The sequence below is a fragment of the Sinohyriopsis cumingii genome, chromosome 3 (assembly GCF_028554795.1).
Source record: "Sinohyriopsis cumingii isolate HCF-2022 chromosome 3, ASM2855479v2, whole genome shotgun sequence".
NCBI lineage: Eukaryota > Metazoa > Mollusca > Bivalvia > Unionida > Unionidae > Sinohyriopsis > Sinohyriopsis cumingii.
Window position 1 is genome coordinate 88007699 of NC_142963.1, and position 72089 is coordinate 88079787.

Below are 72089 nucleotides of genomic sequence, written 5' to 3' on the forward strand. Positions count from 1 at the left end.
TGTCAATGTCTTATTTGGTGGTCTTGTTATCTATATATGGAGTTTTACCCACCTGTTTTAAAGACACTATCATCTGTTTCATTTCTTATTAGTATAATAAAACAAAACATCTCCGGGGATTTCTGGAGGGCCAGATAAAATGCCACAGTCGCTAAAAGTCAATTTTGCATACGTCATATATTCAGTTAATCTTCTTGTTATTAGTAACTTATAAATGAGACTATCGTATGATTAGCCGAAAGTCGTTTTGAGTCATAAAAAAGGCGATGCTTAACATTTCTTTTTCTAAACAAAACTAAGAAATAAGCCGAAAAACATGGTATTCGCCTAATATCACAGTATATGCCGATTATCAACATGATAACACAAAATTACTTCGTTTCACTTATAGATGTCTCAATATGAAAAACTTTAGGTGTCTTACGGATGGTATCGGGAAATTCCATAACTGTTACGTTCGTGTTATCAATTCAACAAGCAGGACACATCAAGGTCATCTAGATTTAATATATGCAGCAGATATACACCTCATATGATACTGTCAGTTAAACATGCAGACCGAAAAAGAACAAACTTCGACGTCTGAGGAGGCAATTACTCAACCCCAGGACAAGTCTCACTTCCAGAAAGTGCTCAAGACGATCTTTTTAGTTCTGGTTTGGGTATGTCTGGTAAGTATGGACTTACATGTACATGTAGAACTTGGCAAGGTAGAGAAAATAAACAAATATTATTTGATTGTAGAAGAAAATCTATCATATACACAGTTAATATTATAATATTAATACAAAATAAACGTCTTTCCTGTTTAAATTTAATTGTCATTTCTCAAAATTAAAACAAATCCTCAGTGAAAACACAAGAATATATAGCACAAAGAATTTATATGTGATAAAATTATATGTACGTTAAAACATAAAAAAAACACATCATTCATTTAATTGTTTGTTTTATTCATTTAAATAAGCAGAACACATGTTGCGAATTATCTGCTATAAATTTTCTTATAATTGGAACACTTAAACCGAACTGTTAAAACTAAATTTGGCGTAACCAATCTTCCTACTTCGTCCGATTCCGTATCTCACAAACCTCGCTCTGCGTGACGCGGGCATCTTTTCACCTGAAATAGTTCTGTAGGATAGCCGTCTGTATCAGCAGGCTTCGATTCTCTCTCATAATCTCTTTCTTCTTCACTGCAGCAATAACATAACAGGTTATCATCACTAAACATGTTGATACATTTTTAAAATGTGATGTATTCAATAAATTTTATTCCGTAACCAGGCATGGTCGTTTTGGTATTAGGTCCTTTCTTGAATAATAACGACAATAACAGATAACAGATAAACAAGGTAATTCGCAGCTGGGTCTAATGAAAGCAATACTCTTCATCTTGTAAAGCCATGTACCGAACCTTTTGCAAACCGGAAGTGAAAGTTCTGGGGCGGTTGACCATTTAGCTGTTCTATATTTTACCTTAATAACTGAGTTTTATGGGTAGGTGTGTATATTAGTCAGGTGAACGCTAGTGACTTATGAATCTACCTGGACAAAATTCCATCGAGTCTGCAGGTTGTCCGAAAGCTTTTTGGTTCTTATATAACCTTCATGGCCTGTGTCTTCTCTTACACAAATAATTTTGATATCATACGCCATAAACACCCCGTAATGATACTGGGGCAAATATATCATACGCCATAAACACCCCTTATTGATACTGGGGCAACTATATCATACGCCATAAACACCATGTAATGATACCGGGGCAAATATATCATCGCCAAAAAAAGACATAAACATTGACAAGTTGTAAAAAAAAAATCACTTTATCCGATGTGTGGTTGTGTTTTGTGATGTTTGTTGTTGTTTTTCTTTTGTTGGTTGTTTTTATGTATATCGGATATACGATCGCTATCTAAAAATCCATCATAGTCCAGCTTGGTTGTTTGTGGCTGCTGAAGAATGGAAGCATGAAGAGATTTCATCTGCCCGTTTCCTATGGCGCATATTTCTATTCGTAAACTCCTCTCATGTTGATTGATTGGTTTCCAACGGAACCTTTAACGCATAATTGGCTATATTATGCCGAGGAAATGGGAGCAAAGTGCCTTTCCGAAGGTTACACAGGGGGAACCGACCCGGGTTAGTCTGGAAAGGTATCGAATCCACGACATATACGATTCCAACTCTCTACCAACGGAGCTACACTTCGACTGTAACAATCATATCGTTGTCAGTATACTTGCTTTTTTATCTAGGAAAATTTTACTCATTCATCAGAAATAAGACGAGACTTCGCTTTTTATCTAGGCCACGTTTTATAAATTAATAAAGTGTTTGTCTTTCAAATGCACTGTTTATTTATCAGAGTGGTCCAACTACGTGGCCCAAGGTGTTGAAGAAAATGGACCACCATTTGTTTTTGCATCTTCAGCCATTATCATGACAGAGTATAGTCAGTTAACACGCCAGATTTATCACGGTTTCTATTTAGTATCTCTAACAAGGCAATGTAATCTGTAGAGAACATTTATCTGTGCTAAAGTAGAAATTCTGCGGGTAAGACATTGCCAATCGTTATGTTTTAATAGCCTTGCTCTTTGTACGCTTTGAGAATGCTGTTAGTGCCAAAAATTGGCCTGGGGGATTAGATATTAGTTTTATTTATTCTGGCATTGCATATTCTTTATGCATTCTTGAAATTTATATTTTAATGAGATCTTATGAGTAAACAAGATTCTTTTTAAAGGCTACTTCTGTTTTATAATTAACTTCCTGCTCAAATTTAAAAGCTATTTCATTTACTCTGAAGTCCACTATCAAATGAGTACTCCTTGCAACCTGATAATCTTGTCCCATTAAAGAGGAGTCCTTTTTACAGCCTGACAATATTGCCCTATCAAAAATAGTTGTATGAATTTCTCTAGGTAATGGTAATTGTGTAATCGGTTATGCAAGCAAAATATTGAAGGGAATTTCCGGTTGTGAGTTTGGGTGTGGCATTTGAATTAAAAACAGGTGAGTGATGTTATATTTTACTGTTTATTTCACTCACAATATTATCTCTCGAATACTAAAAGAAGGTGATGCAACTAATAAAGGAAATTTCATTACAACTGTGCCAAACTTTGAGCCTCTGCACTAATGAATATTCAAAGTCAAAGCGAAACGTTTGAGGCCTTTGCTCGGAATTCATGGGGGGTGGGTGATCGAAGTGTGACAATACATAGACATTTACATAGGCTTTGGGGTGGGGGTGGTCAAGATATAAAGGTCTATCTATGTTTATATTAAGCTTTTGCTGACTATTGTTAGAATTTATTATACAATAGTTAAAAGCGATGATTTCGGGTTTTGGTCTCGAACGACTGTGTTAGAGCAGCCTCTTTTCTAATTACATCAGTATACAAAATGTATACAAATATTTCGAGAAGCTGTTATTTATCAGCATTTGTTTTCCTTCACTCTTAACTCTATCAGCTTTTCTTGTTCGTCATGAATGAACGAAGGCTGTCTCCATTGTCATTCTACAGCTTGCTATAATCAGTAATGAACGTGGGTTGTCTCCTTCGCCGGTCTACAGATTGCTGTAATCGGAAATGGACGTAGGATATCTCCTTCGTCGTTCTACAGCTTGCTGTAATCAGGAATGGACGTAGGATATCTCCTTAGTCGGTCTACAGCTTTCTATTACCAGGATTTTTATTGACCACTTAACCCTTGCATTCCAGCAGCTTACATCCAAGAACTACTTTGGGAATATCATCTTATTTAAGTAAGGCTTCACAAAGAATATATCCTTCAGATAATTGAAACTTTTCTCAGATGAATCATATTCTTGAGTTTGAAAGGCATTATCAGCAGCACTTGGTGACATGATGTCATATGCATTATATTGGAACGTTAATAATCATACTGTTCTTCAACTACCTTCAGCATTTAGCGAAATAATTATCATTCTCTTTCCTTGCTTTTCCGAAGCGGTCGTTCTTAAAAATAAACCTGATTGCGAATGAACACATTGTATTAGTAGTTCCGTTGCCATTGTTTCAACAGACATTTTTTCCGATGTGAGCAAACTACAACAATTTCAAACTGCATGAAATTTCTGATAGGGTCTTTCAGCATCAAGTATTACTTTGCAGCTTCATATTTCAGACCCCTCTGATATGTATCTTTACTCAGTAATGTAATTAAAATTGAGGGGTTATTTTTTATTAAAAACAGTTTAGCACTGGTTCAGCGGTCCAAGTCAATCATTTTACTACTACAATTGTTCTTACTAAAACACCATTAGCATGGTCTTTCTACAGATCCTAACCAAAAGAAATTAAACATCAAAATGGAAGGTTTGCAAACCTGAGGGCATCTAAATCATAATATACTTAGATTAGCAACAAAAATATATTAAGAAGAATCCTGCACAAAATCTTTCATCTCGCAACATACTTGTCCATGATATCAGAGGTCAAATAGTCATGTGATATCAGCAATAAACCCCTTACCAAAAGTTGTTGCACAAAACTTCGAAAATATTAAATGAAAGTCACTTAGTTTGTAAAAGCACGAAATGAAACATAATTCTCAACATATTTTGAAAAGTGAAAGTAGACAGATGGGGGAGGATGAGATTTTCATTGTTGATCAGGGTACGAACCGTCTATCTCCGTGATTTTAATGTTTTCGTCACTGGTGTGCAACTCGTACGATTACCCCGAGCATCGAGTTTTAGAGACGTTACACGTGCACGATTTAGAAACCAAACTCGTCTCAACCACACCGCTGCGCCTTAATAGCGTATAATTACTGTACGAAATCGCATGGAGCGCAATCTTCGGGTCACGAAGTGGGTTGCCCTCGTATGGTCTCGAACTTGGGGCGCTTTGTAAAGCGTGCGTTGTCCGCCCACAGTAATCCCCGAGCGATTACTCGATTTTTAACGAATGCACGGTTCCGTATATGTGCGCAGAGGTGTCAAAAAATTTATGTTGCTGCCAACACAGTTTGAATCAAAGGGGTGGTAATGATTTTGTTTACGATTACCACTGAGCATAGTTTATTAGTTATATTGAGACTACTTTGCGCTGCACTGAGAATTTCAGAATAAACACGTACTCGTTGATGTAAATGTAATATTAATTTTCCAGCCCCGCCAACCCTAAATGTGCTTTCAATTAAGAGTTTGCTAATGTTTTACGAGGTTTCGATAAAACAGGTACGATCTCGTAGTTACCCTTTTCGCATCCCGTATTTGTAGATCGATCAGCGTTTGAGAAAATGGTAAAATCTTTTCTGGTATAAGCCTCGAACCCTGATTGGTAACAAATAAAAATCTCACCCACCCCCATCTATCTTTTGTGAATGTTATTAGTTAACTATGTGTGATATGTGTTGTAGTTTAATAATTTGATGATGTTTGGAAAGAACAAAATATATAATAGAAATAATGCTTTATATGGAGTACAAAATAAAGAAAAATGTGATAAAAGTATAATGTCAGCTCGTGCATACTTAATATTCAATACTTCAGATTAAGTATTAATTGGAGTAGAATTGTTTGGTCATTTATTATTCATAGTTGCTATATAAATAAAGGAAGCTGGGTATTGCGAAATATTTTGTATATTTCTGAGTATACCACAACACTACCACGGTATACCAAAATTATATTAGGGACCAACAATTTAATGTTCTTGGGCAACGGGCTGACATTTTTTGTTTCATTTTGTCTGTCAATAGTTGGAAAAATATTTACCTCTGATTAATAGCCAAATAACACCATATTATATCCATTATATTGTTTGGAATAACACCATATTATATCCATGATATTGATGGGAATAACACCATATTATATCCATGATATTGTTTGGAATAACACCATATTATATTCATGATATTGTTTGGAATAACACCATATTATATCCATGATATTGCTTGGAATAACACCATATTATATTCATGATATTGTTTGGAATAACACCATATTATATTCATGATATTGTTTGGAATAACACCATATTATATCCATGATATTGTTTGGAATAACACCATATTATATTCATGATATTGTTTGGAATAACACCATATTATATTCATGATATTGTTTGGAATAACACCATATTATATCCATGATATTGTTTGCAAAAAATACACTAATTATATTGAGATGAAAGAAAAGTAAATATTTCAGCTAGAAAGAAAATCACAATCCCACTCCCCACCTCAAAATGAAATGGTCAATACTTTATAGTAGATGTATTTGCTACGTGTATGTTAACTGTTGTATGAGCTGCAATCTAAAATCTGTAAATAAAGTGGCTTACACTATAGATTGATAATGTTAAATACCTATTCATATAAATCGAAAGTGTTGATACTGAAGCTACACAATTGGTATAATTGGGAGAAAAGGCAGCAAATATAAAACACACTTACTTAAGAAACGAGAAAATACTTAGTGGACTTGAGAACATTACGTAAAGTTCAGACAGGAAACAAGTGCGCTCCTCAAAAATTGTAGGATGAATCGCAAACTAACTACTACTTAACACATTCACATACACTAGTAACTAACTGAAAACATGACATGTGGTGTTTTTTTAATTTTTAATCCGAAACTTTTCCAAAAGTTGGCCTTTGGCTCGAATATGTTTGACATCATTCCATTTCGCCACCGCGTTGACATATGTGACATGTATCAAATGTCATTAAAGGATCATAAATATGTAGACAAAACTAAGTATGTCTTTTGTTCTGAGTGGGAGGAAGAACGAGTTTGATGCAGTGCAAGAATATGTCGAGTCCGTCTGGTAGAGACGTATGTTCCTACGCGTGATGACTACAATTTTTAAAGCTACGTTAATATTTTAAAAAAAACAACAACAACAAACAAACACACAAACAGAAACACATTATAGGCCTATTCATCGATGTCAGTTTTAGTTTACTAAGTCCGTTTCAATCTATAAAACGAAAATATTAAAACTTATTTTTCCATGAGAGTGCGGCATCATTCGTACAAAGTCTAAAGCCATTGTTTGCAATATTTAGTTGTTCCCATTCTCCCGTCTTGGAAATAATGGTTTACTGATGTCTTAAATGCTTCCTATCCAAACACTTATGTTAGTGTATGCTTGAGGGATGGCCCTTCCTTATCAGCGAACTGTTCAGAATGCTATTCTTTGTGTATGTGAAAGTGTTCATCACAAGCTCGCATCGTCGTAACCAAATGTTTCTCAGTCTCCTGTTCGGTGGAAAACAATGTAACGTGATGGTCATGCCATCAACAACCTTTCCAAAGAAATATATACACTTACAGAAGTATTTGTTCGTTTTTAATCGCATTGTGACTACTATTACATGAGAACAGAATAGCGATTTCTTGTCTTTTTTGAGGTGGGGTGGGGTGGAGAGAGATTGGGAGGGACAAGGCTTTTCTTCAGAGCCAGAATACTTTTTCTTTTACCTCCAGATAATTCATTGTTGTAACTAATATAATTGATATAATAAGTTCTTTTTTCACCCTACAAATCAGAGCAAGAATATTTTCTTCAATCTCTGTAGGGGCTAGACATTTCAAGGAAAATATTAATTTCCGGGATCTAATTGTGTCCGATAGCACCCATAAGTAGTCGCATTGTATCGTGCGGGCGTTGCTAGTCTAGATTTGACGTTAAAGAGCTCAGAGACCAGAGCAGTTAAAACATATTTCGCAAAGGCCTGTAACTCCCTCCCTCCTTTGCAGTTATATCTCATGGGTTTAATTAAATTCTCACAAAGACGAGCGACTGCCATTCAGTATCCTTTATTACGATTTTAAATGTGGTTATTGATATGTATCACGTTATTTCCAATAACAGATCGATTCTTTTAAAAAATCTTTACTGTACAGGGAACGTTGATCACTGTCTAACTTTTTGTTCAAACATATAGGTATCTGTGTGGTCTTTTAATATGTAAAATGGATACAAATGATATATTCATTTATTCATGTGAGAAATTCTTACCTTTACAGTATGACTTGTTCTAGCATGACCATATATTACAGGACCTTTTATATATCCATGCACTTAAAGTGAAGCGTAGGTCAAAAATCCTACGCAGCTACGAGCAGCAATCATTTTTGAATAAAGTAGTCCCTTTAAAAGGGCGTACCGTATAGTATGCAAAACTTGATATCGAACAAATAAAGTTGTTTAAAATGAGCTTTATCATTGTAGTTTTCGCTCTCTACAAAATTGGAGAAGCAAACGAAAACCACTATATGACCTCTCTCTGTCTCTCTCTCAAACTCAAAGAAGCGCGAAGTCACAGCACTACTCCATTATTGTGAGCACATTTATCAAAAGAAAATGTTAAGCCTATCTATAAAAGCTTTACAATATAAGTCCTGAAAACAATATTTGAGTTAAAAAAGTTAGTACGACCTCATGGAGCAGTGCATGAGTAATTACGTAAGTTTTAATTAAACTCACAATAATTTCATATCTTTATGAAGGGTTTGGGGATGATAATAATATTTTGCCCATGATGACACTTATGATTTCCAGACCCAGCCCGAAGTTACCGTTTGGGCACAAAAATTTAACTGGTTCTAAACAAAAATAATTTTCTTTTCTCACAAGACTGTACAGTTTTTGGGTAATATACCTTTATGATACCTTTTTCTACATATAAGATAACACACTGTGACTTTAAAAATGACGTCAGAACATCGTACATGTATATCAGTAATTTCACAAGACGATTCCGAGGTTTTTCAAATATTACAAGTATTTTTTCCACGTGCGATAAATATAATATTATCACACGTGTGCTAATTTCAAATAAAATTTTAGAAATTGTTTAAAAATTTAAATCATTTGCACACCAGCAGTATGGGAGATGGGGCAGAAAACAAATGACCCTATGACGACATTGTGAACCAACATTATGGCCGCCCTCATAAGGGAATTTAACATTAGGCTGAACATGGGCTTCAGGAGAATGAAACACAATGTTGGGTACTGACCAACATTAACGCCTGCTGACAACACTCCGTTTACCAACCAGCACCCACTGACCAGCAGCCTCACTTACTCACCAATATCCACACCTGCTGGTCAACACAGCCTTACTGACCACACCTACCGACCAACACACAGTCGTACTGGCTAGCACCCACACCTACTAAACAATACCACACCTCCATCTTAATGTTCAACCTATGGTGTAATGTTAATTTCCCCTTGTCGCCATACATGTCTATCTTGTTAAATATATGGACTAATGTTAAGTTTTCGTCACCATTGGGACATAGTTTCAGGATGACAACCGTGTAGTTCCCACTGTCGTCATAAGGCCACTTTTGTCGCGATAATACTTTCCCATATACTACTCACGCCAAGGCTAAATAAGACACAACTTATTGGACTTGTTATAATTTGTAACTCTACTTACGTGCAGTATTTCAGTGAGAGACTCAAAGTGTGATCCTTTATTTTAGTTTAGTTTTAGTTGATCCCCAATTTCGTAACGAAGACGCATACTGATTAAACTACTGCTCCTAATGACCGCATATGTTAACATATAACGCTCATTTAACTGCAATCAGCATAGGCACCAATCTGCAAGCCACGAATTGTTTTGGCATATGAATTAAGGATCTTCGCAATTTGCTATGTGACTTCCCACGAACATCACAGACCCGGATCTGCGACGGTAATTCTCGGTCTACGATGTTTCATTAGGTTTTTTTTAAATACAGAACTGAATGGTGTGTGTGAATTTCATCACAAACGTGAGCGGTGAATTTTTGCATTTCTTTTTATTATGTCTTGTTTATATTTATATTCTTCGACAAAATGGTCTGACCAGGTTGCATATAAATTTTGGTTTCAGTGTACACGCGTTGCACTTTTGATGTTTCTGCATCCACCAACTTGATGTAATCCATTTACTAACTCTTAAAACATGCGTTTTGAATTTGTACTGCCCTTAAATAGCCTTTGTGTGATTAATTATAACTGATATCATAAAATAAAATCTGAAAAATCTCTTTCATCACGATTTAAAGTTAATCTTGACCTTTGTGTAATATTATATTTCAGTGTACACAGAATTACGGAAGATGTCTTTTATGGTTTTACGGATGTGTATTAATTACTCGAAGTCGGTCAAAATGATGATAAAATATGAAACGAGTTATAATTTGGCTACAAAAAGGGTTCCGCTGGAACAGTATGGGCTTTAAAGTAATGGTACCGATGACAACCTAATTTCATGCATTTTAAATTTAAAGATATATACAGTTTACGCTACATTTTGAGTTTGTGAAAGGTCATTGTTTCTGTTTCCTCGTCATGTATGGTTCGAAATATGAAATTTCATAAGGAAAATAAACGCAAACAAATCTTAAATGCAAACATGCAAAGAAAATGCAAATGGTATCTCCTTATGCAAAGAAAACAGACGATCTTTGAGTATTATGAAACGAATGGCTGAAATGAATGGCATCAGAGAGAGAGAGAGAAGTAATAACTTTAATGTCTATACTTCCCAAACATATAAACATGAACGTTTACTTAATGTCTATACTTCCCAAACATATAAACATGAACGTTTACTTAATGTCTATACTTCCCAAACATATAAACATGAACGTTTACTTAATGTCTATACTTCCCAAACATATAAACATGAACGTTTACTTAATGTCTATACTTCCCAAACATATAAACATGAACGTTTACTTAATGTCTATACTTCCCAAACATATAAACATGAACGTTTACTTAATTTCAAAGTCGCGACATCACTGTAGGAATGTAGTGTTCGGAAAGATGCCACCGTGCATTATTTGTGTAAATCTCGTCTAACATAGAATGCACCTTATAAACATTACACTTTTGCTTGTAGGCATCATTTTCCAGTACACATTACTTTTTCCCCCCTTTAAATGATAATATAAATATATTTGCAGTTTATATTTCATTAATACTTGTTGCAAAGAAACTGATATTAATTTCAACAATGACTTGTGGCCACAACACGACACAAATCTGCAAAACTGCTCTCTCTAATCTGAATTTCAGCTCCAAGTTTTTAAAAAAATTGTTTTTGGGGGTTGGGGTTACATTAAAAATAAAGCAAACAAACTAAACAGGTCTTTAAAACTGCGACAAATACACAGCAACATCATGTTCAAAACAGATATATGGTAATGTTTAAAGATTGCTAGTACAAATATTACTACATTGTAATTAATGTTTTATAAATGAAACTGAATTTTAGTGTTATTTTGACGAGAATTCGTTTGCTAAATTAGCGACCACCAAAAAAAATTGATGACTGGTACTTTTTACTGAAAAATTGTGCATCCTTGTATTTTCCAAACTTTTTTGAATTAAGACTGATTTTGTCAAGTCTTATTTGTTTACACTTACAATGGACACCATGGACCATCTAGGATTTCGAAAATTAATATTGGGTTATAAAACACTTTCTTCACCAATACAGTATTTCAGAGCAATGTAGATACAGAGTTATACTGTGCAAAATTAATTCTAGCGTCTGCTGTATGAAAAATAAATAACCTGAAGAATGATAAATGGTGCATCAAGTTTGGAGTCTAACCTTCTTGAACTGTTTTAAAAATATAGCAGATAACGTCATTTTGCACACTGTGAAAAACTCTGATTCGTTAAATAAATTATTTCTTATACTCTGCTTCTGTTTCGATAACTTTTCCTCACAATTAGACTCAACTCAAGGTTAGGCCAAATAGGAATCATGTGCATGCATGTAAGTCTAATAGTGAATGCTGAAAGAAGAAAAGAGATTTTTTTGGCGAGAAATGCAACAAAATCCTCCTAAAAACATTACTTATTGGGTCAATATAAATTTAAAAAAGAGCCCTCGTTTTATGTCTTTTATATATTTCTTTACTTATTGTATTTTTTTTAAATTTATTTTATTATTATATGTATCACTTTTTTTAGTTATTACTTTATTTATTTGTTATTCGTTTATTTATTTTATAACTGTATGTATTACTTTATTTATTTACTTATTTATTTATTCATTCATTCATTTAAATTTCTAGTATCATTGTACTACTTCATATATTTGCAGGGCCTGTACCTAGAAATCACTGGACCAACCCTTATTGATCTAAAGATACGGACACATTCTGATTATGAGGATGTCGCGCTTGCTATTTCAGGCCGCAGCGTGGGCTACTTCACTGGCGCTGTGATTGGTGGGTTATTGGTGGACAAGTTTGGTCGCTTCTGTGACTTAATGTTGGCTCTCTCTCTTAACGGAGGTGCAGCAGCAACAATGAGTATTCCCTGGGTGCAAATAACGGAACTTCTCTGGTTCTTCTGTTGGTTGCAGGGAACTTTTGAAGGAATCATCAACATAGGTAGGATCAGTAAAACTATGGAACCGATGTAATGTAAATTATTGGTGGTCACCATGGTGACGAGTTTGGTTCGCCGTGTTCATTATGCAATGCATTTCCATTATAGTATGCTATTATTAAGGTCATAATTGAAGGATTTACAAATGGAGGTGGTAATATTAATATGGTAACCATCGTCTAATATTAAATCTTAGATTCAGGAGGATTCCTGAGCTTGTCTCTTGGAAAATTTAGTACGCCGTCATGATGGTAATAAAGCAGAAGAAACAAAAATTAAACAAGAAAGATAGTTGCTTGGCCGAACTGAAAATGATCTGTTTTTATAACACTGTTAGTGTCGAAGGCAAAAAGAGGATGCGCAGATCTATGAACTTTTCCTAAATCGAGTTTCCATTCTTAAAATTTTGATGGGTTGCGCATATAGATGAATATTACATTATGTTTGCCAAGCAAGTTCTTGTGCATTTGGAGTCCTTCCCTTCAATCTTGTTCCGTCCTTTATGTGGGAACAGCGTATGACCATGTTGGTTACGGCATGCGAGCTTGGTAATAGTTGTAGTTGCTCGCGGCAAGGATTTGGTTCATGCTTGTAACGAATTATAACTATATATCTTTCCTATATTCACGTATCCAAATGTAATGTGCAATCCAAGGATAGGCGCTTTCTTTTCTGTTTGATACGAAACTCTCTCTCTCTCTCTCTCTCTTTCTCTCTCTCTCTCTCTCTCTCTCTCTCTCTCTCTCTGTGTGTGTGTGTGTGTGTGTCCCATTCACACCTACTTACAGTACGCATAGCAAAGATACACAAGCACACACTTGAACCGATAATATATTAATATGCAGAGATAAGCGTGCTTGAACAGAAATCTATCAAAAATAGCGATAGACAAGAGTCACGTATACTATATTTCCCCCGATACTGAAAGAAAGCATCTCCATACTCCCTTCCTTGTACGCAGAAAAAAATGCAGGGAGCGTGTGTACAAATTTCCATAGCAATGACAGTATGTAGTAGTGGAAACTGAATATTTCACTTTTATATTTCATTCAATCGTTCCTCCATTTGTAATATGCGCCTTTTGAATTTCCTTGGGAATATTTTATCATATACGGGCACCTGAATAGTGAAAGTTTCTTTTAACTAGGTCTTTTGTTGTTTTCAAAATTGGCATTTATTTTAAACAGCGAACCTCAGATTAGGAGTTATGTGTATCGTCCCGTTTTGATCGATTAAAAGTATAATGAAAATATACAGGAGACGACATATGCAGCATTTTAAATTTAATTTTAAATTACACGTTCATATCTACTGAATATTTTCAGTTGATCCTTCACTTAAAAAATTTTCGGTGGAATATCAAGTATAATTTATCAAGCTTTCTGTGACTATATCATACAACAAGTATAAACAAAATGTGATGTGTCAAATGAGTTTTGTTTCTAACTTTCCTGAGTCACCAGAAGTAGAAGTTAACTTTTCTAATGATGCGACTAATATGCCCTTTCCACGGTAAACTAACATTCACATAAACACCAAAGTATCATGTCATTATTCAGTCTTTGTATAACGGAAACGATTCACATGGCTATGCTATAATCTTGAATGCTTTTGTTTCGTGACGATGAATAAAGCTTTGGTTTCTCTTTGTTAGATAGTATGATATTTCCATCTGAAGTTGTTTTTTTTTTTTTTTTTTTTTTTTGTTTTTTTTTTGTGCACTTTGAAGAGTACATTCAAGTTCGTTCCAAGATTCTTTACATGTGATAAAGATAATAATGTGTCATGCCTCTGAAGATCGTGTCTATGTACAGTATTTCCTACAGCTTGAAATAGGTGATTGATAACATCAGAGAATATACAGCTTGAAATAGGTGATTGATAACATCAAAGAATATACAGCTTGAAATAGGTGATTGATAACAACGAAGAATACACAGCTTGAAATAGGTCATTGATAACAACGAAGAATACACAGCTTGAAATAGGTCATTGATAACAACGAAGAATATAAGTGAACCTAATTATGGCCCTTGTGGCAATATAGCAATTATTTTTATCATCAGATAAATTACCATCGAGTGATAACTATTGAGATATGCTATAATATGATTCAAACTATGTAATAGTACTTCTGTAACAGTGATAGATTTTTAGATTTCTAAGGGTAATTTCATGGATCACTAGATCAAAGGTCAGCCCATTAATGTTACAATCAACTTGAACCACTTGTTTACCATTGATAACACTGGACAACAAATTTTTACAAAAGTCATGTTACTGAAATAAAATTAGTCAATTCTTATCAATTTTTATGTGCTGAACACGAATATGACAGTCAAATTGCAAAATTGGCTCTAGTTTTTTTGTAATCTGCAAGAAATTAATGTTTACATAACGAAATGCATTCCAATAGTAAAAGGTCAACTGTAATAGCCTACCTATAAAAAATCAAGTCATTGACTACATCTTAGATTTCTTCGCCTGTCTCTTGTACAGCTGTTCGGGAGCATCTCTGAGGAGTGTCCAGCAGTAGTCAGCCAGCATTGTAGTGGACCATTTTCCCTGGTATCTTTGTTCCATTGTTGCGATATCTTGATGAAAACGTTCGCCGTGTTCATCACTAACAATACCACAGTTGCTAGGAAAGAAATCCAAATGGGAATGAAGGAAGTGAATCTTTAGAGACATATTGCAGCCAAGTTTCTTATACTTCATCAACATGTCTTCTACTAGTTCCTTATAGTTTTCTGCCCTAACATTTCCGAGGAAGTTTGTAGAAACTAGGCGAAAAGCATTCCATGCTTGTTTTGCGTCACCTTCCAGCAAGTTGTTGAACCGGTCATCTTTGAAAAGCTCTCGAATCTGAGGACCCACAAAAACTCCCTCTTTAATCTTTGCTTCGCTGAGTCGAGGGAATTTTTCATGCAGGTATCGGAATGCTGGCAAAGTCCGGTCAATGGCTTTCACGAAGTTCTTCATCAAACCTAGTTTGATGTGAAGGGGTGGTAGCAAGATTTTCTGAGCCTCAACCAGAGCTGGGTGTTGGATATTCTTCTCTCCAATGGCTACATTCTGCCTGTGAGTCCATTCCTTCCTCATGTAGTGCATTTCCCTTGCTCGGCTATCCCACTCGCATAAGAAACACATGTATTTTGTATATCCTTGCTGCAGTCCCATTAAAAGGGCAACTACCTTCAAATCACCACAGAGGTGCCAGCTGTACTTGTTATACTCAATGGAATTCAGTAGCTGCCTTAAGTTATCGTATGTCTCTTTCATGTGGACAGCATACGCTACTGGAATAGATGGAAGAATCTTTCCATTGTGCAAAAGCACAGCCTTGAGACTCAGTTTCGAAGAGTCCACAAATAGTCTCCATTCTTGTGGGTCATGAGTGATTTTTAAAGCATTCATGAGGCCCTCAATATCGGAACAGAATATCAGATTACTTTCCTTTCTGAAGAAAGGCTCCAATTGCTGGTGGCGCTTTCGATATGCAGTAATTGTGACATCTTCTTCTAGAAGATTCCATTGTTGGAGTCTTGATCCTAGCAATTCTGCCTTGTTCTTTGATAAGTCCAAATCACGAATCAGGTCATTTAGTTCTTCCTGTGTTATTCTGTGTGGGGTTGATGATGCACCACAGTGAAAATCTGGATCACTGCATGCTGATGGACCAGGAGAAAAACAGGTCGACTCACCTTTGTCTTCGTCAGATGAATCAAGAGAATATTCTGCTGGAGGTTCTGGAATAGGAAGTCCCTCACCATGTGGAACTGGTCTCAATGCAGACGGAATGTTTGGGTAGACTATTCTCGACTTCTTTCGCTTCGTTATTCCGCCGGAAAGAGGAGGAACCAAGCAGAAGTAACAGTCATTTAGGTGGTTGCTTGGCTCTCTCCACACCATTGGGACTGCAAACGGCATTGATGACCTTTTGCAATTCAACCACTGTGAAAGCTGTGTTGTACATGTAGCACAGCATATATGCGGAGCCCAAGGCTTGTCTTGGTCACCAACCTTGCATCCGAAGTAAAGATGATATGCCTTCTTCACTTGAGAATTGATACTTTTCTTCTGGTTGGCAAATGTCACTTCCCCACAAATATAGCAAAAATTGTCCGCGGTATTAACACACTTTCGAGGCATTACTGTTCTTTATTGTACGTAAATGGATAAAATAATAAGTTTTATGTAACAGTAGCTTGAACTGTCTCGCACAACGTCTAAAATATTTTAAATGCTGAACCTATCTGATTGGGCTTTATATAGTACACTGCTTACGTCAGCTTCAGCAGCCGCCTGGCATTAGTATAATAGGCCTACACATGTATAGTACACTGCTGACGTCAACTTACTTCAGCAGCCGCATGGCATTAGTATTGCATTGCATCAGAAAATGATGCAATCATCTGTGGATGATGTGAGCATGATGGTATTATGCAATGTTACATCATTATTCCGGATGTTGCTGCAGTCCTACTGGAGAAATTTACACAGTGAAACATAGAAAATGAGGTATATGAATATCTTCAAAACGAGAGCCAATACAAATTTTTCACGGTTATATTCGTGTTCGGCACACCAAAATACTACAGATTAGGGCCTTTTCAAGTCAGTAATGATTTCACTGTTGACCAGTGTAATAAACCCATTTCACAGGTATATTTTATTTGATTGTTTTAATTGGAGGATTTTATGTAAATCTTGTAAAGGCACTGGAGAATCAGACACGTTTTTCTATTAGTTTTGACAATGACGAAGAAATGGGTCTGTGATTGTTGATTTCACCGTAATTTTATTTTTGAAAAGGGGACCTCACTTTAGCAATTTTTTTACGATTTAGGGAACTGACCAGTCCTTATACTATGATTAAATCTGAAAGCAACATGCTCAGCAATTATTGTAACATCTGCCTTTAAAACAAAAAACGTAAGGGTCTAATCTGATTAAGTCCCGTATAGCTTGTATCAAAATATTTGCTGGAGGAATTGTGAAAGCTTTTGTAGGTGATCAGAATCTGTATCAACTTCAATAGCTTCAGAACAAAAGTCATGAAGATGTTCATAAGATCTTTCGACGATATATATTACTTAAGGTTAGAAGCTATATTAGTGACAAAATAAAAAAATTATAAATATCTGCCATATCTTTGGAAATGTCAAAAGTAATCTATTTGATTCAACATCATTTGACTGTTCCGTAGCTTTCTAGTTCCAAACTCATTTGAAAGTATCCAAATAACGTTTGGATCATTCTGTTTATATTCTTTGTTTCTTGCATAATGGAATCTTTTAGTTGTCTTATCAGTTTTGCAACATAATTACTATTTTGCATGGAAGCTTGCTCATTTCTGATGCATTTTAAGTTATCTCCTTCCTTCGTGGCATCTAAAATATCTTGTATAATCCAGTCAGGATATTTGGCATATGTAACTCTCAGATATTTTACTTTTAACAACCTCAAGAAATAGCATGAACCAAGTGCTTAATTTATCATGAAATTTGCTGAAGATCATATCTAAATATGGCATGGATAATGTTTTGACAAACCTATATATTGATATTGTTTTATTATAATATTGATAATATGTCTGTTGTTGAATCACAACAGGTAATTTGTAGGATACTCAATGAGGTAACAATGTGAGTAATTCTATTCATTGTACGTGTTGTTGAATCAATGTAAGTAATTTATAAAATGAATTTAATTAAGTATGCAGTAATTTGAAGGGTACTCAAGGAGCTAAGTAATTATATTGATAATACGTCTGTCGTTAATAACTACAGGTAATTTTCTTTACACTTCTGCAGTATAAGAATTAATGAACAGCTGGTCAATATTTTAGTTTGTAATCAGGTGTCCAGTTGATCTTCACTGCAAATAGAACGTTCACAAAATGTTTTCTCAAACAATACCGCCACAATTCCAACTGATTTCGTTACATTTGACACATTTTGTGACAAGGGGTTACTTCAATTTCTCCATAGTTTACAGTAAAAATATTATGAAGTAGTCTAGTTAATAACTGGAATTTGTAGACTTTTTGGCAATTGTTCGTAGAATCCTTGTATTTAATTGATATCATGTAATTTAACTTTATAGATAAAGCCATCACAATGAAAATACTAAATAATCCATTTTTATTTCTTCAGTCGATTGTGTGGTATGTTTTGTTCCACAGCAGAGATTTTTTTTTATTTCTTTCCACACATTATAAAACTGAAGTTTGTTTCATGAAATTTAGCTGTAGTTCCCCGCTAGTTCCCCGCATAGGCATATAGGTTTCTTTGTCAGTCTCTCGACTCACAATAGAAACAGTCTCTCTCAACATCCGTGTAACTAAGATGATTACAAGTGTTCAGCACTCGGATGGTGTTTTCAGGACGTCAAAATAGCTGTCCAAAGTTTTCAACCTTTAACTACCTGCTTCTCAAATTATTGTCCATTTAAATTTAAACAATGCTGTAATGTTCAAATGCATTGTTGCCTGATTTTCCGTTTCAGCTGGACAGAGGCTGATCCTTCAGATCTGGCAAGAAAAGGCGACCGGCCCTCTTCATGCCCTTCATGGTGGTTATGGCATTGGATCCTTCATCGTTCCTTTAATAGCCAACCCTTTCCTGGCCGTTCCATATCCAAACGTCATATCCAATAACGTCACGGAAACGCCAGATCTTACAACATTGAGGGCGTCAAAGTTGCATACTGTATCTACAACCACTATCATGTCAACCACCACACCATTGTTCCTCGAAGAGTCGAGGATAGAGTATGTATACATGATCGTTTCCATTATTACTGTTTTAATGTCTATTGTGTTCTACGTGTACAATTTCACCGGCTTGAATGAGAGAAGGCAAACTAGCGATTTACCATCAAAGAAGCAAACAAAAGCAAGGACACTGAAAGAAATCATAAATCCTGCCACCTGTGCCGGTGGCAAATTATTGTATGGTATACTGATCTTCGTGTTCCTTTTCGTATATTTCTTCAGCGTGGTTGGGGGGGAACGTTTGGCCGGAAAATTTATCCGTGCTTTCTCTATCGATGAAATGGGATTCAGCAAAGATGACGGGTCCTTCTTAAATACCGCTTTTTGGATCAGTTTCACAGTCGGTCGCTTCTCGGGATTCTTGGCCGCTCGATGGATCCCAATTAGGATTTTGATCATGCTTGAGACTGGTGGATGTCTGATATCAGCAATATTGATTACCATCTTTGGACATACAAGCTCGTTAGCGTTATGGATCCTAGCGCAGCCTCTTGCTTTTTTCATTGGTCCTCTTTTCCCTTCTGGTATTGGATGGGGGGACAATCATGTGGAGATGACAGGCATTGCAATAACCTTCGTTCTAGCTGGAGGATCACTAGGAGGCGTAGCATACCTCCGGTTGATTGGATATTTGTATGATAGATACACCCATCGAGCATTTCTGTATCTTCTACTGGCCTACGGCATCAGTGTCTTCGTGTTGGTTGGCGTTCTTAACCTTGTCAGCTCAAAGAACGGAGTGCGGTATAAGAATAAAGAAACAGAAATTGAGGTAAAAGATGATGTCAGCTCAGGCGAAGAAACTGATAAAAGTACGGAAAAATCTGTGACAAAATTTTAATCAGAATATTTCACTTTTCATTTGCAATGATTGATTAATCAATAAAAGTTAGATTTCAGAAACTAATATTGTTTTGATATATACGGCAAAGCAAACAAATATATTATCACAAAATTACAACATATTTTTAACGCAGTCCAAACGTTTGGATTTCATAGGGAACCCAGACTGTCATGGGTAGGAATCGAAACCGTGACCCTTGGATTACGAGTCCGACGCTCAAGCAACCGAGTTTCGCGGCTACCCTAGATAGATTATAATTTGTTCACAAAATAATGCTTTCCATTGAGATGAAGGGACCAAATGGAAAGAAAAAAGCATTTTTTTATACTTTAATCACGTCCACCAATTTTCCTATTTACTAAAATAAATTAGTTTCTTGAATGATGCGCATGATCAAGGCAGTCTACCACCTTGTAAATTCCGCAGAATTCAAATGAAAGGAAATTTTGGCGCGAGTAAATCGTGACAGGCAGCATTTATGGTGAAAATTATTAGAAATGTAGCATATCGTGGATTGTAGGTTATGACGAGCGTCATTTATTTCTTTCTTTCATGCTTTTTTTAGGGGTATTACTATTGCATTTATGCTAAAAATAATATGGATCTTGAGGAGTCGTGGACTGTAGGTTTTGAAGATGTCGTCTGCAGTCGTAAGGTATCGTAGATTGTAGAGTCTGAGAGTCCAAGACTGTCTTAGAGGGGACGTCCATTAATTATGTCAACAATTTTTAGGCAATTTTTTACCCCCCTCCCCCCATGTCAACAACTGTCAAACTTTCAGTGACCCCCCTAATAAAATTTTACAAATTGGGGGGGGGGGGGGAGGGCATTTGCCTGAAATGAACAAGAATCTGTTATCAAAGTGTACAATATTTGTAAGGCATTAAGGTTACTGCATCTGGTTGAAGAAGTTGTATGCTTGTGTAGGCTACATAATTTATTTTATGTATTATGTAAAAGATGACTGTATAATAGTCAAGCTCTCAAGTTTCCTAGGCTCAGTTATCCATCCTTGGAGGGATAGCTCATGGACTTCAATATATATAGCATCTATACATATAACATAGATGCTATTTAATAGAAGTCCATGGATAGCTATACTATTTAGATGTCTATGGCTCAGTGCAGTCTTGGAATTTAGTAACAGCTTTCCTTAAAAATCTGTCTACAGTCTACAATCTACATTGAATAAAAACAAAATATGATGATGCAAGACTATGACTTCCTTGGCAAGAGCTCATCCGGTTTAGGATTAAACTGGTGAGCTGTTGACGGGCGAGCGAGTCTGTGCCATACCAACGCACCGACTAATTTCCTATTTTTTGATTTATTAAATTTATTGTAAAAAAAATAACATTGTTGACGTCAATTTATCTGAACTCCCCCCTCCCCCATGTCAACAATTGTCAAACTTCTTCAAACCCCCTCCCCCCACCCCATTTTGTTGACATAATTATGGGAGGAGTCGTCGAATTTGGATTGTGACAAGTGGTGGATTGTTATAGGAGGAGAATGGCGAATCATAAAGTGTGACTGTTAGTGGTTTGTGAAGTGTGACGAGAGGAGGGTGTGAAGAGTGCCAATTAGCGAATTCTGAAGCGTAACGAATTATTGTGTTGTGAAGATTGCGAAGGATCAAGTCTAGGAAGTGTTATTATTTGAGAATTGTGAAGTGTGGTGAATTGCAAATGGTTGATTATAACGAGAAGATCCAGTATTATCAACCTCGACCCTTTTCATCGCATGCGAATAAGGTTGTCTCTTGTCGGAAAGAAATGTGAATTTTCGAATGGTTTAATATCGTAGACTGTCACACATCGTTAATTTGGATTTTGACGAATCTCAGTTTTAGAGTTCAAAACATGCTGCTTTATGTCAGTTTTACAAGCATATCGCGGAACAAGCGGATTTGAAAAGATCTTATTAACTTTTTTCAATATCGCAATTTTCACAGTTAATATTGTAAAACTAATGAAAACTAATATGCAGCTGAATGATCACTCTCAAGTACAAATTGCAGCTTTCTGGGTAATTCTACTCTCTCTCTCTCTCTCTCTCTCTCTCTCTCTCTCTCTCTTACTGAGTTTTACTTTTGTCTATTTTTCACACAATTTTTTGTTTAACGTACCAGACATATATTGCATCCAACCATAATATATGACATGGTACATAATTTTAAAGTCTTATTTTTCAATATTCTATCACTAACAAGAATGGTTTCATACTTTAAACATAGCATGCTATGAGAAGTATTACAATTAGAATTATTTACCACGTACGGGTAATTTATAGATATCGGGTTGCAAAGAATGTAGCATAGAAAGTAGCAGCAGCAGTAGTAGGGAGCCGGATTGGGGCTGAACTTTGCAAAGACAGTGAAAGCAATTTCGTGTATGAGATGTTCATTTAAAATGCCATTGGGCGATTAATGGATATGGCACCATACTCGTGCTCATAAGGCCTACAATGTATCTATTAGAATGTTGCGCACTGTTGAGCTTTCGGAAACTTTGTTATCTCCCTTGAAGCACTCTCTGGTTCTAGGTATTTACTACATCTGATAGGTAACCAAGGGCTCGCGGTACTAATTCAGTTCCCACAGTAAACCTATGTAAACACCAAGATATTAAAAAATCAATAACTTAAATTTTTGGAGTGCTCATGATCAAACCTATTCATCAGTATAGATGAAACCTGGATGTCAGCTTCTGTGTAGAAGAAAAGGATATGAGCCGCACGTGTTTGAAACATGTGCTTTCAATTCCGCACCAAAGAGTCATGTGCTAATTTTAGTTGGTGTGTGTTGTGTGGTTTAACGCCATTTTCCAGCACACGATAGGCCATACATGGCGGCCAGTATTAATGGTGGAGGAAGAACCAGGGAAAACCCCGGAAAGAAACACCGACCCACGAGAAGCTACTGGCAAGCTTTCTTACATACCTACATTGGCCGAATCCGAGACTCGAACCCACGCAGACAGAGGTGAGATGGCAATAATCCGTAACGGAGAGCGTTTTAAACCACTCGGCCACTCGGGGCCCCGCTAATTTTAGTAATGAGTGTTCCAAACTCAAGACTGTTAAAGGACTGAAATTCAATCAATAAAACAATGTCTCTATTTTTTTTTCACTTGCAACTAGGATAAGCTGTCAAAAGTTTCTTTATCGTAAAACATAACTTACATTATTAACCAATCATGGTCAGTCAAACCCATATATACTCTATTTTATGGCACCCATTTCCAGGCTGGTTCCCAGTTTTCCATATCATTAGTAATGTGTGTCCCCAAGACGCTGTGCAGGAAGATAACTGATATCGTCAGGCTTGGCCCTAGGATGTGCTAGGCCCAAGGCAGCAAGCGATGACCGGTTCCCCCCAGCAAAAACACTGCATTGTGGAGTTGATTTCCTGAAAGCGCCGAGCCCAAGGCGGTTGCCTCGTACGCCTTGCCCTTGGGCCGGGCTTGGCTATCGCCTCTTACGAATTCGTCCTTTCCAAACGTATTGTATTTAGTTACGTTAACCATGAGAGCAGAGCGATTTCTCATTTCAAACAATACGAGGAACATCATGAATCTCAGGTGGAGTAAAAATTACCTGGATAGTGTCGATATGGATAGCTGTTCTACCTAAAATTAAGGCATCTGCAGAAGTGAGTAATTTCATCTGAAAAATTAATATTTCATCTGTCTTTTTATATTTTAATTTAATATAATTCTTGTGGTATTACTTTACATGTATCCTACCCTTGTAGTTTTTATAGCTCCCATCATACTCCGATTCACCAATCTTTTTTTGAATTTTTTTTAATCGCTCCTCAAATTGTGATTTTATCTTCTTCTGCATACAATTCTGGCAATCCCGATATTTTCATTGGCGATCTAGATAGTAGAAAATATGAAAGTATAATTGAATAGGGCACCATCAATTCATATTATTGGAAATGAAGTTGAATTCATAAGATTTTAGGACTCTAAGAAATTTTTGTAAGAAATTAAACGATCCTTTTTCAGTGGAAGTCGAGATATTATGAATGCTTTGAGCCTTGGTAACGGTTGAATTTTCAGTATTAGAGGATAATATGTAAACTTCGCAGTTTGGGGAAGACGATTTGAGATATGTAGTGAAGATGGTACCCAAATGAATTAATCTCTCTCTCTCTCTCCAAAAGAAATGCCTGTTCAGAATAAATACAACTTTTGACTGTCGATATTTGTCAAATGCGAACAAGAAAACGAAAGATTTACTTGAAAATATTCTCTTTCCCTTTTATGTTTTCATTGGGGTGGGCGGGTGGGTTGATATTGTTGTTTTTGTTGTAGGGTTTAACGCCATTTTTCAGCACACGATAGGCTATATATGGCGGCCAGTATTAATGGTGGAGGAAGAACCCGGGAGAACCCCAGAAAGAACCACAAATCCACGAGAAGCTACTGGCAAGCTTTCTCACATACCCACTTTAGCCGAAGGCGGGTGGGTTGAACGTAATAACAAAAGTAGATATCTCGGTTTGTAAATACTCGTCAAGTGAGAAACACTCATATCATACAAATTACAAAAAACAGCCGTGTTTAACCATAATCAATATTATTTAAAAGTATGTAACATACAAAAATTACATCTGTGACTTTATATCTCTTATGTGTGTGGGTGGGGAGGGAGTACTTTCGTCAATCTGGCACGGTCGAACACTGACGGTAAGGGATGCTCTTTAGTTGGTCCACTTTTAGTTGCGAAATGTTCTGAGCATAAACGGGAACAGATTGTTGTCTCCATTTCTTGTGTCCAACAACAATAATCACACTAGATTAAAAGAACTCTGATATTACCGGTTCTTTCATCTATGCAACGTATGACTGAATTCAATTTGTCTTTTCAGTGATAAAAATGGCTAACTTGGAACAGACTACAGTGTATATAATAGCATGACGTTATATGACATATTTCCCAAAACGTCCAATACATGAAACAATTCTATCACATAAAACCGATAGGAGAAAACAGTGCAACTGTATGTTTCACATACTTAAACAACTGAAGATTGCTTCCGTAAAGGTTATTAGTTTATGTATTTGTCAACACACAATCAATGTTTGGTTTAGTTGGAAGAGCCCGCTTTAAGATATTTAGACATACATGCTTTTCGTTTTATTCATAAAGTCTTTCGTGATGTGGACAGCTTCATGAAAAACTCGTATTGTGACTATACATCGATAATTCTGGGTTATACGTTCCCTGGTTTCAGTCAAATCCACGCACAGTGAACTTGAGGTAATTGGGTTTTACAGTGCAGGTACTTCGCTCGGGCAACTGCGTTTAAAGATAAAATAAATATCCTCAGGTACGCGGAACAAAACATGAATCAGTTTTCACTCGTAGACAGTGCATAAACATTTTATTTGCTATGCATAATTCAGTGACAATACTCCACCCCCACCCCTTAAAAAAGTGAAAACACTTCTAGAAAATCACAAAATGTGATCGAAACAATATAGAATGAAACGTATCATTTACATTACCAGAACACCGTGGTATAAAGAGGATCCGCAAATCACGCTTTGTTCAAATAAATGGCCCTTCATTTCTCCTACCCGCGAACTTCCTCCATCCGGATACGATATGGCTTAAAATCCAGTGCCTAACACATTAATATAGCACTGTCTATTGTCGCTTTCTTTAAGTGCACGAGGGTTTGGTGGTCCGTTTCAAGGCTAAATTATCTTCGTGTACGTGTGCAATTTTCCTGTTCCCACACCAGTCCAAACACTCCTTTTCGATCACGGAGTAGTTTTTCTCTCGACGCAACAATTTCCAATTAGAGTAAATAACGGTAACTTTACCCCCTCATGCTCCTGTAGCAAAACTACCCCTAATTCAGTGTCGGATGCATCAGTTCTTTCTCATAACAAATGATCTGGTTCACTCTGGCAACTTTAGGATTGGTGCACTGATCGACTTTGCTGTAAGAGCGTTAACAATTCTTTTATGTCGTGCACCTCAGGAAACTTTATTGGTTTACCCTTTCTTCGTTAAGTCCTTCAATGGACTAGCTATAGCGACGAAATTTGGAACGTATTTCCTATACAGCCCTATTAATCTGAGGAACGATCGAATTTGTTTCTTGGTTTCTAGTTTAACAGTATCTCCGATCGCTTCAGTTTTGTGTGGTGGAGTTTTAACTACGGCAACCCGCTTACTATATGGCCTCACCATTCCAAGTTAGAATAATATGCTATATGACACTTGTTAGGTCTCGGTGAGAGAATAGCCTTGCGGAGTTTGACTAACAGGTTGATTAATACCGTACTATGCTCTTTCTATATATGCGTTGCATACAATAATATCGTCAACGAAACTACGTTCTTCTTACCTTTCAGTAATTTGTACAGAAGACGAACACACGACGTAACAGCTTTGACCAAAACGAAAGGCATGACTTTAAACTGGTATTGACCTTTAGGGGTCGTGAGTGCCGTTAATGCGCGGAGATTATCAGCGATGCGCACTTGCCAATATCCTTGGTGAGATCCAACATTGAAATATATTGGTGCCTTTCCGATTTTTAAAACATGCCCTTCATATATGGCATTGATACAACATCAAACGCTGCGACTTTATTTCAATCGATGATACTTTATACTAAAAACAGTTTCTTCCAGCTTTCTTCTGACCAATGCCACAGGGGACGAATACGGGGAATTTGAGGGTCATCTCTCCAGGTCTAGCATTTCACTTACTCCTTCGTCGATTGCGTCCCTTGCATTAGATGGTACTGGATTATTTTTAATTTCATGCTTTTCAATCCAGGACGACCTGGCCAGTCTGTAAATACATCTGGATACTTACTGATAATAGCTGTGATTTGACGACGCGGACCTTCAAGTAAGTCTAGACACAAGCTAACCATATCTTTTCTCTTGCCCTCTGTGGGAGTTCCTGTACTGGGGTCTTGTTTCGGTTCGTCGCTTCATTCGTCTTCTGTTACATGCTACGTTCATTGACCCTTTTTCATCGATTTGATTAGACTTTTCCACGTATCGTTTAAACATATTGGCATGAAACAGTATGCCTGTCTTCCATTTCTATTATGTAGTCCATTTCGCCTTTTACCTTTTCGACTTTATAGAGTCCTTTCCATTGGACTAATAACTTGTTCCTACTAGTAGGGAGAGACGCCTACACTCGATAACCTTCGTCAAATTTCCTACTTCGCGTACTTGAGTCCCGACTTCGCGAGGTCGTCGTGTGCCATCCTTCACTTACTTTCTAATCTCTCGCTAAGTCCACGACGTATTGTTGTAGTTTGTTTTAACTTCCTCTTACGCGAGATTACCAGACCATAGTTTGCGCACAATCCGCTTAGGACCACGAACCGTCCTGCCGTATAGAAAATAAAGCGATGAAAATCCCAAACTTTCATGTGGTACCTCGACATACGGGAACAAAATATTGTTCAAAGATCAGCCCCAATCTCGTGATTTCTTCACACACACTTGACAAAGCATTTGTTTTAACGTCCCATTAAATTTCTCTCACATTCCATTGTATATGGTGTGATACGGTACTGTGTGCAACTGCTTAATTGATAACAACCTACTAATTTCTATCATAAGTTTGAAGTAAATCAAGTCCCACAATCCGTGTGAGCCTACTCAGACCCACCCACCCTGCTGAACATTTCAACAGGTGCATCAGCCACATGTTCGTTTCAACTGATGGTAATGTTATGGCTTCCTGATATCTAGTTTCATTATCTACTTGAGCAATGATATATCGGGTTTCCGATCCGTAATATGAAATATAGGTCCCAACGTATCCACGGCCTCCCTTTTAAATGGGGTATATATTAAATGCATTTGGCCTAATGGTACTTTGAATATCTCACCCTTCGACACTGTCGTCTTGAAAACGTTGCACGATCGACAAAATTGTGCTACGTCTCTATAGAAGCCATGCCAGTAAAATTTAACCAAGATACTATCGGTTGTTTTTGTCATATCTAAGTGGCCCGCCATACTGGACTAGTGTGCTGCTCTGAGAACATGAGACCTGAATTTCGGGGGGATGGGTAGCCAGTTGGAAGAACTTTCTACCATCCAAAGTGGTACATTCCCCGTACATCAATCCTTTCATGGATAAAAATTAAGAGCTTTCCTCGCTTTTACAATTTGTCCGGGTACCGGATACAATTTTCTCTCGACGCTTACTTAGCATATACGGTACAGAGTGCAAAGCATTTGATCATCCTTGACGAGACTCCTCTGTACTAAGATGCCCGTAAACATTTTACTGCACATTTGCGAGACAGTAGTCGTAGTAGTAGCAAGAGTAGTAGAGGTGGTAGTGTGACTACTCCTACAATAACCAATGTATCGGCCTAAACATCTATATTTCCTTACATTTTTCAAATACCGCTATAAATTGGGAATGTCTCAGGGACACTATTCACACCGCTGAAATTACAGCCATTGGCGAAAAGCGGGGAAAGTCAAATGACTGGTTTGATGCTCATTCATAACAAATGCTGTCTGCTATCGAAGATAAATGACAGGCTTTTGCTGCCTACTAAACCTCACCAACTGAGAAGAACATGCAAAGCCCTCAGGACAGTCCGTAACAAAGTCTAGGGAATTGAACGGCGTTGTGCGAATAATTTCTGGCTTCAACTCTGCTCGCGGATTCATACCACTGCCGATATCGGCGACATTAATGATGGTATCAAAGCGGCTTATTGGACTCACACAAAAGAAGACTGCCTCACTGAAGAATGTCACAGGCAAGATGATAACAGACAGCCCGAAGCAGCTGGAATGTTGATTGGAGCGTAATTCAGAGCTCTATTAAAGAGAAAACAAGGTCAGTCAGGATGCCCTTATAATTGTAGAGTACTTACCAACCACGGAATAGCTTGACAGTGATCCAACACTCGAGGAACTCAGTCAAGTTCTGGAGGAACTTGCCCCTTGAAAGGCACCTGGAAAGGATGGCAAACCAGCGGAAGTCATCAAATGTGTCTGGGAAACCCTTCCTCATAAAACTGCACAAACTCTTCTGCCATTGCTGGAAAGAAGGCTCCGTACCATAAGACAAAAAAGATGCCCTTACTGTCACCCTCTGCAAGAATATATGTGACAGGAGTGACTGTAACAACACTCGAGGAACTCAGTCAAGAACTTGCCCCTTGAAAGGCATCCGGAAAGGATGGCAAACCAGCGGAAGTCATCAAATGTGTCTGGGAAACCCTTCCTCATAAAACTGCACAAACTCTTCTGCCATTGCTGGAAAGAAGGCTCCGTACCATAAGACAAAAAAGATGCCCTTACTGTCACCCTCTGCAAGAATATATGTGACAGGAGTGACTGTAACAACACTCGAGGAACTCAGTCAAGAACTTGCCCCTTGAAAGGCATCCGGAAAGGATGGCAAACCAGCGGAAGTCATCAGATGTGTCTGGGAAACCCTTCCTCATAAAACTGCACAAACTCTTCTGCCATTGCTGGAAAGAAGGCTCCGTACCATAAGACAAAAAAGATGCCCTTACTGTCACCCTCTGCAAGAATATATGTGACAGGAGTGACTGTAACAACACTCGAGGAACTCAGTCAAGAACTTGCCCCTTGAAAGGCATCCGGAAAGGATGGCAAACCAGCGGAAGTCATCAAATGTGTCTGGGAAACCCTTCCTCATAAAACTGCACAAACTCTTCTGCCATTGCTGGAAAGAAGGCTCCGTACCATAAGACAAAAAAGATGCCCTTACTGTCACCCTCTGTAAGAATATATGTGACAGAAGTGACTGTAACAAATACCGTGGCTATACTCTTCTGAGCATCGTGGGAAAGCTCTTCCTAAAGTTGTACTGAAGAGGATCCAAGTACTTACAGAACGAGTCTACCCAGAGTCACAGTGCGAGTTTAGAGTCAAGAGATCCACCAACCGATATGGTATTTTCAATCAGACAGCTGAAAGAAAAATACAGTGAGCAGGGAAAACCACTCTATGTCGCCTGACTGATCTCACCAAGGCCTTCGACCTTGTTAACAGGGAGGGGCTCTTCAAATTACTGCAAAAACTGGTTGTCTCAGTATTGTGAAATCCTTTCACGAAGACATGAAGGGAGCCATTATGTTTCATGGCTCCAGCTCGGAAGAATTCAGCGTCAGAAATGGCGTGAAGCAGGGCTGTGTCCTTGCCCCGATGCTGTTCGCTATTTTCTTCTCCATCCTGCTTAAGTACACTTTTGGACCCGCCACAGAAGATATCTACCTTCGCACTAGATCAAACGGGAAGCTTTCCAACCTTTCCAGACCTAGGGCGAAGACGAAAGTGCAAGTGGAGTGTATATAGGGACTTCCTATTTGCTGACGATGCAGGAGTTCTACTGCATTCAAAAGGACCTGCTATATGGTGAGCTGGAAAGGGGGAAAATACCGATGGAAGACCTCACCTCGCTATAAAGATACATCTAGGCGTGATTTAAAGGCACTTGACATTAGAACAGACACTTGGGAAAAGATATGCGTGCGTGGCAAAATGAGGTACATAGGGACTCACAAAGTACGAGAGCGATCTTAGGCAGAGAGTAGAACAAAAAGGATACGTCGAAAGGCCCAGCACCAAGGAAATAAACAAACTAGAGCCCACAGGTGCAACAAGTATGCCATTCTCGCATTAGACTTTGTATACATAATAGATCATGCCAAACAGATGTCAGCATCCATCGCTGCAGATCCACGGTCTCATAAGACTGACGGAAGCCTACCAGCCTACCTACTAATTGTAAATACCGTACGATAATTTAACCGTTCTAGATTTTCGCAATGAAAATTATATGGGAGAGAACTCATAAAATACTATACAAATACGTTGTACGAGTTATTCACCTTAAATCTCAGTGCGACATCATGATCCTCGTCTATGCCCTTTGCCATGCTTTAGTGACAGCAATCACGATTGGCACTTGTATCCAGTCCTGAAAACTGACAGAAATGGATTAAAGATGTTGATAAAATAAACATTCAGATGCTCACTAGTTCGGTTTTTACACCGATAACAAACTTCATACTGGGCGATAACTCTGTAAATCTAACGGATAATTTTTATTGTACACTAAGATTACTGTTGCTAATTTTAATGGTTTTGGCAATGAGTTGTATCAGTTGTTATGTTTACACGGTTTATAACTGGACTTAGCTAACAAAACTAGTTTATCAAAATTTTGAATTTTAGGTGAAATATTATCAACACCGGTTGACTTATTCATACAACTGGTTACAAAAAAGTGAGGATGAAAATTATAAAGAATTCACAAAGAGATAAAGAGATCACAATGAAGGGGTGGAGCTTAAAAGAAGTGTAGTGTAGGAATGAAGGACGAGTGAATGGTTGTGGCCGCATACATTTTGGAAATCTTTAAAAATAAAAATTAATCCTATTATATGATTAAACGGGATTTAAGTCTGACCTAAGTTCAATGAATACAATATCTGCAGTCTAGACCTAAGTTCGACCAATACAATATCATAAGTCTAGATCTAAGTTCAGTCAATACAACATCTCAAGTCTAGATCTAAATTCGAATAATACTATTATCTCAAGATAGATCTAAGTTCGTTAAATTCAATATCTCAAGTATAGGTAAGCTTTAAGATATGCTGGAGCAAATTTGGTCAGAACCAATGAAGACATAGCTGAATAGAACTCGTTAAAACGAGTAAGTTGTGCCCTTTCGCAAATACAAATCATCACTAAACAAATTAAGTCAACAATCAACAAGGTTGCATATATAATAAGCAGGACCATCACAGGTTTGCGCTGGACGAAACGGCAGGGGGAGGGGTCGTCGTAAGTAAAATACAGAATAAAAGAACACGACCCACGAAAAGCCCCTGCCCCTCGTATCGTTCGTCCCTTACGACAGTTCTAATAATAAGCTACCGCTTGATGCTTACTTTTAACTGCACGCATCAAAGACAAACGCAATGGTACAGAATTGACGTGTTTGGTGCATGATTTTAACAATGAAAACTGAATGTGCGTTGTAGTCGATGAATAGGTTTGAATTTCGAAATGCTAATGAAGGATCAGAGCTTGGAAGGAAAAAAGAAATAAAGGAAGGATGATGAGAGAGTCGGATATTCAGAAGGACGGTTAGATGGATGGATCGATGCAAGGAGATGGAGCAAGAATTTTTTCAAAAAGAAAATTTGACAATAGGATATATATATATATATATATATATATATATATATATATATATATATATATATATATATATATATATATGTATCACATGCAGAGGATTCTCGTGGGTCGGTGGTTCTTTCCTGGGTTTTCCAGGGTTCTTCCTCCACCAGTTATACTGGCCGCCATATATGGCCTATCTTGTGCTGAAAAATGGCGTTAAACCCTACAACAACAACAACAACAACATGCAGAGGAGCTATGAAAATACAATGTGAGGTTGCTGACGTAAATATAAAAAGCCATGACGAATGCATTCAGAGTCACGCCATTTCAGGGAAAATGAAAACTGAAAACACGTAAACATGTAAGAAACCATCAGGTATATGCATTTTGTTGATCAAGTATGAAAAGACAAATTAATTTAGGGTTCAGTATTTTAAAGGGACCCTGAATGGTGTCATTGAACTGTACCAGGGGTCTCAAACTCAAACCGTCCTGAGGGCCGCATGAGAGCATTTTCATGTGACCCTTTTCGATGGCCGCACCACCTTTGTTATCTCTCATGACACCTTCTGACGCCAATCAATTTGCCGGCCACATAAAACGGCTTGGCCGGCCGCATGAGGTCTGCGTGCCGCGTGTTTAAGACCTTTGAACTATACAGTAAATACTAATTTAATGTAAAAACTGAAACACACAAGCAAATTCGATGAGGACATCAAACCCACATCTTCTGTGTGCATGATAAATAATAATAATAATAATAATAATAATACGAAGAAGATGATGGTTGGTGTGGTATTGACGTGGACTTACAGTAGAGAAAGCGGGTGTACTGGTTTACGCGAAGGAATTAATGTGTTAAAGAAACTAACTTCTCGGTATCAAAAGAATTGTTTTCTGCGATAATTCCAATTTTGCCTACTCAGTTTAAAAAATGTTGCATATTCGGAGGAACAAAAAAAGAAAATGAACATGTCTTGTTGACAACTGGTCTGATAAATAATTGTTGCAGATTATACTAGTTTATAAGTCGAGTCATATTGCAGGCTACATCGACTCTAACCTGCCGACCCATTATGTGACGGCAGATTATGGTCTGTCTTGTTTGTTCTATGTTTTACTCCTAAAAAACTGCATAGACCAAGAGCTGCCAGTGCATTATGCGACAGCAGATATGAGTCTCTACAGTTCGCAGTTGGATTTGTCTTATATAAGCTAGTATTAAACGTTACTGGGGCCCCGAGTGGCCGAGTGGTCTAACGCGCTCTTCGTTACGGATCACTGGCATCTCACCTCTGTCTGCGTGGGTTCGAGTCTCCGATTCGGCTAATGTGGATATGTGAGAAGGCTTGCCAGTAGCTTCTCGTGGGTCGGTGGTTCTTTCCGAGGTTTTCCCGGGTTCTTCCTCCACCATTAATACTGGCCGCCATGTATAGCCTATCGTGTGCTGAAAAATGGCACTAAACCCAACAACAACAACAACAACAATTAAACGTTACTTGGTATACGACTCTGGTGTTGGCATTTTCCTATCCAAGGTTGATGTTTTCATCCATCACTAATGACCACAACTCGTCTGGGACAGGGGTCGGCAACCATCGTCACGCGTGACACTGGGTGGCACGTCATAAGCTTTTGTGCGGCACGGGAAAGGCAGTCAAAAAATCGTGATTTTAACAGTGTTACTCTTTTACTGGTTACACGCGATCGTTCATTTTGTAATTAATCCGGAAAAAGTGGCACGCTATGTAATATAGGTTGCCGACCCCTGATCTGGGATATGGGAGATTCCTTTTATATCAGCTATGAAACATGGTTGTATCATCAATATTAGTACTGCAATGCACTCACTTATAAGTCAGCTCCAAATTACACAACATAGACTCGTACTGCACGTACATTATGTGCCGACAGATCAGGGCCTTTGGTCCTTCCAAACTGCATATGCCCAAATCAGCCGACGCATTAGAGGACACCAGGTCTGGATCTATGCATTTTGCAACTGGTTCTGACTTATAAGCGAGTAAGGACGGTAAATAAAGTTCACAATCGTTTATTTATTCGACTTTCTTGTATATTTGTTCTTAACTGACATTTTGTTCAAGGCAATTTGATTGAAAATACTCCCCTGGATTGGAGTCACCCTCACATTCAATGAATGTGGTTTATTTGATGATTTTATCAGTTAATATTACAAGTTTAGGTTGTATACCCTTTTATCATATACGGTAATAAAGCCGTATAAGCTGTTATTAAAGCGAAATTGAGATGTTTCCGTTTATATAAGCTGTAAATGCATGTGCATTGTTAACCGGATAGTTTCAAGTCTCGGGTTCGGCCAATGTGGGTATGTGAGAAAGCTTGCTAGTAGCTTCTCGTGGGTCGATGGTTATCTTGGGGGTTTTCCCCGGGTTCTTCCTCCACCATTAATACTGGCCGCCATGTATAGCCTATCTTGTGCTGAACAATGGCGTTAAACCCTACAACAACAAGAACAACAACCCGGGCTGTTCAGGTTTAAGTTATTCACCCTAAAGAAAGAAAAAAAATTAAGTGTAAACATCGAGCAAAAAGATATCGAATATGATTGCTGAGTCGTCGTTATCCGGATCTGTCAAGTTGAAGTTATTCGCCCAAAAGAAAAAAACACTGAGAGTAAACATAGAGCAAAAAGCTATGGAATATAACTGCAGGTGCGTCGTTATCCGGATCTGTCACGTTGAAGTTATTCACACTGAAGAAAAACAAAATTTTAAAAAAAAGTTAATAAAGGTAGTATAAACAGCGAGCAAAAACGTGTCTGATAGAACTGCAGGTGCGTCGTTATCCAGATCTGTCACGTTGAAGTTATTAATCCTAATTTTAATAATAATAAAAAAGACAAATGGAGTGTAAACATTGAGTAAAAACCTATTTGATATGATCGCAGACTGTGTTAAATATAAGCATCAGAAAGGCACTGGTAAGTCCAAAGTTGAAAAAAGGCTGATGGTTACCTCTTTTTGTGTAATAGCAGCAGAGGGGGTGAACAGACCGAAACTAAAATAGTACTGAATAGACAAAAACAGTTTCGGTTTACTTATTTCGACGATAAACCTTTCCATGACGACCACAGAATAAAAAAAAAATATCCCTGAACGTCGAATAATTTCTCTCGGAGAGACTCTTCGACGACCGGGGAAATGCAATAACATCCGCGCGCTGACGTTCTTGGTTTACTTCAATAAATCTGAAACTATTCCCCCGCGGGTCATCATTGACACGGTCGGTCGGTCCAGCCCCCCCCCCCCCTCTGCTGCTCTACGAAATGAGTTTCCAAGGAAAAACATTTTTATGTTAGCGGAATTAAATCATTGACAAATAAATAATGGCAAATATTGGAGAAGCACATACGACTAGATTAGCTCGAGAACGTCTCGAAGCAATTCAGAAATTTCTTCCTGTCCGTGATAGTGTCAGACAAAAATTACAACTAAGACAGCAAGCACGGGAAGGCTTTGCAGAGACTACGGAGGAATTATTTAAACCCGTGACCAAAGCTACTGAAAAATCCGCAGCTGTTACCAAAGAGGCTTTAATAGAGCAAAGGAAAATTTTACAGGATATTTCAGCTGGACTTAAACCCCCGCCTCCACCCGATGAAGTTGTTGTGTCAGTACCTGCTGGTAAGCGAGTAACAGGGAGAATTACTGACCCCGCCAAAAGATTTACGCCGGATTATATTGAACTTCTTAAAAATGTACCAGAAGAGAAATTACCTGAGACAATACTGTTAGGATTGATTAGAAGAGATGTGTCTTTAAACCCAGAACACGGTTCTATGACAGATGATAATTTTATCAAATATTCGTATCGTATACGTGAAAATAAAAAACAAATCAGCAGGGACGATACAAAATACGATAGACTTGTAGATGCTATACGTAAACTTGAAATTCCACCATCGCAACCTCAAGAAGAAAAATCACCGTTGCAACACACAGAACGACAACAATATCCTTCACGGCGAAGAGCAATAGATCCTGACCTAACTCCGTTAGGTGAATACGAGGCTGCATCTGAAGGAAGTCCGCGGGGCCAAAAATTCAAACAAACTAGGTCGCCGATAATTAGCTTAACAACATCTTCTGAAAGTTTGCCTCAAGACATTTTATCCCCAAGAATTGTACCATCAACAGGGGAGGGTTTAGGATCCGGTTTTATTGCCTGCCCTAATAATATCATCGATGATGTATCACGGTTGGAAGTTCTCATCGGAGGAAGACGTGCCGGAAACAATTCTCCGGAAATTATAAATGAAGCCGCAGATATCTGTCAGAGACTATTTCAGCGTGGCATCATGGATATCAGCATCTACCGGGGGCTCATTGATGAACTCGCAGACGGTTACCACAGCGACTAATAATTAAATTTGCTAGCAAATTCAGTTAGATAAACAATAATTAAATAAAATGATACTACACGATTCTTTTCGCAGACCAAGAAGTGTCAGAGTAGTAAACTCACGATTACCAGTATACGAGGTTGTTTACGGAGATGGAGTCGGTGATGTTGTTAGGGATTTAGTCACAAGAATCGCTCCGAAAGCTGGACCGTTAGCAAAACAATTCGCGATGAAAGCCGCTGATGTTGTCAAGGATAAAGCCATTGGCACTGTTGGTAGTCTTGCCGGGAAAGCATTTCAATCAATCAAGGATCGACTAGCACAGCTGATACGAAAAAAAAACCCAGTCGAGAGGTTGGTGCCAGTAAAACTACCATCCACTGAAGCTATGCCGGCAAATGTTAGTAGCGTAGTAAATAAGGCCGTAAATCAGAAATTAGCTGAGATCGCAACAGCAGGAATTACCTCCAAAGCGTTGCAAGATAGTGTAACTGCTAATTTGATAGCTGGTAGTGGTTTCCGGTGACGATAACATTTTAATTAGATCATCACAAATAATAATAATGTTTGCACGAAAATCCAATGACGCGTTTGATATGTCCAAACCAGTACTTAAAGATGATTCTGTACGTGATTTTCAATATTATTCTTATGAAGCACGTGATCCTAACCAACGCGGAAGAATTGAACTACAGGTCCAGGATACAAGTAGATACTTCTTGCCCGCTGAGGCCTTCATCGAAGTTGAAGGTAGGCTTTTAAAGAATGATAACACTAACTACGGAATCGGCGACCGAGTTGGATTTGTTAACAACGGCATCATGGCGTTATTTAAATCCGCTATTTACATGATAGATGGAAAAGAAATTGAAACAATTCATGATAACGTCGACGTTGCCACAACAATTCTCGGGTTGGCGAGATACTCGGATGATTACACCAGATCAGCCGGACCATCAATGATGTTTGCAAAGGATATAACCGACAGCCCCGAGAACAGGAATGTAACAATGAATAATGCCGGTGACGCAGTTGCATCGATGAACGAAAATTTTAATTTGGGTTTTGCAACACGTAGATCGATGTTAAGTGGAGATGAAGAGTTCTCAGGTGTGATTCCATTGTCTCACATCTTTGGATTCTGCAGAGATGTCCACAAGGTCATATTCGGTGCCAAACACACAGTTGTACTTGTGCGAAAACCTGATGATAATGACGCTATCTGGCGAGATGCTGCTGTTGCCCCTGGTCAGGTAATACTAACTAAACTGTGGTTGTGGATGCCAGTGTTGTCTCCGTCAATCACCGAAGAACAACGACTGTTGTCTTTCATGGACACGGGCGGTAAATCACTGCTATCCTGGAAAACAACAACCACAGACGTTATTCAGGGTGATAATGGTGGGTTGTTTACATGGCATATATCATCGCAACAAGGAGTATCAGCACCACGACATATTTTCATTGCATTTCAATACCGTGCTAGAACAGATAGCCAGGAAAGAAATCCAATGGTATTTGATACACTTGGAGTTTCTGAAGTTTCGTTGAGAATAAATGGGCATCAGGAGCCATCTGAGGATATATTAATAGATTTCGAACATCATCGTGTAGCACGCGCGTATCATCGTCTGATGTCATTTATGGGGCGCGACCTTAATGTAGACACTGGCCTGCAAATATCACAGCGAGACTTTATGAGTTTATATCCGATTTATTACTTTTCGCTGGAACATCTTGATCTGGTTAAACAATCTGTTGTCGACCTACATTTCCGAGCTCGTGTAGGTGTTCCTGCTGGTGGTTACAGAGCGATTGCTGTCATACTCTCCGATAAAGCAATGCTGCTTGAAGGTGTTGGCGGACGAATGAGGGTCATCGACGCTCCAATCGAGAATATGTAACGCAATTAAAATCAAACTTAGGATATAATGTCATACAGTCATGTTAATGTCACCTTGACTTCCGGTCAAACGAAGAAATTGCAATCAAAGAACGCAAGCACGTGCGGGACATCAATAACACTAAAACGAGATCAGATTACTGGTGGTCCAAACAAATTGTCGTTGACTAATACTCAGCTTAAACATTTTAATAAGGCACTAACAGCAAAAACCGGTGTCCGACTTGATTTCTCTGCTGCAGCTATCAAGGACATGACTAAAACCGGTGGAATATTTCCTCTTCTCGCAGCAATACCGGCGTTGATTGCCGCGGCAGCACCAGCCGTAGCAAAAGCCGCAGCACTCGGTGCAGTTGGAACTGCAGCTGGAATGGCACTAAAAAAGGCAACGGGAAAAGGATACAAGAAAAAAAAGGGACGCGGTCTAAGACTACCAGGAACTCCACCATCATGGTATCCAAAAAAATTCTAACGCCGTTGAGCAATTTTGATTTACTCGATGCTGTTAAAAAATTGCGTGTAAAACATTTCAGAGGCGTATTTATGCGAGATCAATTACCGCAACGACCGAATAATCCAGAAACTGGCATTATCAATCTCGACAACAAAGATGGTCCGGGAACTCACTGGGTTGCTTACGCGATCGATCCACGTGGAATTATCTATTTTGATTCGTACGGTTTAGCACCGCCAGTTGAGTTTCTCAAGTATGTCAGCAGATTTTCTAATGTTCCAGTGTGGCAGTCGACGTTACCAACACAAACATTAATTGATCCGCCCATTTGTGGGAGGGAGGTTTTAAATGTTCTTGATGCAATCTCAAGAAATCCAGCAACTCCTCCTCATAAAGTAGTGTATGAATATACCGCATCGAGAAATGCTAGCATTTGAAAAACAGCAATAAGAATAATGGTGGATATTTACGGAAGACCTTTCACACGAGGAGGTAAACCAAGCACAGATGCTGATCTCTCAAAATATGCGACCAAAGATGAAGTCGATAATCTTTTGAATATAGCTGGAGTTGACCCAGATGAAGTTGCTATTTTCCAAGACAGGCAAGGAAAACTAAGAACGAGCAACATTAAGTGGAATGATATAATTCGCAGAGTTCTTGGAGCTACCAAGGATAACTTCGTTGCATTTAGTGATGGCGGCCGGATCAAGGACTCGAATATATCAATCGCAAGCATCAAAGACAGTATTGATAAAGGTGTTGATAAATGTGTGAAAAAAGCCGGTGACACGATGACAGGCGAACTCAGCATGAGCGGCAACAAAATAACCGCGTTAGCGAATCCCGAATCCGACCAGGATGCGTCAAACAAACAATACGTGGACATCGTCAACGGTAAACTAAATACGCTGCGTGCAGAGCATGATGTTCACGTGGGCGCGTTTACAAGATTTCGAAGAAACTTCGTAAAAACTGATGAGGTCGTGGATAAGTTCTTTGGGACTCCTCCAGTCGTCGATGTAAAACTCGCTGATGTAAAGACCGACATTAACACGATCAAACAAACACAGCAGGATATCGTATCGGGTATTCCTGATATCGTTAACAAAACCAGTTTGATTAAAGTTCCCACTGGAGTTACTCCGGGGCATATCACCAACATCGTATTCACGGTATCATCGGGATTCGCAACATGGTCACGACAAAATAACACTATCAAATATACAGCAACAGCCACCGGTGTTTACAGGTTGTCTGTGTTTTCAGCCGCTAAATTTGAAATCTTCACAACATATCCTTGGAGACATTCCACCGATAAGTATTCCGGGGTTTGCACTGTAATACTAAACAGCGGAACCGAGGAAACATTTATGCTTGAAGCCGAGGACGATAGTTTAACAGCAACATCTTACTGGTTTTGTTTGGAATTCGTCGCTGCAACGCCTCAATTGGTTACCGCGTAATTGAATAATGTCAACGACGCCAGATGCTCAACAATATCGATACAATCAAGTCCGTGAGTGGCAATCTGAGTTAAAAACTGTCATCGAAGTAACTAGTCAAAAAGTAAAAAAATACAAGCGCCGCATAACAGTGCTGGATATTATGGTTTATTCAGTATCTGCCGTTGTTGCATCTGCCGGAGCAATACTATCAGCGGTCACTCCGGTAACTGCAGCAGTCGCCGCCACGATCTGTGTTTCCGCGGCCACAACAACAGCTGGAGTTTTCGGCATCATAGCAAAAAAAATATCATCATGTGCTAACACAAAATTACACGATTACACGACAAAATTAAATACAGCCACGACCGCATATCAGAAATTATCATCGCTGATATCATCATCGTTAGACGTGCAAAGTAGCGACGCTACGATATCAGATTCTGAATTCAAACTAATGTCAGATGCGTACAATGACTATTTGAAAACTAAACAAATAAATAATGTCAATAGAACTGCTTCAACAAATAGTCACAAACACAACACCGGTAAGGACCACAATGATCTCAGTGTCCTCGACGACACCAGAATTCGGTATTAATTTTCGAACTCCAATTCCAGTGAGTGAAATCGCGTTAGCAAAGCTCAGTGTGTATCACAGCTGGCCCAATGTTAGGTCGGCATCATTTGGTGGTCTGCAGCCAAATAATTCATTCGTGTTCGGGAAAAGCAAAGCCGACTCCGGCGAACAGGGTGAACTTGACTGGAATACAATTACACTTCCCACTGGGAGTTATCAGATCGAAGAAATCAATAATGAGATACAACGCCAAATAAAACGAATCACCGGCAAGGAAGCCAAAATATCTATAACAGCTCATGAACCAACGCTGTCTGCGGTCATTGAAATCTCAACGCCAGGATACGCCGTGGATATTTATAACAGCTCAATCCGAACATTATTAGGATGGCCAAAGGCCCCCGAGGTTAAACCTCGTCCACCAAAACCTGAAAAATCGGATTTTATGACCTATAAAGAAGCACTACACGACCTCGAGTACAATTATTATTTACTCCTTGCAGATCAATTACTAGCAAGAAAAAGTACTTTAATGCCCGATACTTGGAGTATAGAAGCTCCACGTGTTAAGGGGGGGCAGGAGCTCCGTGTTTACCGTCTAGATGATATAGAATCTGAATTATTTATTCCGATCAATCTAGTACATAAACAACAGCTACAACTCCTGCGAGTATATTTCCAAGATTATATTTCTGATTTAACAAGTCCGCGTGATAATATTATCACAACCATAGAAAAACTAAACAAACTCGCATCGGCCATGGAAACTATAAATCTAAGAATAATTCAGGCTTTACTGGATCTTAAAGACTATATCGATGATAATTATAGACAGATAGCCAGAGCAGATTTTGCAATTAAATATGGTATTCAAGTGAATGATATTTCAGATTTTAAATTTCCTGGATATAACGTGCCCGAGCTGAGAAAATCAGTCTCTGATCTCATCGATCAATCTTTCGAAGATATTCTTGCCGCGTACGAACGAATAAAACCACAACCTGTTATTCTCAAGCACGACAACAGTACAGCATCCGATGGCAGACACATCTCACCCGGGATCGTAAATATCACAGATGTTATTGCGGTCAATCTTGTATGTGACGTCATCGATGGCAGTTACAGCGCATCAGATACTACGACGGCACAACAGGGGTTTATCCTGTATACGTTCACACCAAGAGACCCCCCTGGTTTTCTGATTGTGCAAGAACCAATCAATCCGGTCTATCTACGGTGTCATAACCCGTGGTTGTCAACGATAAATTTCAAACTCACCGACCAGAGGGGGAATTTGTTGGACCTGCGTGACGAGACTGTTAGTATAAACTTACTGGTGAAGTCCTAAGTCAAGGGATCCATAATATTTATAATAGTTTTTTTTCTGCACTGATCCATTTTCGTCATTTTATCGTGCAAATACCCTATCAAAACCAGCATAAGTTATCGTTGAAAGTGCTAGCACGCATTTAAAAAAAAACGGTTGTGTATAATGTATCAACCCGAGTACATTCATGCACGAGTTCATATTCATGATAAGCAAATTCTTTACGAGGCAATAAAAACCGCATTTCAAATACAGACATTCCCAGAACAGTATTTCCCCGTTAAAATAGTTATTGACGTGTATGGTGACGAAGACTTCTTGTTAACTCCGTCACAATTAACAGAGCTACAGCAAAATCATATGATCATAGTTTGGTGTCAACGAGAACAGATTATGAACTATTCTCATTCCTGTATTGATGTTGAAACGCTTAAGCAAATCCTGAAAATCTGAAAGCGCCCTTCACTTGAGAAACTCTTTGAGTTTCCAAGGGCAAAAAAAATAATACACTTTTTTTTTTACCCGTGGAAATGTGCTTTACACTCCAAGCGGGGGGGGGGCGCTAGCGTTCTCAGGTTCTACTTTCACTTTGTGCTGTGAGTCACACGCTATGCGGTTTATACTTCCTTGTCGGCCTCGTAGTCAGAAACACTAGTATTTTTGTCAGAAATGCAAGGCATTTCCATGTCTAGATTCTTTATATAACCTTTTAACCGTCTCACCCTAGTGTTAATTAATTTTCGAGTCTCATACTCTTGTGACAATCCAAGACGAATCTTCTCAACTGCACGGCACAGTGGAATAAATTCAGATACCTGATTTTCAGTTATCCCGGCAAGTGATCTGTAAACACGATCTTGCAAACCCTTAATGAACCTATAACGAGCAGGGAGATTGTTCTTCCCCAAGCGTGATAGCTCATTCAAGGATTCAAAATCTGACATAATTGTTTCAGTGTCTAGTAAAATATTAAAACCTCGCTGTTGTAATTCTTTAATTTCAACAAGTATGGTATTTATATTTTCGTGATTCATATTATTATATATTTTTATATTTTTAATACAAACACTTTGCATGAGAAACGCTAGCTTTCCAAAACAAAACGAGACAGTCGGAAACATTTATCCCCTGCAAGGGCCTAGATCGTCAAATAACGTTCTAGAACCCCACGAGGACTGCTTCCGACATGACAATACAACATGTAACACCAAACACTTTATCCCCTGCAAGAGCCTCTAGATCGTCAAATAACGTTCTATAGGCTCAAGAAGACGTGTTTAGTGAATTGACAAGGACAAACATATAACACGTAACTTATCCTAAGGACGGACCCCTCTGACTGCCAAGTGACTCAGAGGCACATTTATTTACAAGACGAGACAGCCCTGGCTTCTAGGATCGAGTTCTCTAGCAGGCCCGGCAAACATTTATTTGACAACACAAACAACCTTTACCTCTGATTCGAGTATCACAGCAAGCAAAGGTACAATGAACATGTAATCTTATCCTAAGAGACGGTACAGAACAGACAACCTTTACCTCTGATTCGAGTATGACAGCAAGTAAAGGCACAATGAACATGTAATCTTATCCTAACTTATCCTAAGACCTTATCCTATGACGACACAAACATACACAGGTGGGTCATTTTCTACGGTCAGCAGCAGAGCAAAACCATCCATTGAATCGACCATTGGATGGTGCACAAAAGACACCCGCCATTGGCGGATTAAATTTATGGTTTTGCTTGCGCGTGCTGACTTTCGATCGACCCAAAGGTCTTAGGGAGCGATTTCGTATATAACCCAACTGTTACTTGCGAGTTGGAAATTCGCTCTAGCAGTGGGCGGGACTTGTTTAAAATATTTTAATTGTATGTTTTCTTAAGCGCGGTCATATAACAAGCACAGAAGAGCAAAACAGTCGGATATATTCAGTAAAACGAGGATATTGTTTGTAAAAAAATATATATTCTACGGTAAATAAATGATTACATGTTATGAACTCGATAAAATATTTTATCAAGGTGGCTTTCTTAGGGGGAGCAAATCCTCTGACCAGCAACGACAACTCTGCAAAGCGTTACACACTCTCGGAGGAGTTATCGTCGTTTGTGTCAACGATAAGAGTTATATAACAGAATGAAATCTTCTGTTTGAGCTTCTTTGAAAATGCTGTTTTGTAGATCCCATCTGCGACATGCTGTACAGAAGGTGGACAAATACCGAAATACCTACCGGCGGCGTTTATTGACTGGAATACAATTTCTTCACCTGTAATTGCGTTTATAGATTTAATAGCTCTTCTTGCAACTGTTTTACAACGCCCTGTGTTACCCAGTAGGCAGTTCTTGCTCTGAGTGACCACGCGAAGATTGTTTATAGAGTTATCAAGTATGTTACCGTTAATGTGATCAATGACAAAACCCTTAGGGATCACTCCAAAGAAACATTCGTAAATAAAACGATGACATAAATACCTCTTTCCGCACGTGGCAGTAAATCTTGAATAACCACCATTATCAACTCCACCAACTGGTCGTCTTCGCGTGCAGTGTCGTACTATGCCATCTCGGTTTGCCTCATAATTTGGAATAGTTGGATGTCGGACGAATTCTTGATTCATTATACTATAAGCAAATCATTTGTCTAATTCATAATTTGTCTGAAAACTTATTTATATAATCACGCTCCGAGAGAGCGTTATCACAGTCTGGATTTTTTTTATCATAATACCGTTTTAGTTCTCGATAGCGTTTTCCCCCACACGCTGAACATAATTGCGTTTTTCCTCGTACTCCAATGCCGCATCTGATACACGGTATCGGTCCTAGACTCCCACCGCGGACCTGTTGAGCATGTTGTCCACAGTATTCGCCTCTGCAGGGTTTGCTACACGGCGCTGATGAATTTAGTTTGATCCACTTGCATTGGTTCATCATATAATATATTTGTCTATTTAAATATTTGTCTTAATTATAATAATGGGTTTTGAAAGACTATCCAGAATAAAACCCATATCAGGTTCTAGATTCGATCTTGACCGGTTAACCGCTGATCCACGACGAAGAGAGTTAGCAGAGGTAATTGGTGTTATCAAGAATGCCAAAGAAGAGTTTCGTCGTGATGGTGCCGCACACACGTGGTCTTCGTATAAAATTATCCTCGGAAACGCGAGCGTTTCTCGGGAAATGCAAGGCATTTCTCGTGACCGTATCATTGATGCTACCATGAACGATACAATCGCGCGTAACATAATTGGGTATCTCGACGATAGAAGATATTTCGTACAGATAAAATTTATTGTTGGAGTCGGCGAGGGAACGTGGATTATCAGAGACAAACTAGACCCTGTTCTTGATGCCAGAAGGGGCGGAAAAACCGTTCTGTTAAGTAAAGACTCAAAACCGGGAGTACTTGTTGGGATTGATATACCATATTATTCCAGAGCGTATCCTGTGACCGCAGTCATTTATGGAATTTATCCGATGAAGAAACCACGCGTTGATAAACTCAAACCGATGAAGGTGTCGGTGTTGAATTGTGTAGCTGAGCGAGTAATGGAACATTTTAAAAATGCAATGCGAGGAAACGGCCTAACACCGCTAAGACAAACTAAAATAACAGCGTGGGCGACACGAGTAGCGGATAAAGGAGCGTCAATAAATGATGTTGCTGAGCTAGAGCGATTACTAAAATTTCCTATAACGGTTTCATCGTTAACCGGTGAGGTATTGTATGAGTGTAAATACAATTCCCGTGGAACACCAATAACTATTATCGATCATAACAGTCACGCCTGGACTGACTCGGTTAGGATATTTCCGCAAGACCGTGTTGTGAAGTATTATTCGCAAAGCAATTCTGGGAGCATGTTTGATTTTATTTATCAGATAAGTAAAACCGATCCAGTGTCTGTGTGGTTATTCAGAAGTAGCGAAGATGGAGAATATGATCAGTTTGTGAGACCCAACGGGGAAATATACAGAACAACGGCGTTACAGCAGGAAATGAAAAAACTCGCAGAAAAATATCATGCTGGCAACACTGATACGTTACTGACACACTGTTTTACTGTCCCGGGTGTTGTCGCGCATGTAGCCCGGGAACGAAATTCATGGAGACCAACTCCGAAAAGTTTTCTTGCTGATATCCAGCAGAGCTGTGTCGAATACGGACACGGCGGTTTGTGGAATACTCAGTATGATCACCGCGGTATGATATCCGTGGACATGACGGCGTGTTATCCAGGAAGTTTCCTTGGGCGTGGAGAATGCAGCGAATATTTTAAACGGTTTGGCCACGCTGGCAATACCATGACAAGAGTAGCTGTCAACGGTGTTTTACCCGATTTTGACTTGACCGGATTTGCTTGTGTGTCGTCGTTTAAATTCGCTAAGGATTTACATCCTGTGTGTTATGTTTGGTTTGGCAGACATTTCGTTGAGAAGCGATGGGCACCGATAGTGTTATTGCGATACATGCTTGACAGTCGAATACTGTTGTCGCTGACGGTCAGCGAAGCGATTATATGTTATTGTCGTCAAACCGAAGTTTGGTTGCCAACTCCAACGCCGGTTACGTTAGAAGAAGTCATCGAAGATTGGTCACGAGAATATCCAGAAACTTCTATCGACGCTATCATCAAGAAAGCTCCTGAAGTACTTAAAAGCAAACTCAGAAATGATGAAAGCACAGCAAAAGATCTAGGACGAAGAATAATAGGGAAATTCACTCAAGGTGGAGCGTATGATCATAAACAACATCACAGTCGATTAATCATGGACAAGACTGAATTGGATCTTATTGTCGCTGATGCAGCCACGAACAACATGTTCTGTAACCGCGAAGATGTGTTTCTGTCAAACGGGGAAAAACTAGGGACTGTTTTTAGTTATATCGACGGAGAATCATCTCAGTACACACATTTGAGATCTTCGATGCTGGCTTATGTATCCATAAATTTGTTGTCGATGATCAATAGATTCCCCGTTGCCGCAGTGAGAGTTGCAACGGATTCATTTTATATCGATAAAAAACACTCAGCGCTGTTGGATAATGTTATATCGGATGATCCATCGTGGGGCTCGTGGAGAATAAAGAATGAAATGTTACACGGATATTGTGAATCGGCTGATGTTGAAATCGAGGATGAGTATCGCAGCGCAGAAATATCTTCGACGGTTTCGTCGGGGACAACTTCGTTGTTGCCGCCGGTGCACGATCCTGTTACAAGACACAAAACAGTTTATCTGAACGGTCCTGGTGGTTCCGGTAAGACAACTCGAGCGATTGAATTATTTAGAAACTCTGACATGATTGTGCTAACACCCACACACAGACTTGCCAGGGAGATGAGACAACGGGATGTTAACGCGAGCACGTATCACAGTTTTTTCAAATACAGCGGCGGCACGTGGACACCTGAACGAATGGGAACGAAATATATTCCCGAGAAAATCATCTGGGATGAGATAGACACTGTGCCGTTGGATACATTAAAACAGTTTCTGGATTGGCTGCTAAAGAAAAATACCGCAGTGGTGATGTGCGGCGATCATGGTCAACCACCCCCATTTACAGGTGAATCTCCACACGAGTGGCTGAAAACTTTTGTAGATTATTATGAGGAAATAACTAACGATGTTAGAGCACTCGATGAAACGCTGAAAGAGTTTAAGGCACTGATCAGGCTACAAACCAATAAAGTCCAGTGTGAGATAATGCGTGAAATAATTCCAGAGACTTCGCTGAGCGACTTTTGGGAAACGTGGAAACCAGGTGATTTAATTGTGGCAAGTAGAAAGATAGTCAGGGACACACTTCAGCAGCGGTTATTTCAGTTACATCAGAAGAAATTTCCCATGTTGCCAGTGCCGTTGTGTTATAGACCAGCTGATACGCGATTGCAGAATATTGATGTTGATATTCCAGGGCGCCTGACTGCGTCGGGTCCGGAGAAACAGAATTTAGTATTAAATGATATTGTCACAGTTGATGTTGATGCTGTTGAACAGGCACTGAAAATGAGCAAATCCCCGTGGACGCTAGGATACGCTATGACCATCCACAGTTCGCAGGGACTAACTATTTCAGATACAACAGTTTGGATTGTTGATGATCGCATCGAGTGGTCAAATTTAGTTTATTTAGCCGTGTCAAGAGTAAGAAGGATAGGTCAGTTACGAAGAATTGTATTAGATGATGTTGTCAACGACAGCTCAATCGCTGATGACACAATAAGAAAGAAATTAGCCGGTTACAAACAGAGCGACAAAAAAAATGGTAGAGAGTTTGATCCCAAACAAAGTTTGGATGTTGAATTTGTAATACAATTACAACAACAGCAGAATAATCACTGTGCGAGTTGTAATTGTTTATTGCTGTGGCAGTATTCGAAAAACGACCCAAGGCAATTCACCGTAGATAGAATAGATAGCAGTCGCGGTCATACACGTGAAAATGTGATGTTGACCTGTCTTGAGTGTAACCGACGCAGAGGTGTTGCTGCAGTTATTTAAATGATTGAATCACTTCAGTGCGGATCACTTTAGTGATCGGGGTGGTAATTGTGTATCCTCGGGAATCACCTGAAGTTGCTCGCGTTTAAATCCGCGTTGAGGAGCAGTCGAATCTAATCTGTAGATTGCGTTTCTCCCAGTTGATCTGGTTATGCTGGATATCTTATGTGTAGTAACACTCCATGTGGGATCGGTTGCTCTTTTTTTTCCTCCTTCTAGTTCGCCTGGTTCGTATAAATACCTAACGGTGACATTACCCAGCAGTGGGGACGCTAGCGTCCCTGGCTGCGTTGAAACATTTTGTTGCTGTTGTCCGCGTTCACTGACGCGGGGTATATATTTTTTTGTGATTGCATTTACAGGTCTCATGTTTGTTGTTCTGGTAATTTCATTATTCAGTGCGGCTATCACGTTTGGCAGTCTTGCAACCCATTCACGAGATCTCGTATCGTAAATGAATTCCCTCGCGTACTGGTATCCGAATAATCTCTCAGCGAGTGTTCTATTAAATCGCTCAACAATTGCCTGATCCCGATGAATTTCAGTATGTCCTCGTCGTATAACAACGTTATGCTGCTTTGTCAGTGATGACACCGCGCCCTGAAATTCCTTGCCAGGATCAACTTGTAATAATCGTGGCCAGTTTAGAGGTCCTCGCTGATAATATCGTTTAAACGCAGAGGCAACTTCAGTGGCTGTTTTAGTCGCTAACGGTTCTGCTTCTTTGTATCTACTGGCAACATCAACTACTGTTAGCGCGTATTTGTATGTTTTTCTACGGACAGTATCATGAGGCAGGAATAGTATGTCAGCCTGATGAACTTCATTGGGGGTACTAACATCAAAATGTGCAAAGTTGATTTGTCGAGGTGGTGGTAAGTAGATTTGCCATATTGCTTGTTTTGATAGCCAATTTTTGGCAACCTCGCGTGTTACTGATGCCGCGTTGGCGAGTTTATTAATTGCTGAGTTACCTCTCCAGTATCCGATTGGGGAATAATAAATCGCTTCCATTGTTATTAATTATCCAGCGCCTAATGCTAATTTAGATTTCATCGCTGATCTTATTAACCAATTAGCGAGTGACTCCTTAAATGATTTATTTTTTATGGCGCTTAGTGCATGAATTAATTTCACATCCGCGATATGCCTGTCTTGTAGATCTTTACTTCGATAAGCAACATCATGTATGTGACACGCTGCGTCGATAGCGTTTATCGGATACTCTCCCGGTTTTGGTTTAGACTGTTCATCAAGTCTGATATCTAGTCGTGTCCCTGGACCGCAGTAATTGTATCCTGGGAGATGTTTTTCTCCGGGATACTTTGCCCAGGGAGTTCCGGGGAGCTTTCCAAGTTTGGCTGCAATGTCACCTCCGCTAAATTCTCGCTTTTTTTTTGAAATCTAAATTTTTTTGTGCCACATCGCGTACACTTACCAGAAAGTGCTTGTCTGTTATTTTTTGTTGTAATGGTTGTTAGATCATTCGTAGGGGTTCGTGCCTTACACTTCACACAATATAGATCCATAATTATTATTCTTTATATACAAATGGAAATTACAGATTTTTCTGCGACGCGAAGAAAGGAGCCAGTTAAGCATAATTCAGTGCTACCAAACTCTATCAGAATGATCATCATAGGACCGTCAGGATCGGGTAAAACGCAACTGCTGTTGAACATGATAATGAAGTGGATGAAGTGGGATAAGCTGTATTTGGTAGCACCATCTGTAGATGATCAGCGATGCTATAATGTTATAAAAGATTTTAATGAGAGTGCAAAAGCGCTGAGTGAAGACGGCGAGGAAGTAGTTGAATTTATCACTGATATCGAAGAAGCTCCCAGCGTTGAAGACCTTAACGGGGAAATAAATAACCTAGTAGTGTATGATGATGTGATGCTGGACAAGCAAAAAAATCCTGCAAGAATATTTTCCCGGGGTCGTCATAAAAACACCGATGTCATTTATATTACTCAACGTTACACACAAATACCAAAAGTAATCAGGGATAACTGTAATCTTCTTGCTGTGTTTAATGGAGTTGATGTTCATACGCTGAGAAATATTCATCAAACCTGGTGTAGCGGCGATATGGATATTAATAAGTTTAAGAATTTCTTTAGTCACGCTCAAAGAAACCAGCACGGATTTGTGACAATAAATTTACACGACCCGCGGACACGATACCGTATCGGACTTGATACATTGTATGGTTAACATAAAAATGTTTTTCCTTGGAAACTCATTTCGTAGAGCAGCAGAGGGGGGGGGGGGCTGGACCGACCGACCGTGTCAATGATGACCCGCGGGGGAATAGTTTCAGATTTATTGAAGTAAACCAAGAACGTCAGCGCGCGGATGTTATTGCATTTCCCCGGTCGTCGAAGAGTCTCTCCGAGAGAAATTATTCGACGTTCAGGGATATTTTTTTTTTATTCTGTGGTCGTCATGGAAAGGTTTATCGTCGAAATAAGTAAACCGAAACTGTTTTTGTCTATTCAGTACTATTTTAGTTTCGGTCTGTTCACCCCCTCTGCTGCTGTAATAAAAGATTTCCATTAGGTGCAATAACATAGAAAAAAAATGAAGTAACATAAATACAAATATCCAGAGAATTAAATAAACAGAATGAACGAAAGAACGTGAAAGAAGAAGCGAGGAACAAAATAAGAACACAACAAATTTAATCAATCGCTCAGACTTTCGAGGGACCTGACCCATTTTCGGCACCATATACAAAAAAGACACGACTTCGTAAGACCATTGCTTATTCACTGATTTGTAAAATCTGTTCTTTTTTTAAAAATCTGCACAACGTAACTGTAAACAGTTTTAAGTATGGGTTCCTAAGTGTGGGTAGACTTGTATAATGACCAGCTAAGGAATTGTGGCCTACGAGAAGAAGCATTTGGCAGTAAGTATGCGTTGACAATATGCCAACACAACGAGATTTAAGCGTTATTCTGATAATGTTATTTACTTACTTAACAGGCATATCAAGCTGTCAATCACAACCTATTGAAACGACAAATCACTTACATACAATACTCATAGTATGACACTAAAAAAAAGCAGAGCTTTGTTAAGAAGCCCAAAAATATCTCTACGATTATAGCAACTGACTAGGTCAGTTGTTATCTCCTGAAATAACAATTGCCAATTTGCGATTTTGGTACTTCGTGTAGAAGTATCTCGACAATGAATATTGCTGTTCCTAACGATGAATATGCATAAATCTCGTTTCCAAAAGTAAATAGGTTACAGTTCGACTTAATATTCTACTACGAATGTATTATCCTGCATGTAAACGGGTCGAAAAACTAGAATGCTTCTTTATATTTGTACATTCACTTATCGGTAACGATTTTATTAAATATTTCTATTTGAAATTTATTTTACATATATACGACTTATATAGAGAACACGGAGTTTTCAATCGAAATTAGGGAAAGCTTTACAGAATTATCTTACATCTTTCCCCACAAGAGAATCCACAAGAACACATGGATATCACCAGACCATGTGACAGAAAATCAGACTGACCATATCTGCATAACCAAGAAGTTCAGAAGATCACTGCAAGATATGAGGGCGAAGAGGGGAGCAGATGTGGCATCTGACCAACACTTAGTTGTCGCAAGGCTAAAACTGAAGCTGAAGAAGAACTTGATGGGCACAAACGAGAAGAAAACAAAGTATAACATCAGCCTGTTGAAAGATGCAAATATTAAAGAATACAGACTGACGCTTAATAACAAGTACCAAATGCCACAACAGCTTCTTGAAGACAAGGAAGACAATGCGAACAACAGATGGCAGAAAGTTAAGGAGGCAATAAAATCAACATGCCAAGAAGTACTAGTCCCCATGAAGCATCAGCAGAAAGAATGGATTTCAGCCGAAACATTGCGCAAAATCCAGGAGCGGAAATAGAAGAAAGCAGCAGCAAATATCAGTAGGACAAAAACTACAAAAGTAAAAGTACAAAATGAGTACACTGACACCCACAGAGAAGTGAAAAGAAGCATCAAGATAGACAATATAAACTATGCTGAAGGACTGGCAGTAGAGGCAGAAAAAAGCGACCGGAAATGGAGACATGAAGAAGCTGTAGGCCATCACCAAGAAGCTGTCCGGCAAGTACAGCAAAACAGATAGACCCGTAAAGTACAAGCAGGGAAAGACCATAGCAAGTACAGAACACCAAATGAATAGATGGGCAGAACATTTTGAAGAACTGTTGAACAGGCCAGCACCACTAAATTCCCCAGAAATCCACCCAAACAACGCAGATCTCCCCATCAGCTGTGACAATCCTACCAAAGACGAAATCAGGAAAGCCATCACCCAGATGAAGAACCGCAAGGCAGCTGGACCTTTGAGAAGATATTGGAGGAAGAACAAATACCGACTGACTGGAAGGAGGGATACCTCATCATGATCCCAAAAAGGCGACCTGAGCAATTGCTCCAACTACAGAGGAATCACACTCTTGTCAGTACCAGGGAAAGTCTTTAACCGGGTCATCTTGGAGAGGATGAAGGAGGCCGTCGACCCAGTTATGAGACGAGAAAGCGGGCTTCCGGCAGAACAAACCGTGTACGGACCAAAAGCCACTCTTCGCATCATAGTCGAACGATCGTTGGAGTGGAATTCTTTGCTCTACATCAGCTTTCTCGTTTAATATGAATATTCATGCGGACTTAATGTGTCAACCTCCACCTAAGCCCCACACCCCCGCAACTTCTTCCACAGTTCATGCTCAGGTACACATGAAGTTTTAGGACTGTGGAACGTAATTATTATCATTGTCAATATATAGTCTTTTGTTTTAGTACACATTATCAAATAAAGTTATCCTCAGAGAAATATAAATAGAACACGTTTTTCGCTTCCTAGATTTCTTTAACATATTGGGTATGTATGTTTGTGTTGAAAATAATATAAAGTTGAAGTATTCTTCCTGTTGCATACAGGCCCGGCTATAGGGCAGGGCGAACGAGGCAAACGTCTTGAGCTCCGCGCTTTCAGGAAATCAACTCAGCAATGCATTTTGTTCTTGCTTGGGGCCTTGCTCATCGCTTGCTGTCTTGGGCCCCGCACATCCTAGGGCCGGGCCTGGTTGCATATAGCACATGTCTCTTAACAAAACGGTCACTGCGTGGAAAAAGGTGGGTGTTAACGTCAGTCTAAGTTATGTCCCTGTCAAGGTGGAATTGTATTAGTGTTTCTTGCGGTCAGGAAGCAGCTGCATTTTCAAATCCACGGAATGACGCTGAACCTGACAATATATCTGTCAACCAGACACCATTTTCCCGCTCTCTATAATTTCTTCATAAATGATAGATACTTTATGAGATTTTGATGGAGTAAGAATGACCACTGACCATGCAATGTGCCAGCTTGTGGAATCGAACCTGAGGTCAGTTAAGTGGAAGTAAGTCCCTAATTCCGCTATATGGGATCCATATGCGCGATCCTAAACACTAAAATGCTTTATTTCAAAATGTAAATAATAATAATAATAGAACTACCATTTCTGATCGTGTATATTGTTCTCCTACTTCGGCGTGTTATCTTGCAAGAAATGCTATTTTCATTTAGTTGACCTGCTACTGGTCGCGTTACGACAGGGACGCCCACAGAATAAATTTTGTTGGGCGTGGGGCAACTTGTATTGGTCAGCTATTAAGTTTCATGGCTGTAGTCCAAATTACGTTCTGTGGTGAAATACAGGGGCGGGATGGGGTGGGGAGGCGGAACTCCTTGTCCCTATGCGCGGCCGCAATGCGTTAAAAGTAATAAACATTAACAATTTAAAATTTAGGCCTCATCTTAAGATAAAAAAAAATAAACATTAGTTAAATTTGTAACACGCTTATACTACGAGGTATCATTATTCTGGAGTCTTTAAATCCACGAAATGAATAGCAAATGGATGCATACCATAATTCAGAAGCATGAGCGTTTAGCAGTGTCAAGATATCGCGCTAGCAAAAACACATAATAATTCAACCGAACTAAAACAAAAGTACTATGTAAGTAAAAGCATGCATTCATATTATTCCAAGCGAACAGAAAAGTATTTGATAGGTAAAAGAATACACATAACTGAAAGTGTATTACAATCGCAAACAATAAACCAATTAACCCTGAAGACAAAGGAACTACAAAGATAACGTTATATAAAGGCGAATACGTCACTGTTAACATAATGCGCGAAAATCCAAGCTAAAACCGAAACTGAATAACGAAGGAGAGAATTAAAAAAACAAAACATTTTAATGCTGGAAACAATAAAGTAATAAATGCACACACACACACACACACACACACACACACACGAGTTATGATGAACACTTGCAAGTGACAGATGTAGAGACTTAATTCTCGCTGGCTGAATTATTTTGTCAATTCCATTTTCAGATAATACGCATAGGGGTTAGCCAAATTTCAAAATCAGATGGCAGCCCGGCAGGTTCCCAGTAACCAAGATTAAATTTAAATTTATTGGTCCAGATTACTCGTACCTTTAAGACTCACTATATCTCCCTGTTGTAAATCATTAATAGGTACCATCTTTCCCGAATATTTGCACGGTTATGTTAAAAGCAAAAAATGCAGAACAGGTCATGATTTCACATTGTAGCCCGCTATAAAATATCCCCACACTTTCCCGTTTGTTTGTACTCCACCTCCACACCGAATTTCCAAAACAAACGGCGTCAATGTTGTAAAAAGGCACCAAACTTATTCATTTCATTCATCAATGTATAATTTCTAACCTGATTGTCGCCAGGTGTCCCAAACACTGTCAACTCGATAATGTCACTGCCAACTTGATAATCTAACTGTAAAAAAAAATTATAAAAGTAAATTGTATCATATATATTTCAGTCTGAACGGAACAAATCCCATCATACCCGAGTTACTTCCAAAATGGCGCCATTGTCCATCTCCAAACGCCACTTCCACCACATATTTATTTGTACAAGAAAGTTAGAAATGCCATTATTGCTCGAATCTATCCACGCCATAATCTCTATAAATCATGCATCAATCTCGTGAATAACGAATACTGCATCTCAAGAAGATTCTGGCTAATCAAGCTATTGAGAACACACACACAAACACCACCACCACCCCCCCACACACACACTGACTGGAGACAGCGATCTTGAACATAGCTCTGCAAACAAAGCTTGTAAACGGGTTGTCAGTTAGTAGTTTGTGAGATTTGGATTTTTAACGTAGCTTGAACAATTTTTCAGTCATATCGCTACGATGTCTGCAGTGTGGCAGTTTATAGTGATGTCTAGCACTGGGGCATCATGCCGCAGACATCAAGTATGATGTCCCACCCAGTTACATTTTCCTGATACCAGGCCGACCAGTCCAACACTAACCTCTTAATGCTTAGCGCCAAGCGAGGCAGCTGTAAGTACCATTTTTGTAAGGCTTTGGTATGACTCGGCCGGGGATCAAACCCACGACCTCCCGCATCCGAGGCGGACGTTCTAACCACTAGGCCACCGGAGCAGTTCAATTAGTAGTTAACAAAGAAACTAATCTGCATAAAGACACGTTACTCTCTCCTCGAAAAAAAGTCATTACGGTTATAAACTGTCCATAAAAGGAGCAGACAGAAAGACAGGTTGCCGCTCGGCTGGGATCACGAAACTTAAAAAAGTCAATGCCAAAAACATAGACCCAAGTCAACAGCAGCACAATCAGCCGGTATATCAGTGTCTATGTTATTTGTTCTACTTATTACTCTTAGCAAGCTTTATAGACCAGGATCTGCCGGCATATTAAGCGACGGCAGGTCTGTGGTTATTCACTTTGAAGTTGGATTCGACATATAGGCGTTTATAAACGGTGATTTCAATATGCGATCGAAAAGGGAAGAAAACAGGTTGCTAAACATTTACAACACCAAGGAAATGTATACATTAAAGGACCAACTATGTAAAACAGTCGCTCAAATAGGCTTTAAGGAACGACACCAACAAATTCGCAACAACAACAACGGTGTTAACAGGTAAACACACAAAAGAAAAAGTAAACAATCTGTAGTGATCTTTCATCTAAGTACACAGATCCGATTGCTGTTTGTCATTCAAATCGAATGCTCTAAGCAAGGGTTACACATTTATTGTGCACAGACTCGGGTGCCGAAGGTGGAATACGATGATATGCAGAATATAGGACATTTAATCCTTTTTCACATACAAACACCAACGAAGTAATTTTAAAAGAAAATAATTACTGTACCCCAGATATGCCTTTAGAAAACATCTGCGCGGAAACGATTTACAAACCAATTTAAATGCGGCTTTAAAACTGCATAAACCAATGGACAAAAAACTAAAATTGTGTTAAAAACAGAAAAATCGTTGATATACGGTTCTTTTGTAACAGGAAGTGGATCAAGTACAAGTTGCAGCTTTCTGGATAATTATAAACCTACCTCCACTCTCTCTCTCTCTCTCTCTCTCTCTCTCTCGTTTTCAGATTCCAGATTCTGGCGATTAATTTAATAGCATGTTATACTTGTTATTTGCTGTTGTAGCTAATTTAAGATTATAATTTAATTGTATTAAAATAAAGAAACATTTTCTCGTCGTCATCATCATCGTCGTCGTCATCATCATCTTATTCCTTTTCTTCCTTATCGTCGACTTCGTCTTCTTCGTATTATTATTATTATTATAATAAAGAGATTGACATGTGTTGGTAGATTTGTATGCCAAGTCATTGTGCATTTAATTACCTTATGTAAATTCTTGGATTTTCATGTGTTTATGTAAATATTTAAAAACACAAGAAAAGAGTTTTGAAATTGTGTTGTAAGTTGCTAAATGGAGTGTATGTGTGTTTGTGTGTGTAAAACAATCCATAGGCGCAAGGAATGTTTATTTTTATGCTTTTTAATGCTTAGGCACTCACCTTTTTCATTATGATTGGGTTGGTGGAAGGGAACTGTGGCTGTTTGAAAGAATGAAAGAAAAACAATAAAATCCTGTCCCACTTCGTTACTAACAAATAAAAATGCTTCTTGTGTCTCTTCTGTCCACATGACCCATACCTATAAGATATGGTGAAAACACGTATTTCATGAAAAATCATTTTAATAGGAAAATAGGTGCCTACATGATGGGTTCATTCTCCTCCTGTCCCTACTCATACACAAGTAATCTATGTAAGCATTCAGATTAAGTTATACTTAAATCGATATAATATTTTGATCATTACAAAATATACAAAACCAATGTATGTAAACTTAAACAATATCTAGTGAGAAATATTAACTTGCAATAGTTATCTTATATAAGGGAGTTTCTGGCCAAAAACCCTATTTTGCATTGGACGACAACATGATTCCTCCCCCCTCCATGGCCCCATCAATTTAGTCCAAACAAACTACGAAAAAACTTTTTGAGGCAACAGCGTCTATTTCATAATCGTTTACCCGTCGAGGACACGTTATTGAATCGTCGCCGTCGTCAAACAAAATAGGGTTTGATCCAGAATCACCCCTTTTAGAAGATTACTCATATATTTCACACAAAAATTTTCTATGTAATTGCTAGCAATTTTTATATCTGATATTTCACACAAAACTGCTTGAGATTTCTCGAGATATTTTTAACAGTTTTGCTTTTGTAATAATATAACTGTCATCGTCATGACAGAACAGATACATATTTAGTTTACCTCTGATACGAGATTCCGGTTCTAACATTTTGATAAAGTTTCCATGAGAAATTACTGCCTTATTTACTTAACTTTGTTTAGCTCATCATCTACTGTAATTTTTGGGTAATTTTTTGCGATATTGGATTATAAAGATTGTCATTAGTTTTAACGAGCTATTTTGTGATCATAGCATGTTTATCAAAATATTCCGAATAATCATTAAAAACCAGAGACAACTTTATCTTGTTTCTATTTTTGAAGTACTTGCTATACTTCTCTTTGTTAAGGACAATCGTCATATGCTTACCCTGGAAGAGAATTCTCTTCATCTTTAACATGGTATCTTCCGCCGTAATATCTTCCATTACATTTCAAAAAAACGTTGCCAAAGACTGTTTTTCATATTTCAGAACTCTGTTTGGTATCATATCGATAAGTAAATCATCTTTTAATCGAAGTTCTTGTATCAGATATAACATTATAAACTTTTCACCTCTGAGATAAGCTCGAATTTGATTCAATATTTTATTATAAGTCGCTGTTGCTATCTTACAAGACGCGTTTTTGTTCTCATATTTTGGTTCTATTTTTTTTTTGTTGATCGCTGATAATACAGTACCTGCTTCGGATACTATTAACAACAACGGATTTGCTGTTCCTCCTGCTGATGCTAGTCCTGCTGTTGTTAATGCAGTAGGAATATAGTTTAGTACGCTTATGATTCTGCTGTAATATTTTTTGGCGCGTCTGATACAATACAGTTTTTATGATAGTATCTGTAATACTTGATCAGCTCGTAACTATCTTTGTGTGTGTGATTTTTATTTTAAACATATCTTTAACAATTTTTCAGTCATATCGCTGCGATGTCTGCAGTGTGACAGTTTATAGTGATGTCTAGTTACTATCGTTGTATGAGAGACTAGATGATATGTGGTTGAAGTTGATCACATAATTTTTAGTCATTATTGATCTGCGCTAACAAATTTTTAATTTTCTCTTGTTATTGGTTTCAAATTTGAGGGATCTTTAACTTTAATTTCTTCATAAAAGGTAAACGTTTTATCAGCTACAACTTTATGAAGTAGCAGACAAAAATTACTATTAGCAGGATTAGCAAGAAAGTTTTATATTCATTGTATACATCAGAAGATGTATCCTAATAACCTACACTACAAATTTTTGCATAAGCTTCAACAAAAGTGAGCCCAAAATTTTCTGGTATTTTAGTAATATCGTTTACACTATCCTGGTAAAGATTTTTTGTTGATTCGATGTAATTTAGCACAGATCTTAAATTATCAATTTTAATATTGTTGCGCACTCGATGATGTGCAAGTACTGCATATGCTGTTGCAAAAGGCAAAAGGCCACGTTGATCAATGTCCAAGTAGACGTTATCTGCTGTTAGGTTTAGATACCAAATAATAAAATCTTTGATATTTTTGTATTTTGTTTTTTGTTTTATTTTGTTAGCAGCTTTCTAGCTTCAATTTCTAGTTTTAAGTAAAATCTTTTTATAACGATTAAAATCTACTCCAACATCAGCATGTTTGATAATACTGCTGATGCTTGTTATGTCATCGAGTGTTTGATAAAACAGATCTCGTTCGGCATCGTTATAAGATTCAATTGCCGACTCATCTGAGTTTACTGCTATCGTTGCCACATTTATCTTTTGCTCAGAATATGTTTTATAATTGCTGTTTATAATTGCTGTTTGTCAACGAGTCAACCAATATCAAATACGCCGTCGCCAGTCGATTAGCGTTATCATGATAATCTGCCACCTCGAGTAATGTTTTATTTTTATCTGGATAGTCCATACCTATCTCGCCAAATATTCTACGTTTAGCAAAGCTGTCACTTATCCTGCGATTTTTTGTGAGTCGATTTTTTAAAAGTCTGCTAGTTCATTAAGTTTATTCGATCTTGTTCTGGGTCTTTTATGCCGTGAGATTTTGTTTTTATACGGTCAGATCTATTAATAGTTATTGAATTTTCTTTCTTAATCTCGAGCAACGTCTTTGTCAGCAGCGACTAAACGTTTAGTCTCTGCTCCTCGCAATCGTTTGGATGACAGTATTTAGCGGTGGACCTCTCATACCTGCAATCGGACAAAATTGTCTTCGTTATCTGTTAAACCAGGTGATTCTAAAGTTAAACATTTCATTTTAGCAATTATACTTGCTGCTCGTGCCTCATTTGCACTCTCTGGGTCTAACTGAGTTGATCAATATTACTTACCACCAATATTTATGTTTCAGGATTAAATACAACACTGTAACTCTTTTGCGACACTGATCGACGGAGGATCGACAGACATTGTGAACTATATCTACATTAAATCGCAACGACCTGTGCTAGGTCGTCGGTCGCATACTACTGACACATTGTTTAACCCGGGTAAGCATTTTCTGCGTTGACAACATATATATGAAATTAAATATACTTGTTAGCCATGTTAGGATCAGCTACAGTAAACTGTTGACTCGTTGAGATATAAACACCTGTTGCGTTGTATAGTGTTGTCCATGTTGTATTAACATTAAGTCGACCTCGTCACTGAAATTTCCATACGGCAACATCTACCGGGCACTGAATTTTGATCCAAAAATTGTAGGTTTCTCCATATGTTGTCCACTCGGGACCTCCAGATACGACGCTGTTAATCGCGAAAGCAAACTTCGGATTATTCCCAGGGTATTGTGTTGACGCTGTCGCTGTAAAACCCCAACGATTATCCGTCGAATCAACAAGATGTGGAATATAACCGATATTGCTGAGAGCTCGTTTTGTGATGCCAACAACACTGTCAACATAAATTTTATTTACAAGATCAGATACAGCAACACGAACGTATATTGACATTATTTTATTTGACTCCTGTGAGTGTATATCCGGTTCGCTTAACGTAAAGAGCATCAGGCGATGTACCTGCAACAGCAGCTGCATTATTTGCTGCCACGTCGACGTAAGATTTGTTTGTCAGATCAAATGGAGATACTGGATAATATGGTGTTGTTATTTTATTTGATCCCATGTTTAGCGTGCCTGTCATTGTGTCTCCGGATTTTGCTACTCGTATTGCTGTATAACCGGTGATCATATAATCGACATATTTCTTGTTTGTTAGATGTGATGCTGTTGTTGGAAGCTTAGTTGATGTTATCTTGTTGACGCCCATGTCAACATTACCTGTCATTGTGTCGCCAGATTTTTGACAAAATTTTGTCTGAAAAAGGTTTCGTTTGCTACCCAGCGATCGTTGGACAATGGGGTATAATCGAGTTGTGTGTTGTATATCCCTTTACCTCCCATGTCTAACGAACCTATCATTAATCCTTCAGCAAGTTTCATGTACACCGTTAATGATCTTTTCAGCCTATCATACGATGTTGCATCTGATTCTCCGCTCGGAGGAAAGTATGTTGGTAGTCATGTTATTTTGCCACCGTTGATAAATGAAACAGTACCTGGTACAAAATCATCAGATGTATTTATTTTTACATCCGCTACTATGTTAAGTTGGTTCCTACTCACCGCCTGAGAAAGATTTTGATTAGACGGCGGATAAGTTATCTCCAGGTTTATTATTTTCTTACATGGCTTGTTTATATCGCCGGTTATTATGCCACATGCATGTGGAATCTTTTCAGATACTGCAGTGGTTAGCTGATTATAACTAACGGCTTGTGTGTTATTGACGTTGACAGGAGGAGATCTAACAGTCGTTGTCCTGATATAAGGTTGCCGGTCATTATGTCACCGGGTTTCTTCAGATAATTTGTTAGATCAACATCTGTTATAGTTGCAGTTGTTTCATCGAATGAACCACTTACTAACTTACCAAACTGTGTGTAGTAACGCATGTTTATTATACGCTGCTGATAAAATTATCAGAACAACTCTTTTTGCACATGTTATATGATGAGCATAATAAACTATGACACAGAATGATTAAAAAAAAAAATAAACATAACTTTGAGTTACCAGATTGTCATTACCTGGTAGTAGGAAGTACTGGATCTTGCAAAACAAACTTTTAATGAATTTGCTACTCAACGACATATTCAACTACGATCGTGTGTGTGTGTATATATATATATATATATATATATATATATATATATATATATATATATATATATATATATATATATATATATATATATATATATATATAAAATCAATTATCAGCAGGACAAAGATGATTTTAATGATGCTTGTCTCAACAAGGTCTACCTCAAGGTCAAACAACAAGATGAACAAGGTGCGCAAGAAGAATCAGCTGATTCTGATGTTTCATTCAAATCTGTTGAAGGAGAAAGTTTAAAGATCTTTAACTCAGCCGCTGATATTATTGATCGACTGCTGTGGCTCATCTGATCAAAGGAAGCTGGAAAGACTAGCACAGAAATAGACAATGAAATAGTTGAAATACCTGATCATCTAAGATCGAATGGATCTATAACACTGGACGAGTCTTATGTGTTAGACAGCGACTTGATTCGCTAACACAAACCGTGATCATGCTTTTATCTGCGAATAACAAATAAAAATGTCGTCGAAGACATTGCTACTCGATTCATCTCAGACGACATTAAACAGCGGAAACGTTTCAGTTTTTTTTTTTTATAACCCTGTATTGGATTTGAACAGTATGAGATCGGAAAGTATCTGCTACTGTCTGGCACACTATGGCAAATGTTAAAACTAACGTCAATGACGATTTTACCTTCGCGGTGAAAATCCATGGCATCATCGAATGGAAATCTGTTAAGATTCCACAAGGCACCTACAACGTCACATATGTCAACAAAACAATAAAATATCTTATCACCACTGGCAGTAGTGGTATATCATCTGATACTCTTGAGATCATCCCGAATTACAACACCTTATGAGCTAGAATAACACTAAAAACAAATTGCTTGTAGATCTTAGTAGCCAATACACAATAGTATCATTATTAGGATTTACCAAACAACAATACGGATCAGATCCGCAAAGCGAATCAATATCTGCGAGAGTAACGTATGACAGCGAGTCAGCTGTTAACATTACAGATTTGAACACAATATTGATCACCTGTTCTATTGCAACTGGTTCATACACAACACGGGTTGGCCAAGGACGGAGAATTTATTCGTTTAATCCTGATGTTCCGCCTCGTTCGTTAATGCAATTAAATCCGAGACAAATAATATACTATCCGATCAGTGTCGAAAATAAAATATCTATCACGATGACTCTTACCGATCAATCAGGCCGTCAGACTGATCTTAACAATGAAATTGTGACTTAATATCTACATCCAGGCTTGGCCCTAGGGCAAGGCGAACGAGGCAACCGCCTTGGTCCCCGCTCCTTTAGGAAATCAACTCCGGCATGCAATTGTTTTGCTTGGGGGTCCCGTTCATCGCTTGCTGCTCTTGGCCCCGCACATCCTAGGGCCGGGCCTGTCTACATCTAAGTGTCAGCAACTGACTATAGTGAACTAGCTCACCTCAGTCAATTTTACCAGACAATTTGTATAACAAGATGAAACAACGAAACATTTATCACAGAAAAATCGTAGGTGATTTTTAAAAAAAAATATTTTTTCAAAGATAATAGAAGATATACCTGGAATAGCTCACAAAGTAGCACAAATCACGTTAGACGCGTGAAAGTCTTTTGCAACAGGAGCCGCATCTTCAGCAGAAACAGCTGTCGGACAAAAGATCTTGATAAAATTAAAGGTGGACCTCAAAGCGGTCTCACATCTATCGCTGACAACAATTACATAAAACATGTTATTTCTGAAATAGCACCTTCATCAGAAACAGCACATGCGATGATAACAGCAACATACAATTTTTGTCTCCTACCTTGACCTTGCTGATGAGATAACCGTCTACGACTCTGCAACGGAGTTTGAGTACATTGAATATCTCGACGAGAACTTTAGTGAGCCTAACAAGATGGGAATCAGAATATTTAATACGAGGGATGAAGATGTATTTTTGTTGCCGCATAAAGCCGTACTTGAAGTTCAAGGTAGTATAAGAAGAACAGCTCAACTGCTAATGGTGATGTTGGCGTCAATACACAAGTTGCACTTGTAATAGCGGCAGGAGCTTGTTTAAAAGTGCATGATATCAACTTGCTAATCAAACAGGCGAATATATTTATATGCACTTGCCAGTTTCAAGAGCTATTTTTGGTGTCGTTCAGCGATGATTATTCGAGAACTGTTTCAATAAACATGATGTGGTGGAAAGATACTGGAAGTGGAAATGCAGTTTCAAACGAATTTGCTTATTTTGGTGAACTTGCAGCTGGAGCTGATGATTCTACAAGGGAAGTTATAGTAAGAAATTTTCTTAGAGCAAGCGTTGGTACATTTGGAATTGAATCACCACCAGCATCAGCTCATACAACTGCGATAATAACTTCTCTTACATTTCTTTGTAATATTCTTGAAATTACTCCACCTGCAGTTGATGCTGTTAAAACTACAATGTTAGCAGTGGCAAATCGTATCATAAATAACACCACTGTCAGAAATCGAACATTCAACGAAGATTACGCTAAAAGAAAAGCGGTTTCTAACGGAACAAAAAAATTACGATGATGTTACCGCTGAGCACAATATTTGGGGTTCGCCGCTACTACAACAAGGTATTATCTAAAACATACGCTTATACTTGGCAGAGCTGATCAAAGCAATTGTTTGATGAGAACTTCTGCTGCTGGTGGTGGTGGTGATCCTGCTAATAATCTTCAGGTTGTGATTTCACGACTTGCGCTATGGATTCCTCGAGTTGTTGTATCTGTCTAAAAACTAGTAGAACTTCAAAACTATGTTAGCCGCTTACAGCAGAAAAATATATTTCAAACAGCATAAGGTTTATCAGATAAATGTACCAAATTCGAATGATAACACATGGCGAATAATAACAGCGCCTAGCGAGCAGTTACTGAGACATATATTTGTTGTATTTCAACGTCAAGAATGAGGTAATAATCAACTACGAAATGGTTCTGTTTTTGATATCGCTGAGGTCAGACGAATATTTGTCAGAATAAACTCTAAGCAGTATCATACACGAACGATCGAATGCAGTTTTGAAGATGATGCTAACAAAAAATGTATCTCGTGTTTGTATGTATCTCATGAAGGCGATGCAAAAATATCAGGACGCTGATACTGGATCTCACATAGCGTATGACAAAAAGAAAAAAGAACCACAAGAACGAACCGCAACACGTTCAGGGGCGGATTCATTGGCCGGCTGCTAGCAGGGATAGCAATAAGGTTGTTACCAAACCTGTTTGGGATAGGTCATGGCGTTCAAGCACGACCAATACAGGTATACCCAAAGTGGAGACAGATTCGCGGATGACGGGATCGAGAACTGATGCTACAGGGAACCCGACGATGAAATCGTCGTCGAATTCTGGAACTTGAAAGATGAAATCGTCTGCGTTAAATAATTTTGAAATTGCTGATAAACTTAAATATGTTATAGGATTTATTGGAGTATTTTCAAAAGATGAGTTTACTGATCGATCACGAGAAACTAATCAAAGCTGTATCATCAATATACAAAATTTCAAAGACGGATATGGAACTCGTTGGGTAGCTCTTTACAACAACAAATACATCGATTCGTTTAGTCTTCTTCCGAGTGATGTTATTAAACAGTATGTCTTTTTAAAAAAACAAACAAACTATAACTCGAATCAGCTTCAACCGGTTGGAACGTCAGCTTGTGGTTACTGTTGTGTTATGTTTATCAAACAAATATCTGGATCCGGTAGCGGATCTAAACACAACAATTTCTAAGTTTTTCTGCACTTTGACCCGTTTCCGTGTATCATTGATGATCGTAAAGAGGTACTTGGATCGTAAACGATCTTAACATTGATTTTGTCTGATATCAAGATAAAAATGAAAAAAATATTGTCTCAAATGCAGAACAAAAACCAGTAACATCGATAAAACAACAGAAACAACCGCTAATAACAGAAAAATGCTGAAAAAGTGTCTGTGCTATTTGTGGTAAGAGAAATAGTATGTTTATTAAACAAAATAAATCCGGTGATACAATCTCTGGTGTTTGTGCAATGCAAGCCCAGAGTGCTAGCACTCCGACAATAACATCCGACGATAAAGTTATTTTAGTAAGCGACTAAAAATAACTGAAATGTAATTGCGAAGATGTGAACAAAGATATGTGCCTTGAACAAAATAAGATTGTTGCTTATTACCAGCGATGCAATCATACAGCTGTCATCGGATCAGGATTGGATATACATAAAATTATTGGCAAAGTACCGAAACCAAAGGGTAGTTGGACATTGCCAGGACATAAATACACCGGACCATGCAATCCACTTCATCAGCAACTCGATGAAAACGACAATCCTTTGCCAGGACAAGAGCCTTCCAATGCAGTTGATGCAATTGCGATGCGTCATGATATTTGTTATAGTAATCACGTCGACGACAAAACTAGGTATCGATCGGGTCATGCTTGACAAATTACGACAGATGAAACAAGGTAATATGCGAGAACGATTTGAGAGAAAACTAGTACAAGGTAACATTGGAGCAAAGTGTAAGCTTGGCATTGGGATGCATAGCACTCTGATGCAAGCATCCACATTGCCTCAGAAACTTGCGTCAAATCAGTTAGCGCATGAGCTTTACAGACCTAAAAGACAAGTTTCTACGAAGGAGGGCCTTCGCAAACACAGCTGATAATATCAGGGCGATAGATCTCGCAGATATGCAGAACATTGCACAGTACAACGATGACAAACTGTATCTGTTTAACGTCATTGACGTCCTTAGCAAATAAACGTTTAGTGTTCCTATTTTTGATAAAACTGGATCGACGATAACAAATGTGTTAGAAGATATTCTTGGTAAGACGGAGCGAAAACCAAATAAAATCTGGGCCGACCATGGATCAGAGTTTTTTTTTTTTTAAATAACCGTTTTGAGCAGCTTCTTAAACAAAACAATATAAAAATTATGTTACCGATAACAAAAGAAAGAGTGTCGTTGTCGAACGAGTTAATCTTACGATAAAAGAAAAGATTTGCAATTATCTTACAGCAAACAACACTAACAGATATTTTGATGATCTGCCAGCGATGATATTAAATTACGATTATGCTAAACATAAGACACTATCCGCACCCGGATCAAGTATGTCGCCGAAAATGCTATTAAAATCCAGTTCTTGCAAACGAGAACATATATCGCAGACATAAGCTTAACGTTGGTGATCGTGTTAGAATTTCATTTACGAAAAATACATTTAAAAAAGGTTTTACCCCAAACTGGTCAGAGGAAGTTTTTGTCGTTGACAAGGTTCTAATGACAAAACCGGTAACATACAAGCTAAAAGATCTTGCAAACTAAGAGGTAGGAAGTTTATACGACCAGGAACTTCAACTACCAACACAAGATATAATTTTTACAGAACGAGTGATAAAAATACGTGCTAATCGAAGTTTGGTTAAATGACTCGGTTAGGGTGATAGTTTTAACAGCTGGATTCCAACTTGTGAAATCAAAGATCTTTGACTACATCGTCATAGATCTTTTCATATTTTAGCAGAACAGATTTGCATTTAACGGGTCTACACAACGATATTAAACGTTGTCTTCGATCTTCAGTTAAATCTGTCAACAAGTTTAAGATCTTTACAAAATTAAAATCAAATTTTATATTTGTTGACGACCAGAAACTTCTAGTTGTCCATTACGCATAAACGGCTTAAACATATCCCAAAATGTGTTATGCTCTGTGACAGTAAAATCAGTTTTTAAAAATCTCTTTGGCAAGATGATATTTGACATTATTTCGTGATTGCGCTTCAACATAAACTTGTTCATGTTGAGGTATACTACCTTGTTCATCGGCAAGTTGATCATCGAGTACAGGAAACAAATATGTTTCGAGATTAAATTGTAATTGTTCTACATGTTGATATGTTATTGTCAGTCGATTACAATCTTCAATTTTATAAATACTAGCTTGAAGATAAGCAAGTTGTTGAAATATATCATGTTTTATCAGCGACATTATGCAAAAAACTTTTATCTAATATGAATAATAAAAATGCCAGATGAAGTAAGAAGTATTGACAGCTAAAATCTTAAATATGAATTGCTATTTGACGCTGTTAAAGTTTTCATTGGCGATGATGAAACGGATCTCATGCATGTTAATCTTATCTTTGGATATGATCCTTACTCGGCTTTTGAGGTACTGTTAATAGATTTCGAGGCATTGGATCTTGGAAAAGATTTTTTTAAAAATATTTGTCAGATATGACACGGAAACTGTCATAAAACGGGCTCATTGCTGCTTGACCCGAGAAAACCTTAAAGATAATCTGAAGATCGATCTTTAATCAAAAGAGCACAAAGCACTCTAATTTTGTGTTAAATATTTGAATAACATGGAATGGTTTGTTACTAGAGCTAATGTTGTAAACACATATAAGCTTGAAGAAGCTATAAGAAACACGTTTCGTGGTAATGTTAATGTGATGGACCGCTTCGAAGTAGAACGAGAAAAAATAATCTTATTTTGTTTAACAACGTCGAAGTCGATCGTTTGCTAAAATGTGGTAAATCTGGATTGAGTACGACAGAGAAGCTCTAAACAAATATGTCAACTGCTCTCTGACCAACAGTGATGTAGCAAATATCTTAAACAATGAATGATTGATATTTAAATAAAATTCTAACGTTAGATCGCTTTGAAAAAGCTGATTTATAATACCATCATCAACAAATTTTATTGACGCTGAATGAATATTGAAATATTTTTAAGCTGACGAGATTGAAGAAAATAATATTTCTTCATCTGTAACAGGGTTTGTTGATGCAACAGGTCTAGCTGGATTTTCGAAATTATTACCACCTCTTTTGCCTCGACGTTTTCCTGCTGTGACACAAGTTCCAAATTATGGAGTCGAGTATCTATTTTTATGTTGTTGACATGATCTATAACTAAACCACTTGGGATTAATTCATGAAAACTTCAAACACGAACCTATGCGATAATATAAATTTTGATTATTTTGTGTATCTCTAACCATGACCATCAAATAACCAGTATTACCAACACGACCAAGAACTTTTCTTGTTCGGATGTTTCTGACAATACCTCCTCTGCTAGCCTGGTAAAGATCATACATCGGATGTGGTTTGACTCTCCTCTCACAGACAAATTTGCAATGCTATCGTCGGTGACTTGATCATTGACATGATAAACTTGCATTTCAGCTGGATGGAATACCATCGCAGAACAATGTCCAGATAAAGTCGTGCAAGAACATGTCAGTGTACTTTGCATCATATTTGAACTTTACTTTAATTGTATAACCTTCTTGTGTTATAATCCCGAACAAATCTTTAGTTTTAAGATTAATAATCACTCCAAGTTCATTGCCGGTAAACAGGTTATATTTTGGATGACACCATGATCTTTCATGGCACCTTGCAAGACTATTGATGATAATGGGTTGTTGGTATAAATTTGCCATCATATACTATAAGTTTTTCAAATCTCTAATTAGCAATTTCGTATCATGCTATTAGAGAAATATAAAACAAAGTATTATAAGATGTTGAAACTTGTAGATATCGCAAAACAAAGTTCGTTCGTGACAAAATATCAGCCAAACAAAAATTGCAACAGAATTTGCCGGATTCGATAACAGCTGGAGAGTTGATAATCAACTTTTACTAACAAATTTTTCATCTGAAAATCTGTTTTATTTTCTTCAGCCAACAGTAAAATCTGAGTTTGCAACGCATGAGGGTCTGAAGATTAGTGTACAATTTCATATTCGTTTTTCAATGTTGATTATATCGTGAGATCGGCTAGTCGATCAACAATAACGACAGCATCAGTTCTTACAATACAACGCTATCTCGTAGAATTTTGATTGGCACAAATTTAATGTCATTGGCAGATGATATATCTCAAGGAGATACAGAAAAAAGTTGATGAATGCACAACATCTGGATCGGGTTGGAGATTCCATAAAATAACATAAATATTGTTTCATGCTATGAAATACAATTCGTTGCGAGGTAGCTCATATGTCGATCTACCAACTAAAATAAAAAACACAAAATGTTGTATCAATGTCAAGAACAGCGACAACAAATGCTTTCAATAGCGTTATTCCCAATAGATAAACACTCCGTCAGAATGACAAGTTATATCATTGATGTTAACAGTCTCAACTTTAGCAATATTGTATTTCCTGTTTCTGAGTATCAAAGTCCAAAATTTTAGCAAGAAAACACTTTACTTTTACCGGATGGTATTAACGTGTTTGGAGTAGATAATGATACACAAAAAATAAATCCGAGATATACCTGCGATCCAGCTGCATCAGATCTCGCGAGATCACAACAAACAACAATGAACTTCTGTTCTATAAAAATCATTACGTCTGGATCAAAACCTTTCACTGGTTAGTCGGTTGGCAGTATAACAAACACAAAAATAAAGAATTGTATGTGTGTCTGTGTGATATGTATATACGGTTGCAAGTCCCAGCTGGTATTAGATCGTCACCTAGAATATTATTCTAATGTACAACGAATATATATGCCAGGTAAAGATGAAAATATATTACAGTTCCCGAATTACATACATAAAATGAAATTTCCTTTTATAATCTACTACGATTTTGAGTCCATTCTGCTTCCGGTTACATGATTAGAAAATAAATCCTGATAAATCTTCTACAGCAAAAGTACAAGAACATGTTCCATGTGGGGTCGCATACAAAATCGTATGTACTGTTGATAAAAGTTTATCAAAACCTGTTAAGCTTTATCGTGGTGTCAAAGCTGCTCTGTGGTCGTTGAAAAACCATATCGACGAGGTTCATGCCATCATGCTGTTGCTCGGTAGGACAACTAAAATGAAACCGTTTACAATGAAAGAAGAAGTTGAATTTGCTTCACCAAAAATATGTCTTATTTGTGAGCAGGTGTTTACACCGCTTGCGCTTCAAGATCGAGTAAAAGATCATTATCATATTACAGGTAAATATCACGGTCCAGCTCATGACAAATATAATTTAAAATATACCATTCCACATAATTTCCGTGGTCATATGATTCTCATAATCACGGAAGCGTTCGGTAACAAAAATATAATAAACCGCCTAAAAATCGATAACAACGATAAAATAAACTGTATACTAATCAATACTGAAAAGTATATGTCAGTAACACTCGAAAAGTTAAGATTTATTGACAGTTTACAATTTATGGCGGCATCGTTTTATGAGCTTGTGAAAGGATGTGGAAAGTTTGATAATTTGACTGATAATTTTGGTGAAACAAATGAAGTTTACTTACAAGAAAAGGACTGGGTTAAATTTAACAAAACAAGTCTACCTGACCAGGAAAGTTTTTATTCTTGAATAAGTGTCGGCGATGACGACTATGCTTACGCTGAGCAAATTTAGAATAAATTTGACTGTAAAACCTCTGGAGATTATCATGACCTGTATCTG

General features: G+C 38.1%; 2 protein-coding genes across 2 annotated transcripts; both read left to right on the plus strand.

The window, feature by feature from the left end:
• Nucleotides 1-533: 533 nt before the first annotated feature.
• On the plus strand, nt 534-20026 carry LOC149803254 (sodium-dependent glucose transporter 1A-like). The gene is made up of 3 exons (XM_089953908.1): nt 534-671; nt 12118-12409; nt 18918-20026. Exons 1-3 carry the CDS (start codon nt 552-554, stop codon nt 20024-20026), a joined length of 1521 nt encoding a protein of 506 aa, XP_089810034.1. The 5' UTR covers nt 534-551.
• A 601-nt stretch (nt 20027-20627) lies between these two features.
• On the plus strand, nt 20628-52766 carry LOC149803255 (uncharacterized). The gene is made up of 2 exons (XM_089953909.1): nt 20628-20684; nt 52320-52766. The coding sequence occupies exons 1-2, from the start codon at nt 20628-20630 to the stop codon at nt 52764-52766; spliced, it is 504 nt and encodes a 167-aa protein (XP_089810035.1).
• The last annotated feature ends 19323 nt before the right edge of the window (nt 52767-72089 follow it).

Excerpts from the sequence above, each read along its gene's own strand:
- LOC149803254 (XM_089953908.1), top strand. The coding sequence starts at position 552 with ATGCAGACCGAAAAAGAACAAACTTCGACGTCTGAGGAGGCAATTACT. Across the intron at positions 672-12,117 it reads TTCTGGTTTGGGTATGTCTG|GGCCTGTACCTAGAAATCAC; the intron begins GTAAGTATGGAC and ends ATATATTTGCAG. Across the intron at positions 12,410-18,917 it reads TGAAGGAATCATCAACATAG|CTGGACAGAGGCTGATCCTT; the intron begins GTAGGATCAGTA and ends TTTCCGTTTCAG.
- LOC149803255 (XM_089953909.1), top strand. The coding sequence starts at position 20,628 with ATGGATCTTGAGGAGTCGTGGACTGTAGGTTTTGAAGATGTCGTCTGC. Across the intron at positions 20,685-52,319 it reads ATGTCGTCTGCAGTCGTAAG|AGAATCCACAAGAACACATG; the intron begins GTATCGTAGATT and ends TTTCCCCACAAG.